This window comes from Solanum lycopersicum, chromosome 9, assembly GCF_036512215.1.
Source record: "Solanum lycopersicum chromosome 9, SLM_r2.1".
Taxonomy (NCBI): Eukaryota; Viridiplantae; Streptophyta; class Magnoliopsida; order Solanales; family Solanaceae; genus Solanum; species Solanum lycopersicum.
The window spans coordinates 63,235,454-63,307,542 of NC_090808.1; the positions used below are offsets into that span (position 1 = coordinate 63,235,454).

At 34.3% G+C, this 72,089-nt stretch overlaps 2 protein-coding genes and 1 long non-coding RNA gene across 3 annotated transcripts; 2 read left to right on the forward strand and 1 right to left on the reverse strand.

Annotated features, from left to right (window-relative positions):
• Positions 1 to 27,119: 27,119 nt before the first annotated feature.
• On the reverse strand, positions 27,120 to 28,681 carry LOC104649351 (uncharacterized). Its single transcript, XR_743306.4, has 2 exons — positions 28,381 to 28,681; positions 27,120 to 27,700 (listed from the first exon to the last, which is right to left on the reverse strand). It is a non-coding gene; the product is annotated as an uncharacterized lncRNA (long non-coding RNA).
• A 12,963-nt stretch (positions 28,682 to 41,644) lies between these two features.
• On the forward strand, positions 41,645 to 44,285 carry LOC101262750 (putative E3 ubiquitin-protein ligase RF298). Its single transcript, XM_019215615.3, has 2 exons — positions 41,645 to 43,576; positions 43,806 to 44,285. Exons 1-2 carry the CDS (start codon positions 41,645 to 41,647, stop codon positions 44,283 to 44,285), a joined length of 2,412 nt encoding a protein of 803 aa, XP_019071160.3.
• A 19,229-nt stretch (positions 44,286 to 63,514) lies between these two features.
• On the forward strand, positions 63,515 to 66,357 carry LOC101262455 (putative E3 ubiquitin-protein ligase RF298). Its single transcript, XM_026032893.2, has 2 exons — positions 63,515 to 65,458; positions 65,690 to 66,357. The coding sequence occupies exons 1-2, from the start codon at positions 63,515 to 63,517 to the stop codon at positions 66,167 to 66,169; spliced, it is 2,424 nt and encodes an 807-aa protein (XP_025888678.1). The 3' UTR covers positions 66,170 to 66,357.
• Positions 66,358 to 72,089: the final 5,732 nt, after the last annotated feature.

Consider the following 72,089-nt stretch of genomic DNA (forward strand, 5'->3'; position numbering starts at 1 on the left):
CAAAAGAAACTGGACAGGGAAAGATCATATTTGTATAATAACAAGTGTATAGGATGAAAATATATGCATTTGTATTTGTATATACAATTTTCTCTCGCTTTATATAAACACAATCGCAATGCATACATTTGTGTTTGTATAAAGTGAGAGAGGCAAGTGAAAGAGCGAGATCTTGCAGAGGGGAATGAATAATATGTATGTATACAATTTTTTCTCTCTTTTTACAAACACAAACACATTTTATACACTTGCATTTTTGTATAAAGTGAGAGAGGTGAGTGAGAGAGCGAGATTCTGGATAGTGGCGAGCGAGATTTTGGAGAGGGGAGAGAGAAGAACGAAAATATATGTATATATACAATTTTGTCTCACTTTATATAAACACAAATACATTCTATACATTTCTGTTTGTATAAAAGCGAGAGAGGTGAGCGAGAGAACGAGCGTGGGAGTGAGATTCATCAGGAGAGAGGCGAAATATCAAACTATGTTTATAACATTTAATTTGAATTAATTGCTATTATATGCAATTTCCCTAAAAAAAAATTGATTCCCAAGTGTTTAAGTGACCTTATAATCAAGTCGACCCTGATCCGTATCCCCTCCACTCAAATCTTAAGTCATCATTATTCTTGAACACCCTTAATAAATTACAAATATCATAGTCTATTTACAATTAATAGACATTGATATTTTATCTAGCAATAAATTGAGGCCTAAAATAATTGCGGGTCCCAAGGGATTGCTTTAGTGAAGAATTGAGGCCTAAAAAATTGAGGGCACAAATGACTGTTTTAGTTATCTTATAATCGAGTTGACCTTGATCCATAGACTTTTCTTCTCTTCACTCGAAGCCTACATTAATAAGTAGGAAAACTAGAAAAAACAACAAATTACATTCTTTCAACTTGCTATTCACTTTTTTGGTTGATTCGGATTGGAGTGAGTGTTCATTATTTCTTCATCAAAATTGTGTTATGATTGATCTATGCTAGTTGATTAATATTAATTGTGTCAATTGTAATCGTATAGTCAATTTTTCTTTCTGCTTGTTAGCTGAAATAAGTAACGTGCACATGATATTATTTTATGTAGGTTTGGTTGAAGATATTAAATAGTCTGGATTATTTATTTCACCATTCTTGACATAAGTTATCCCATATAATTAATGGAATAACTTATTTTGAGATTAATTATTTTGTAATAACTTGTTCTCAACTAAACGATTCAGTTCAATTAATATGATCTTTTCTTTATTGATTTGACTTTCTGGTGCAATGTCTCCTTCTCCTTTGTAGTTGGATTTGTTGAACTTAAGGTTTGATTTTTACATCTCACTTGTTCTGTTGTTGTTTCTTGTGCAATGACTTTTGGAAAGAATTGATTTTTCTGTTATTACATGAATATTCATTGGAAATAATGTTTACTCTACATTTTGTAATCCGTGTTCTCTGTTCTTTCATTTATGTGAGAAGAGATTGAGAATCAATCAAAAACTCATCTTAATTTGCTCTTTTATGCCTGCAATGATGATCCGATCAAGAGAAGGAGCTGGCATGAAGTGCAGATGACCAAATGTGGATTCGCCTACTCAAGGACTCGTAGATGTTGATTATATAGTTCACCTACTCTGGACAATGCTATTATAGAGGTAAAGAGCATAGGATTGGGAGAATATTATTCTATTCCTGTTGGATCAGTATGCTATCGAATTGTAAGTGGAGTTATATGTTTTTCATTTTGTATTCCTAAGATACTTCGAACAAAACTTTGAAGAACTTGATAAGACACACTTTAAGAAAAATTTCACAACTAGAAAATTAAAACTAGCAGAGATACTACAATCAGAAACAAATTAGAAAAATATACTAAACCTTTTTCTTAAAGAAGATTATTGGCAATTCGTATTTAAAGAATCTTAGTAATTCCAACAAACTTTGCAGAAACACGAAGTTACCAAAGTTTAATGAACTAGTGAAGCACAGAAGAACAACAATTAATTCATGAATTTAAAATCTCCTACACATACCAAAATCTGGAAAAACAGATCAAAGATCAAGCCCACTGAATGCATAGTAACCCCTTAATGAAATTACTCCCCTCTAGTATCTGAGGTTTGATTTGGAATATGTCCCAGTATATAATGATCACAAGTGAGCGATTTCGACCACCCGATTTCTGCTGAGAATAGTCATAGTTCCCAGTCCTAGCCTTCTTATTCTCCTTGGCCTGTTCCTTAAGATTATCATCCTCAACCTGCTGAGCAAAAAAAAAAACCTGCTGAGCATGAGTCATAAGCCTAGAGATGTTCATATCCCCCAGTAACATAGCATTTCTGCACTAGTTTTCACCAAATTCGACACTCCATACAAGAACTTATTCATCTGAGCCCTGAAGTCAGCAACCATGTAAGGAGAATACCTGGAGAGTTGGTGAAACTTCAGCCCATACTCTTGGACCGTCATGTTTCCCTGCCTTAAGTTCATGAATACCTTAGCCTTTGCTTCTCTGAACTCTATTGGAAAAAACATGTCCAAAAAGGTCTCACTAAAGCAATCCCAAGTAATAAAGCTGCATATGTACCCCTATTTTCCTTCCACTGAGTGTACCAGATTTGAGCATCATCCTTAAACTGGTATGATGCCAACTCAACCCGATCATTCCAAGTAAATGACTTGCATTACCTCAAATATCTTCTTGATCTCATTCAAGAAATTCTGAGGATCCTCATTAATTTGTGATCCTAAGAAATCTAGCGGATTCATCCTAACAAAGTCCGAACACTTGCTGCTACAGATCCACCATTTTCATTCACATGAGCATTCCTGAACTCAGCATTAGAGACTTCTTGATCTGGGACTGGAGGAGCTGCATTTGCATTCCTGGAATTTGCATTCCTAGCGTTAGATCTACGAGGAAGTATGATCTAAAACATAGAACGCCAATTTAGAATGGAACTAGATCACACCTTACGCACAATAAGAGTAACAAGAAAGCAACCTTTGTGAAACCTTTCGAATAACCTAGGAAACTTACACCTAGTGCTTTGATACCATGTTTTGTGATTCCCCGAGCTACCCCCGAGACGCGGACACGGAACCTAGGACCACAAGTGATCCCAAATTAACTTTGCTGGCATGTTCTTGAGCATACTAAAGATAATAAACTGAATGCAGAAGCTAAATCATAATTTAAACTGAAAAGATGGGAATACTCATATACTATAACTGAGATAAATGAAATACTGATAAGTTTAATACAAAGAAGTTATTAACTCAAACTATGTGGAAACTAACTATGTTTGAAGTAAGCCTTTAAATGACTAGAAATACAGGGACAAGCCCCAACTAAGTCTAGCAAATGCTGAAACTAAATGACTAAAAGACTTAAATGAACTCATGAATATTGTCCTTGGATAATGAGAACTCACCATTGAATCTGCTGAACTAGAGATCGGGAATCGATCTAAGCATGATCTGGATGCTAAGAATCTGAACCTACATCACGAGAAGATGTAGCGCGCGTATGTGAAGGTAATGAGCATGTAAGATAGAGTAAATCTAAAACAGAACATAACTAAGCAACCAACAAAGCAAGTATAATAATTAGAACATGATATACTAAATTCCGAGCTAGGTGGATTCAATGACTAAATTTATAACATGCTGAGACTGAATAATAACTGAACTGTAAATATGGTCAATGCATTAGAGACTTCGAATGAACTGTGAGAGCTACTAATAACAGATGATAAAACCACATGAACTTAATGTGAGTCCGATGTATACACCCATCGAGAGGACCCAATATACCCTGCCAAAGGTATAAAGACATGCTAACGTGATCACTAAATTGATTGCCTACATAGGGGACTTACAACCTACTTGGCTAGTAGTTTTGAGACTAATTGGGTATGCTGAACCCTAGTCCAACTTGGTATTATGCTACTCAATTAATTATGTAATTAACTTATTATGACTTAGTTTCTATAAATACTGGATAACTCAAAAATGAACATGCAAACTGAGAATGCAACAATTAATCTGTCAGTTATGAATTTATAATTGAGACGTGTATATCTGAAGTAACTGAAATATCTGACCTAGCATGTGTAATTACAAAATTAAAGAAATACATAGCTAGAGTTCTGAAATTCATGCAATAATCTGGATAATAATGTGATAATCTGATTTGGAAGATATACCAAATTTGGATAATAATGCAAGAATTATAGAGATACATAGCTAGCTCTTTTCTTGACTTTACCAGAGGGTTCAGATGGCTATGTGTCTATTGTGATGCATCCAGAGTTATCCTAGGTTGTATATTGATGCAGTGAGATAAGGTTATAGTTTATTCCTCTAGACAGCTCAAGGTTCATGAGAAGAACTATCCAACTCATGACCTTGAGCTTGAAGCAGTGGTGTTTGCACTCAAAATCTGGAGACACTACTTTTATGGTGTTCACGTAGATGTGTTCACTGATGATAAAAGCCTTTAGTATGTGTTCACCCAGAGGATATGTCTTGAGTTCCTTAAGGATTATAATATGAGTGTGCATTATCATCCTGGTAATGCGAATGTAGTAGCAGATGCTCTTAGCATATTATCTATGGGTAATGTAGCCCATGTTAAGGAAGAAATGAAGGATCTAGTGAAGGATTCTCACATACTTGCTCGCTTAGGAGTTCGCTTTATGGGCATATGAGACAGTGGTGTAACAGTTCAGAATAAGACATAATCTTTTTTTGTAGTGGAGGTTAAGGAAAAGCAAGACAATCATTCAATCTTGCTTGAACTTAAGGGTGCAGTCCACAACCAGAGAGTGGAGGTTTTCTCCTAAGGGGAAGATGGTGTACTTCGCTACCAGTGTAGATTGTGTGTTCCTGATGTGGGTGAGTTGAGAAAGCATATCCTTGCAGAAGCCCATAACTCCAGATATTTTATTTATCCAGGTGCCACTAAGATGTACTGTGATATGCGGGAAGTTTATTGGTGAAATAACATGAAGAGGGATATAGCAGACTTTGTGAGTAAGTGCCCAAATTGCCAGCAAGTCAAGATAGAACATCAAAAACTAGAAGGTATGACTCAAGAGATCGATAATCCTGCTTGGAAGTCAGATGTGATCAATATAGATTTCATCAAAGAGTTACCTCGTGCTTTTAGACAACATGACTCCATTTGGGTAATAGTTGATAGGATGACCAAGTCTTCTCGCTTTTTAGAGGTCAAGACTACAAAATTCGGCAGAGGACTATGCCAAGATTTACATTAATGAAATTGTGAGGTTGAATGTGGTTCCTTTGTCTATCATTTCAGATAGAGGTCCTCACTTTACCTCTTATTTCTGGAAGTCATTTCAGAAGGGTCTCGATACTCAAGTTAACCTTAGCACTTTATTTCATCCACAACTGGATGGACAGACAGAGCGTACCATTCAGACCCTAGAGGATATGTTGAGAGCTTGTGTGATCAATTTCAAGGGTAGTTGGGATGATCACCTACCTCTGATTGAGTTCTCCTACAACAATAGCTACCATTCCAGCATTCAGATGGCCCTTTATGAGGCACTGTATGGGTGTAGATGTAGATCTCTTGTTGGTTCGTTTGAAGTAGGTGAAGCAACTTTGATAGGGCTAGATTCAGTTCTTTGTGATATGGAGAAAGTGCAACTCATTAGATATAGACTTAAGACATCCCAAAGCCGTTAGAAATCTTATGCAGATGAGAGAAGAAAGTAACTATATTTCCAAGTTGATGATTAGGTTTTCTGAAATGTATCACCTATGAAAGAGGTGATGAGCTTTGTCAAGAAAAGGAAGCTCAGTCCTAGATATGTAGGCCCTTATAAGATCTTGAAAGAGATTGGTAAAGTGGCATATGTGTTAGAGTTGCCAGCAGAATTAGCAGCAGTATAATCAATCTTCCACATCTCACTCTTGAAGAAGTGTGCGGGTGATCCAGCATCTGTAGTGTCATTAGAGAATGTGGTGGTGAAAGATAGTCTTTCTTATGAGAATGTACCAGTTGAGATTCTTGACCATCAGGTTAGAAGGTTGAGATATACAGAAGTCACCTCAGTCATGGTTTTGTGGAGGAGTCAGTCCGTAGAGGGAGCTACTTGGGAAGCAAAAGCAGCCATGAAAGTCAATTATCCTCACCTCTTTCCTTCTGATTACACTCCAGCTTGAGGTAATAGTTCCTTTTCAGTTTTCCAGTCATTCATGCGTGAATTCAGTCTTAGAATCAGGTTCCCTCAATTTGTACTTGCATTTTCAGCGTACTTTCATGCTCTCAAAACTCAATTCAGTCATAAAGTCAGTTCTCAGTGTTTAGTAGTAGGGTTTGTAGCTATCCCCCTCTATTTCAACTAGTTTAATCTTTATTCGAGGATGAATGTTCCCAAGCGAGAGATAATGTAACACCCTGTATCCAAAACAGACCAAAAATTAGTTTTTCAGAAAAATCTGTAGGTGCAGTCGATGGTTTCTATCGATGGACTGTAGCCTTACCTACGGTATGTCTTGTGCATTCGTTGATAGAGATAGAAACCTCCAAAAAAACTCAGGTCAAAAAAATTTGACCAAGTGTCGAACGACAGACAGACCTACGGTTCGTACGGTGACCACGGTTCGTTGTCTGTATCCATCGATTGACACCCTATTTACCCACTCTCTAATATGAACCACAATTGACTAGCACGGATCGTCGTTCGATCTACGGTCCGTAGGTCTGACCGCAGGTTGAAATTAATAGACATTTAGGGGGAAATGCAGTTGGTCAATTTCAATTGAATATACCTCTCAACACAAAATGAATTAGGTGTCTCATGACATACCCACTGGTAGGTAATTGAATTAGCTTTCCATATCCACCAACATTGCAAAAATCGGACCTTTGAGTAAAAAGTTATGCTCATTTTAATAAAGGTTTGTTGAACAGACCCAACCTACGGACCCAAACGACGGACCGTCTGTCAAGATCGTCGTTTGGTCCGACAATAATTAACTCAGGGGTCTTTTGGTCTTTTACACTTTGTTTAAATCCTAAGATACGTTGTTTTGACCCTAAATCATCAGATATTAGTCAGTTTAAGTCTAGAAACATAAGCAAAACTTATCTAAGTCAAATCACTAATAAAAAACTTAGAAAATTAGAAGCAAAAAGGGAGAAAAAGATCAACAACCCTAGTTCAAGAACGCAGTAAGGTTCCAGCGATTCCAACCCTGAAATTTTGAATATGTCTCCGTGAATTTCATCACCATGTATGTGGGATTTCACTAGTGGGTTCCTTTCACCCATTGGTTCCCTAGTTTTAAGTCTGATTCTTGATTGCCATATCATGATTAGACTAGGGTTTCTAGAACTTTAATATAACTTCATAATTTATTAGTTATATGTTCTAAATCAGATTATCATGTTATAATCCAGATTATTGCATGAATTTTAGAATCCTAGCTATGTTTATCTTTAGTTCCGGAATTACACATGCTAGGTCAGATATTTCAGTTGCTTCAGATATACATGTCTCAGTTATAAATGCATAATTACCAGATTATTGTTGCATTCTCAGTTTGCATGTTAAGTTTTGAGTTATCCAGTATTTATACAAACTCAGTCATAATCAGTTAACTACATAATTCATTAGGAGTAACATAATACCGATTTGGACTAGGGTTCAACATACCCAATTAGTCTCAAAACTACTAGTCAAGTAGGTTGTAAGTCACCTCTATGGGAAATCAGTTTAGTGATCACGCCAGCATGCCTTTATACCTATGGCAGGGTATATTGGGTCATGTCGATGGGGCGTATACATCGGACTCACATTTATCTCATATGGTTTTATTATTGGATATTAATAACTCCAACTGTTCAGTTAGAATCTCTAATGCATAGACCAAATTTAAAGTTCAGTTATCATTTAGTCTCAGCATGTTATAAATTTGGTCATTGAATCCAGTTAGCTCGGAATTCAGTAAATCATGTTCAGATTATTATACTTGCTTTTGTGCTTATTCAATTATGTTTTGTTTTAGCTTTACTCTATCCTACATGCTCAGTACCTTCAATTACTAACGCATACGTGCACTACATCTTCTCGTGATGTAGGTTTAGGTTCTCAGCATCCAGATCACGCTTAGATTGATTCCCAATCTCCAGTTCAGCAGATTCAGTGGTGAGTCCTCATTCTCCGAGGACAATAGTCATGACTTCATTTCAGTCTTTTAGTCATTTAGTTTCAGCTTTTGCTAGACTTAGATGGGGCTTGTCCTAGTATTTCTAGTCATTTAGAGGCTTACTTCAAACATAATAAGTTTCAGCGTAGTATTTAGTTAATAACTTCTCTGTATTAAACTCATCAGTATTTCATTTATCTCAGTTAAAGTATATGGGTATCCCTATCTTTTCAGTTTGAATTATGATTTAACTTCCACATTCAATTTATTATCTTTACTGTGCTCATAATCATGCTATCAGGGTTAGCTTGGGATCACTTGTGGTCCTAGGCTCCGTGTCCGCGTCTTGGGGGTAGCTCGGGGTGTGACATTCTCGAAATCCCAAACTTCTTCTTTATTTTTCTTATTTTGAGTAGAAGTTGCTACATTACCTTCAGCTTTTTTATACCAGCAGTCTCTGTCATAATGTCCTCTCTTTCAACAATTATAACACTTCTACCTCTGCCTGTTGTTGAAGTATTTCACCTACTTGTTTTGTCGTTGAGTTCTTTGATTTTGGATCTCTTGGTCTCCCCCTGACGTGAGCTAGTTCTGCTTTTGTTTTTTGATAGGCTTGCCTTTTACTCAAGAGCTTTTTATTTTCGTCTTTTATAGTAAGACTTGATAATGACTTCTCCAAATCTTCTTCATGCCAACATATTTACCAACTCAGATAAAATTGGTTCTGTATCCCTCCCTCGTGTGGCTATGATTATGCCTTTGTATTCCGGCCTAAACCATGAACAATAATTCTCATCATTCTTGTATTTTTGATAGCATTCTCTGGATCTAATTTTGATGATTCATCAGATAAAGATTTTACCTTTGAGAAATATTGACTGACTGTCATATTCTGTTGAGAGGTCGATAAAAGCTCATTTTAGAGCCTTTGTAATCTCGCATTATTCTTCTTTGTAAAAATCGTCGCCAATGTTTCCCAAGCTTTTTTGGGAGTCTTGGTGTTCTTAATTCATTGTATGAAATCATCCTTGATGGTTACAGTGAGATCATATATGGACTTTTCAACTTCGACCTTCCACCTTTTTGCTGCTTCAGCATCTGTTGGTGGTGCGGTGTCTGATCTCAATAATATCCCATAATTTCTGACCGATAAAGTAATATTGCATTATCATGCTCCATGATCCATAATTGCTTGCATTGAGCTTCTCAACGCTGTTGAGAGTCCTTGTGAAGTCTGCCATTCATAAGTGTCTTGCAACTTGTAGCCTTCGACAATAGCTTGTAGGATCTTCTTTAAGTTTTTGCGTCGCTCTTATCCACCAGTCTCTGATACCACTTATTGAATTTTTTTGGGTGTAAAGACTATGGTCACTATCAATTTCTCACAAATTTAATTTTGTTATATCAAAGTAAGAACACGCTTCGGTCTTACAATCTTGATGCATTTGTTGTTTGTTGCAGCAACACTCTTTACTTGAGCACTCGCTCCTGCTTTCTCTCTTACTTTCTTACTTTATTTCTTGCATGGTTTGCTTTCTTTCTTGGTTGGTTACAACTCAAATAGACCACCCTTATTTATAGGTGGTGATGGAAGAGATACATACTACTCTCTTCTAGACCTATCTTTTCTCGAACATTTCTAGACTATTCAATCTAGAATACTCATTCTAGAGATTTTCCTTTAACTCTCCACAATTCTGGAATATTCTAGATTTTTATTGACTTATCTTAAGTAATAATTAAGTTGGAGATGAATTCTTAACACCTTTGAGTGACTTAGCAATGAGTACATGACAATCCATCAACTTCCATTCTTAAGAAAAAGAGGTAGACCCAAATATTCAATAGGAAATTCCCCGTGAATCCAATCCTTATTAACGGTGGTCTCTAATGCCACCATCATCTCCATCTAGATGTTGATATTAAATAAATATATTTAATATTGACGGAATGACCTGGGAGACCACTTTACTTGACTTTATTTGTCACATGGACCCTTCTATTCATGACTTTGTCAATTGAAACCTCGAACCCACTTAAACACAACATTTTAAATTATTTTGCTTTGTGTGCACTTCAAACACACAGTAAAAATAAGAGTCATCATCCACATCAAATTTTAATGAAACGTCATTTATTTTTACTTTATTTTAAAGAAAATAATTTCTTATTGTTTTTAATTATGTTTATCCTTCACTGCCCCTATCCTTGATTAGTCCCCTCCATTTTTACCCCCAAACACCATTACAATGTTGCATTCTTACCTGAACACTACCTTAAATATTTATAAACCACCATTCTCCAAATTTTCATCCTTCATAACTTTTTGTCATATTACTCCTCCCCGGGTCCCCCCATTTCCTCAATAGCTCACAAACATTGAAGCAATTACCTCTGAAAAGGAATTGGATTGGGAAAGAACGGGTGTAGACGGACAAATGAAATTGAGAGAAAAGACAAAAAGTGACTAACTTTATATTCATTTATTGTCACGATCGAAATCTAGACCCAAGACGAGACCGGCGTCGTTGACCTCTCAGAGGTCGCAGACAAGCCTACTTACGTTATTCTTACTTTACATAGGTTAATTTTAGCGTAAAATTTTGAAACTTTTTGTTTCTTAAAATACTTATAAAAACATTCTCATAAATACGTAATTGTTCACCATCAACCATCTAACATTAAGAGATAAGCAACTGAAAGAAATATGAATTCTTATTAAATGTATAATTGCCAAAATGACACCAATACATAGCCTGGATATAAACAGGAAAGAAACGCTAGTGGAACACGCTCCACTAGCTCAACTCTAAAACTAAGCTAGAATATAAAACAGCATCATCCTCCAAGGCATGAGGACCTACCAAAGCCGGATGAATGCTGAACGACCGGATAACTGAAGCGATGATCCTGTAGCTCTATCGTCCACCTGTGCCTGCACCTAAAATAGTAGAGTTTGTATAGGGTTAGTACACACTTGTACTAAGTATGATTATATGCAAGCATACACAAAGAACATGCATGAGAAAGAATAGCTCTTCCCTAACAACATGATTTTTGGAAGTCAAGTCAGTGGACATGCCAAATTGAGATTAGGAAAGTTCCCAATTTTGGATTAGGAAAGCCAGTGATCTTTCCAGATTTGGAATAGGAAAGTTTGCCATGAGAACACAGCACATAACATTTACACATAGCACATATCATATAACATACAACACATTTTGCATGTAGCACATAACTTCTTTAATATCATTCATTCATATGTCATGAGACCTTGGAATCATGGACTTAACATCAAGACATCCCAGAAATGAGGGCTCAACAGATGGGACCTCAACTAGGGAATCTTCATTAGCAAACACAGAGTCTGCTCCATTCATTCATACGTACTCCATTTCATTTCATTCATAGGCCAGCGTAAACACCAGCTATACCTAGGATGTAGTTTAAGACTTTCATTAGGTTTGTTGTGCAATGACCAAGAATGACCTAATGTGATTACTTGAATCTAACTCACCTTTTTATTATCCTATTCTAACACCTTTGGTATCATTCATTTCATTATGTGCATCATTTGAGGCTGGACTCATTCTTTCATTGGGAACTTTAACTTTAACAGACATAGATCATGTGAGCATCATGAAATCCAGTGTCTCTCCCATACCGAAAAGAGATGGAATAACCGGACAAAGTGGCCCAAAACATGTTAGCATACATGGGAATATAACCTCGCCAGATCCCTATATTGGCTGTATAGTTTCGAAGACTAGGAGATGTAAGGAGACCCATACTCGGTAATTCGGACAGTCTCATCTCATGAGAGTTACGTGAATCTTCGACGTTTTCGAAAAAAGGCATCATCGCTCATAGCTAGCCTATCGGTGCTCATTATAAAGTTCCATTTCATTCATCTCATACGTCATAAAAGATGGCTACGAGTATGAGGACATCATAGCTCATTAGATGATTTCTCATCTCATCATTAGTATTAAGGGTGTTAAGCTCAATGCTTTCATTAGAGTGTTCATAGAGACTGGTCTCTTCATTATCTTATACACTCATAGGTGAGTACGTTTTGGTAAAATTTTACATTACCATCATATCATGTTGTCACCACATTTCTTATCATTAGAACCTTTGCTTTTCATAGTTACTCACAGCTTATTACGTAAATGTTCATTTCATCATATGCCAATGCACTTGGCCATTTAGTGTATCTTACACTCATACTTAACCCTTCTAGGGTTCATCATTTCATTACATACATCTTAGGTTCACTTATTTTTGAACGTATGCTAGACTTATAAGTCTATACACACAAGCCATGGGGCTTCATTTATAGTTTGTTAAGTGATCCATTACATTCCTAAGATCATGTAGTACAAGACTTATGTATCTTGTATATATGCCAAGATCTTGATTTCGATCTAAGTAGGTGATCTTGTTCTTGGATATTTTATTCACGTATGACTTCTGCATCAATACGTAAGTTTGGGCAAGAAAACCCAAATTCGAATCACTTGAATAACATTACATTTTTCATTGATTTTATTTTCAATTTCGATAACTTTGGAACTCTAGATCGAACTCCAACATTAACGTTGTACCTTAAATTTTCTACTCGGTTTCCTCTTAAATTGGCCGAAGGTTTGTGGGTTCGAGTCCCCACAACCTCTTCTATTTCTTTAATTTTTTCGCCAGGGCATTGGGAGGTTGTGGGTTCGAACCCCCACAACCTCCTTCTTTTTGTTGTTAATTTCACTAGAGTATTGGGAGGTTGTGGGTTCAAACCCCCATATCCTCCTTATTTAAATTTTTAATTAAAACTCACTAGGCTAGGCGTTTGGCAGTGAGGTTGTTGGATCGAGCCCCCACAGCCTCACCTCATTTTTCTTATTTAAATCGCCTTCTCCTTTCCTGCTTTGAGGTCGTGGGTTCGATTCCCACGCCTCACATTTTCCTTTTTTAATTTTCTCTTCTTTCAATCGCTGTCTGGAGGTCATGGGTTTGATTCCCACGCCTCCCATATATTTATTTTAATTCTTATTCTCTTCTTACTACCCAGCAGATTCAATTTCGATTCCCCCCAGCCCCCTTTTCTTTTTCCTTGCTTGCGAATTCCAGTAGCTAAATGGTGAGGTCACATGTTCGAATCCTGGTGGCCTCACCTCTTTAATATGCATTAAATTTCCAAATTTTAACCTCCTTTTTGAACGAAATTAAAGTACACTAAGATGGAATTCTGTTCATAATTTTTAGCTTCCCTTCATCAACCTTTTTATGTTAGTTGCTTAGGGCATTTCACCAAGCATTTAGTGCATTGTTAGGTGTAGTTTAGTAGTTACATTAGTCAAGCGTTTTCACTCAAAATTAGTAACTTCACACCCCATATGAACATCATATTGTATACAACTTTTACATATAAAATTCAAGGATTATACATGCCTTTACACATCTCCAAACAGTGAGCAACTTTACTGCCATACATTGCGCACACACATCACTTTTCCACATGATTTCGAACAACATAATCATTATTCACAGAATTTCGAACATGCATACTTAAACATAAGCATCATGAAAACACATTTCATCCCTACTTTGTACCAGCAAACATACCCAACCTAAAGTTCAATGGGAGCTAGTGACATGAACATACAAAGGGGGAACAATCCTAGTTTTCAGAGTGAATATCTTGAATCTTAAAGGGTCTCTTGGGAAAGTAACCAAGAGGAAAGAAACTCATACCTTAATTGATGTTCAAGCGATGAATTTGCTGCCCAAAACCCTCTCCAAAATCATTCCAAGCTACCTCAACGTCCACAACACTCAACGAACAATTTCTCATTGCCTTAACGTTTTTGGTTGCTTTGTTTTTCTTAAAATTTCATGTGAGTTCTTCAAGTGTGAAGAAATCTTGATGGAGTGAATGATGAAACGTGAGAGAGATCGTGAGAGAGTAGTAAAATAATAGGAGTTTTAGTTTGGGATTAGTCAAACTAGGACTCCTTATTAATTTAAATAAAACCTGATTTAATTAGCTTAGTGAAAGGACCATTATGCTCTTAAAAAATTAGATTATAAACATTAATTAAATCACCAACTTGATGCTTCCAATGGGGCTCGAACTCAGGTAGAGTGGCCCTTGTGAAATGGACCATTTCGGTCAACCAAATCCGAATTGGTTTTTTTATTAAATTAACTAATTAATTAAGTAGTTTTTATGGAAATTACGATATTACCCTTTTCCTGGAAAAGACAATTTTACCCCTGGACCTCAAAACTTAAGATTTTTTCTTTTTAAGTCTGGTAAAGACTCCTTCGATTAAATCTTCGTTTTCGAAAGTCTTACTTGGTTGGTTCCAACCTTTCCAAGCTCAACTAACTCCCCAAATTAGTTGGATTGGTCGTAGCAAGGGTTCTGAGGTCTGGTTCTACGTGTATCAATCTGTGTGAACCTTGGTCTAATCGCAAGCATTCTTGACACCTTAAGCATTTATCTTATTCATTTTTAGGGTTGTTACATTTATTTATTTGGTATTTTATTGATTTTGTATTTTTCTTATGATTGCTTTTAGTCTAAAATTTTATGTCTACGTTCCTTTAACGCGCGAAAGCACGTGTTTGTTCCAGCTCAACTATTAAGTTGTCACATACACTTGGTCAACGGTCAGAGGGATTTAAAATATTGTGTTTCGGTGAGTTCGAGGGTTCAGTTGGCAAAGTCACTAGTAGAAGGGTCCATTTGACAAACGAAGCCAAGTACAGGGGCCTCGCAAGTCATTCCGCCTTTAATATTTTATATATATTTTTTATTCTCATAAGTTCTAAAAAATATTGTAATTTGTTATAATTTAATAATTAGTTTTTTCTTTTTCAATTGACAACATAACATCTCCTATAATATTTTGTACGAAAATAATAAGCATATACAAATTGTTATACGTTACATAACAACACAAATATTTAAATATTTTCTATTGATTATATTTTTGAAAACTTTTTCAATAGCATCAATTATTATATAAACTATTCAGGATTATTCGAGAAGTGTTTTAAAATAAAATCAAGACCTACCTTCATTATATGTGTCAATAAGAGTATCATTATATATTATTTCATAATACTTTTCAATATAAAAACTAAATTATAATGACTGTTACTTTTAGAAGACATTCAAAGTTAAGACAATATTTCTTAAGATTTAATTATTTGATAATCTAATTAGTTTTGAGGTTGAAATGTTTAATAAAACATCTCAAAAATTGTAACGACCTCTTAGGCGTTTTGAGCAGTAGAGTTTATTCTGGTAATAACTGTCTGGGTCAACGGATCTCACGACGGACCGTCATAGGAACGACAGACCGTCGAGGGTGTCTTGTTCCAAAACACTTAGAATTCTGAAAAATTGGGTACTGAGAACAACTCTCTGAACTTCGCGACGGAAGAGTAGGACGGACCGTCGTAGGCACGACGGACCGTCACAGGGTCTTAAATAAAAATTGAGTCTCTGAACTCTGTGACGACTCAGCAGGACGGACCGTCGCAGGCACGACGGCCCGTCACAGACTGCGTAACCCTGACTGGGTCGGATTTCTGTTGAAAGTTTTAAGGGGCGTTTTGGACTATTCCTGCTTATAATTATAAAGTTAGTGGGTGAATGTTAATAATTTAATTACTTGGGGGTTAAAGGAGATAACCTTGAATTAATTAGTGGGTTACTTTGGTCATCTTTTATACTTAATTATATGGTAATTAGGGTAAGAGAAAAAGAGTTTGAATAAGGAAAAATCAGAAAAAGAGAAGAGGGATAACAAACGAACGAGAGAGGGAGAAACGAAGAAGAAAGCAAAGCATTGGAAAAGTAGATTTCTTGACTGCAAATCTTCGGTGGAGGTAGGTTATGGTTTTTCATGTATTTCATAGTGAAACTCTTAATAGCGAATGATATGTATTGGGTAATTTTGTAAAGTCTTCGATATGCTTAATTGTGTGCCTGCATGATATGATTATGTAATTGTGATGAATTAGCATGATGAGGTTGTTGAATCTTAAAACTTAAAACCTCTCTATTAATGATTATACTTGGTATAAAAGAAGGCTTGATGAACTAAAGGAATCAGGTTAATGGATCGGTTGTCACGAACCGACACATAGTATTAGGGGATCGGGTGTCACGAACCGACACATAGTATTAGGGGATCGGGTGTCACGAATCAACACATAGTATTAGGGGATCGGATGTCACGAACTGACACATAGTATTAGGGGATCAGGTGTCACGAACCGACACATAGTCTTATGGGATCGGGTGTCACGAACCGACACATAGTATTAGGGGATCGGATGTCACGAACCGACACGTAGTATTAGGGGATCAGAGTGTCACGTTCCGACATAAGAGGAATAAAGAGAACGAATCTTGAATTATGATAATATACTCAAATTAATGAACCTATTTCCCAAATAAGTATGGTATGGAGGTTTGAGTCCTCATGGGTGTACTTGGCGTTATTATCAATGATCCTCGTACTTGTTGCTGCTACCTGTTGAGTATTGTAGTTGATTTTATGATATTATCTGATATATATTGCTTTCTATTTTGAGTTGGCCGATGATATCTACTCAATACTTGTGCTTGTACTGACCCCTACTTGTATGTTTTCTCTTTGTTATTTGTGGAGTGCAGCAAACGTACCGTCGTCTTCAACTCAACCGCAACTCTAGCCAGTCCTCATCACGTCAGATTTCAGGTTGAGCTATTGTTTCTAGCTTGGACTGGATCTTCTTCTTCACGTCTTGATGCCTGAAGTTCTGGCATGGACTATCTGTTTAGTTACTTTAGCTTCTTAGATACTCTTAGACTTAGTAATTTGAGGATAGATGTTCCTGTGATGATGACTTCCAGATTTTGGGGATAGTAATTTATAAATTTTAGAAGTTATTTATTGGTTATATTAATGAGTTTTAAGTCTTCCACATTATTATTCTGTTTATTATGTTTGAAATGTTGGGGTTTAAATTGGTTGGTTCGCTCACATAGTAAGATAAGTATGGGTACCACTCGCGACTTATTTTAAGATGTGACAAACTTGGTATCAGAGCATTAGGTTCGTTGGTCTCATCACACAAGAACGAGTCTAGTAGAGTCTTGAGGAACGGTAGGAGGACGCCTTTACTTTTCTTTGAGAGGCTATAAGACTTTAGGAAAATTCCATTCTTTCTTTCCTTCGTGTTATTACTTGGATCCAATTGGTATCTAGGTGATACAAATTGGTATCTGACCATCTTCACTCTATTTCGCAGATTGTTAGAGCTAGAGCAACAACCGCGCCAACACCAACACCGGCAAGACAAGATGTATCTGAGCCAGCCACTGAGACTGTAGCTCGAAGAGGAGCAGTGGCAAGAGGCCGCGGTAGAGGTCGCGGGAGGACGTACTCTAGAGGAAAAGGACAAGTACCTGGCCCCGCTAATACTAGGGCGATGACTCCTCCACCGACTGAGGAAGTAGTAAGAGAGGGGGAGGAAGGGGAGAATGAGGAATTACCACCCCAACCTACCCCAGAGATGATTAATCAGGTTCTTGCTTATCTTAGCGGGTTATCTGATCAGCGCCAGACACCTCCAGTGTTTTCTGCACCAGCACCTCAGGTTCCGGGAGTACAACATGCAGCTGCTGTGGCTCCCCACATGGATGCCTCATTGGAAATAGGCATGTTTCCTCGATTGACTACAGGGCCTATAATGACAAGTGATCAGCACGAACTTTTCAGTAAGTTCTTGAAATTGAAACCTCCAGTCTTCAAGGGTGCTGAATTTGAGGATGCCTATGATTTTCTGGTTGATTGTCATGAGCTACTACACAAGATGGGCATAGTAGAACAATTTGGCGTCGAGTTTGTGACATATCAATTTCAGGGGAACGCCAAAATGTGGTGGCGATCGTATGTTGAGTGTCAACCAGCACAAGCAGCACCTATGACTTGGGCATCATTCTCTAGCTTGTTTATGGAGAAGTATATACCCCGGACTTTGAGGGATAGGAGGAGAGATGAGTTCCTAAGCCTAGAGCAAGGCAGGATGTCGGTTACTGCTTATGAGGCTAAGTTTCATGCATTATCTAGGTATGCCACCCAGCTTTACTTCAGTCCACAAGAGCGGATTCGCCATTTCGTGAAAGGGTTGAGGTCAGATTTACGGATTTCAGCCTTACAGGTAGCTGCTGCAGCAAAATCTTTTCAGGAGGTGGTAGATTTCGTGATAGAAGTGGAGGGAGTGAAGCTTGACGACTTCACCATGGCATCGACATCCAAGAGGTTTCGTAAAGGAGGTGAGTTTAATGGTTCTTACTCTAGAGGGCAGAGTTCAGGAGGTTATCCAGCCCACCCTATTCAGTCTTCACTACAGACTGTAGCTGGGGGTCCACCGCAGACTATGTCGTTCTCACAAAGACCTATGCTTGAATCTAGAAATTGTTATGGATGTGGAGAGACTGGACATATTAGGAGAAATTTTCCAAAACAGAGTTACAGACCCCCAATAATCAGAGGTAGAGGTGGTTATGGAAGAGGCCGTTATTCGGGAGGACGTGGTGGCCGAGGTAATGGTGGTCGTCAAAACGGCCGGGGTGACGGGAAAACTGGAACTACTGCAGCGCAACATGGTAGGGGCAACGGACAGACCGGTGATAGGGCCCATTATTATGCTTTCCCTGGGAGATCTGAAGCGGAGATATTTGATGCCGTTATCACAGGTAATCTTTTGATTTGTGATTACATGGGTTCTGTATTGTTTGATCCTGGATCCACATTTTCATATGTATCTTCCTCATTTGCTACTGGTCTTAATTTACATTGTGAATTGCTTGACATGCCTATTCGTGTTTCTACTCCGGTGGGTGAGTCTGTGATAGTTGAAAAGGTGTATAGGTCTTGTCCTGTGACTTTTATGGAGAGAAATACTCATGTAGACTTGGTTATCTTAGAAATGGTTGACTTCGATGTAATTCTGGGTATGACTTGGCTTTCTCCAAATTTTGCAATCTTAGATTGTAATGCTAAAACTGTAATGTTGGCCAAGCCTGGGACAGATCCGTTAGTGTGGGAGGGTGACTACACTTCCACTTCAGTTCGTATCATCTCCTTCCTTCATGCTAAGAGAATGGTTATAAAGGGTTGTTTAGCTTTCTTGGCACACCTCAGGGATGATACTACCCAAGTACCTTCAATTGAGTCGGTTTCAATAGTCCGTGAGTTTCTGGATGTGTTTCCTGCAGACATTCCTGGTATGCCACCGGATATGGATATTGACTTTTGTATTGATCTGGAGCCGGGTACTCGCCCCATTTCCATACCCCCTTATAGGATGGCTCCCGCTGAGTTAAGAGAGTTAAAGGCCCAACTTACAGAGTTGTTAAGCAAAGGCCTAATAGACCAAGTGCATCTCCTTGGAGTGCTCCTGTTCTGTTTGTGAAGAAGAAGGATGAAAGTTTTCGAATGTGCATTGACTACAGAAAACTGAATAAGGTAACTGTTAAGAACAAGTATCCTCTTCCTCGCATCGATGATTTGTTCGATCAGTTACAAGGTGCTTGTACCTTCTCAAAAATCGATTTGAGATCTGGTTATCATCAATTAAAAATACGGGCAACAGATGTGCCCAAGACTGCTTTTCAGACCAGGTATGGGCATTATGAGTTCTTAGTAATGTCTTTTGGGCTTACGAATGCCCCTGCTGCTTTCATGAGCTTGATGAATGGCATTTTTAAGCCATACCTGGATCTCTTTGTCATTGTATTCATTGATGACATACTGGTATACTCGAAGAACATGAGGAGCACTTGAGAATGGTATTGGAAATGTTGAGGGAGAAAAAGCTCTATGCCAAATTCTCTAAGTGTGAGTTTTGGCTAGATTCAGTGTCCTTCTTGGGGCATGTGGTTTCTAAGGATGGAGTGATGGTGGATCCTTCTAAGATCGAAGCAGTGAAGAATTGGGTAAGACCTACTAATGTTACAGAGGTAAGGAGCTTCGTTGGTTTAGCTAGCTACTACCGTCGATTTGTCAAGGGATTTTCTTCCGTTGCTTCCCAATTGACAAACTTGACTAAGCAGAGTGTTCCATTTGTATGGTCGGACGAGTGTAAAGAAAGCTTTCAGAAGCTCAAGACTTTGTTGACTACTGCACCAATTCTTACCCTGCCAGTGGAAGGTAAGAATTTCATTGTTTACCGTGATGCATCCTATTCTGGTTTGGGTGCAGTACTAATGCAAGAGAAGAATGTAATTGCTTAATCCTCGAGGCAATTAAAAGTGCATGAACGTAATTATCCGACCCACGATTTGGAGTTAGCGGCAGTAGTGTTTGCATTAAAGCAATGGAGGCATTATCTATATGGGGTTAAGTGTGAAGTCTATACGGATCATCGTAGTTTACAGTATGTCTTTACTCAGAAAGATTTGAATTTGAGACAGAGGAGATGGATGGAACTACTGATGGACTATGATATCACTATCTCTTATCATCCGGGAAAGGCTAATGTGGTGGCAGATGCCTTAAGTAGAAAGGCAAGGAGCATGGGAAGCCTAGCCCACTTACAGGTTTCTAGACGCCCATTGGCTAGACAGGTTCAGACTTTGGCTAATGACTTTATGAGGCTAGAAGTAAATGAGAAGGGAGGATTTTTGGCCTGTGTGGAGGCAAGATCTTCCTTTCTTGATAAGATTAAAGGAAAGCAGTTTACCGATGAGAAACTGATCCGGATCCGAGATAAGGTATTGCGAGGAGAGGCTAAAGAAGCAAAAATCAATGAGGAATGTGTCTTGAGAATTAAGGGAAGGGTATGTGTACCCCACGTCGATGATTTGGTTCACACTATTCATGTAGAGGCTCATAGCTCAAGGTATTCTATACATCCTGGTGCAACCAAGATGTATCGTGACCTAAAGCAACATTTTTGGTGGAGTAGGATGAAGCGTGACATTGTTGATTTTGTTGCTCAATGCCCGAATTGTCAGCAAGTAAAGTATGAACACCAGAGGCCTGGAGGGATACTTCAAAAAATGCCCATTCCTGAATGGAAGTGGGAAAGAATTTCAATGTACTTCGTGGTTGGTCTTCCAAAGACGATAGATAAGTATGACTCTATTTGGGTGATTGTTGACAGATTAACTAAGTCTGCTCATTTCATTCCGGTCAAGGTGACTTATAATATAGAGAAGTTAGCCAAAATTTACATCTCAGAAATTGTTCGATTGCATGGAGTTCCACTCTCCATCATATCAGATAGAGGTACGCAGTTTACTTCTAAGTTTTGGAAAATATTGCATGCTGAATTAGGTACTAGATTGGATCTTAGTACTGCATTTCACCCTCAGACCGATGTTTAGTCTGAGCGAACGATTCAGGTTTTGGAGGATATGCTTCGTGCATGTGTGATAGAGTTTGGTGGTCATTGGAATAACTTCTTACCCTTAGAAGAGTTCTCATACAACAATAGTTATCACTCAAGTATTGATATGGCCCCATTTGAGGCACTGTATGGGAGAAGATGTAGGTCGCCCATTGGGTGGTTTGATGCATTTGAGGTTAGACCTTGGGGTACTGATCTTCTGAGGGAATCGTTAGATAAAGTTAAATGCATTCAAGAAAAGCTTTTAGCGGCTCAAAGTAGGCAGAAAGAATATGCAGATCGAAAGGTTAGAGACATGGAGTTTATGGAGGGCGAGCAATTTTTGCTGAAGGTTTCACCCATGAAAGGGGTGATGCGGTTTGGTAAGCGAGGTAAGCTTAGTCCGAGGTATATTGGTCCATTTGAAGTTCTGAAACGCGTGGGGGAGTTAGCTTATGAATTAGCCTTGTCCCCAGGACTGTCAGGAGTGCACCCGGTATTTCATGTGTCTATGTTGAAAAGATACCATAGGGATGGGAACTACATCATTCGTTGGGATTTAGTTCTTCTTGATGAGAATTTGTCTTATGAGGAGGAGCCTATTGTTATCTTAGATAGGGAAGTCCGCAAGTTGAGGTCAAGGGAGATTGCATCTGTCAAAGTTCAATGGAAGAATCGGCCAGTTGAAGAGTCCACTTGGGAGAAGGAGGCTGATATGCAAGAAAAATACTCACACCTGTTTGCAAATTCAGGTACTCCTTTTCGCCCTTGTTTTTCTTCTTGTGATCGTTCGGGGACGAACGATAGGTAATTGGTATCTATTGTAACGACCTGTTAATCGTTTTGAGCAGTAGAGTTTATTCTGGTAATAACTGTCTGGGTCGGCGGATCTCACGTCAGACCGTCATAGGCACGACGGACCGTCGAGGGTGTCTCGTTCCAAAACACTTAGAATTCTGAAAAATTGAGTACTGAGAACAACTTTCTGAACTTCGCGACGGAAGAGCAGGACGGACCGTCGTAGTCACGACGGACCGTCACAGGGTCTTAAATAAAAATTGAGTCTCTGAACTCTGTGACGACTCAGCAGGACGGACTGTTGCAAGCACGACGGCCATCACAAACTGCGTAACCCTGACTGAGTCGGAAATCTGTTAAAAGTTTTAAGGGGCATTTTGGACTATTCCTTCTTATAATTATAAAGTTAGTGGGTGAATGTTAATAATTCAATTACTTGGGGGTTAATAACCTTGAATTAATTAGTGGGTTACTTTGGTCATCTTTTATACTTAATTATATGGTAATTAGGGTAAGAAAAAAAGAGTTTGAATAAGAAAAAATCAGAAAAAGAGAAGAGGGACAACGAACGAACGAGAGAGGGAGAAACGAAGAAGAAACCAAAGCATTGGAAAAGTAGATTTCTTGACTGCAAATCTTCGGTGGAGGTAGGTTATGGTTCTTTATGCTATTTCGTAGTGAAACTCTTAATAGCGAATGATATGTATTGGGTAATTTTGTAAAGTCTTCTATATGCTTAATTGTGTGCTTGCATGATATGATTATGTAATTGTGATGAATTAGCATGATGAGGCTGTTGAATCTTAAACCTTAAAACCTCTCTATTAATGATGATGTCTTGGTATAAAAGAAGGCTTGATGAACTAAAGGAATGAGGTTAATGGATCGGGTGTCACGAATCGACACATAGTATTAGGGGATCGGGTGTCACGAACCGACACATAGTATTAGGAGATCGGGTGTCAAAAACCAACACATAGTATTAGGGGATCGGGTGTCACGAACCGACACATAGTATTAGGGGATCGGGTGTCACGAACCGACACATAGTATTAGGGGATCGGGTGTCACGAACCGACACATAGTATTCGGGAATTGGGTGTCACGAACCGACACGTAGTATTAGGGGATCGGAGTGTCACGTTCCGACACAAGAGGAATAAAGAGAACGAATCTTGAATTATGATAATATACTCAAATTAATGAACCTATTTCCCAAATAAGTATGGTATGGAGGTTTGAGTCCTCATGGGTGTACTTGGCGGTATTATCAATGATCCTCGTACTTGTTGCTGCTACCTGTTGAGTATTGTAGTTGATTTTATGATATTATCTGATATATATTGCTTTCTATTTTGAGTTGGCCGATGATATCTACTCAGTACTTGTGCTTGTACTGACCCCTACTTGTATGTTTTCTCTTTGTTATTTGTGGAGTGCAGCAAACGTACCGTCGTCTTCAACTCAACCGCAACTCTAGCCAGTCCTCATCACGTCAGATTTCAGGGTGAGCTATTGTTTCTAGCTTGGACTGGATCTTCTTCTTCATGTCTTGATGCCTTGAAGTTCTGGCATGGACTATCTGTTTAGTTACTTTAGCTTCTTAGATACTCTTAGACATAGTAATTTGAGGATAGATGTTCTTGTGATGATGACTTTCAGATTTTGGGGATAGTAATTTATAAATTTTAGAAGTTATTTATTGGTTATATTAATGAGTTTAAGTCTTCCGCATTATTATTCTGTTTATTATGTTTGAAATGTTGGGGTTTAGATTGGTTGGTCGCTCACATAGTAAGATAAGTGTGGGTGCCACTCGCGGCTCGTTTTGGGACGTGACAAAAATTGAAGACAATTTTATAAAGCCAATATTAAAACATGATTAATTCAAATTGACGTAAATTAGAGAAATCAAGAAATAAAAGTAACTAAAAATTTAATTGATTATGATTTTAATTATAATTACATCAATAATAAAATTCGAAAACATGTGCATAATAATTAATAAGAGATTAGCAACAAACTATTAAATTTTCTTAAATTTATATTGTCAAGTATTTATAGTATACCTAACAAATAAAAAGGAACAAAGGGAGAAGTAATATAAATTTTTTTATATTCTACTTAGGGTTTAATTTGATCTGGTCGTCTCTCTTTTATGTATGTATATCCTTCATCTACTTTTGGTTCTTCGTTTAATCTTGCCACTTATTAGAATCTGTATCTTTTCTGTGCATCTTAGGTATATCTTTGTAACTGAATTTTTCTTTTTTGGTTCTTTTGGAGGCCCTTATTTTTAGTTTGAGCCCCCCTTTAGCTGAAATAAGTAATGTGCATATGATATTATTTTATCCCCGTTTGGTTGAAGGTATTACATTGTTCGCGATTGTTTATTACACCATTCTTGACATAGTGATGATATAAGTTATATTATATCACTACAAGAAATTGGTGAACTGTATGAGGATTTTTCTGAGGATTAGTATGAAAATTTGTAGGAAAATAAGTTTTCTGTGGATTTTCATACTAATCCTTAGGAAAATTTCCGTGTAATTCACAATTTTCCATGAAATAACTCATATAATTTGTTCCCCACTAAACGACCTAGTTCAATTCGTGTGGTCTTGCCTTTATTGATTTGACTTTCTGGTACAATGTCTCCTTTTTAGTTGGATTTGTTGTACTCGAGTCGTGGTCTTTCTAAAACTGTCTCTTTACTTCTACGAGTTAGTTGTTATGTCTACCTATATTCTACTCTCCTGAACTTAACTTGTGATGCTGTTGCAGGGGCAGCTCAATGTAATTGGGGGCCTAAAGCGAAATTTCAATTCGCGGCCTAATATATAATATACTTTATAGAGTATTTATTCAATTCTTTTTTACACTATTTAGATGGAAATTATTAGTACTTAATATTGTTTTTTCAGTTACTAGTTTTAGGTAAGATTTTATCAAATCAGCATTGAAAATCCTTTAAGTGAGACAATTATTGTATGTATTGTTAATATAGTGCTATAAGTAATAAGTTGATAACTATCAAATAAATATAAGAGTAAGAACCATAGAATTTGACACAAGAAGTTGATGACTTGGTATACCTAATTTTAATATGCTTTTACTCTAGTAATGCTTGAAACTAAAATTTAAAAAGAAATAAAAAAGAATTTATAATTCACCTTTTTCAACACTTTTCACTATTAATTCTTATTTTTAAACAAAGTACAAAAGATGTTAAAGTGGATAAATAATTTATTTTATAAAAGATTATATAAATAATTAATTTTTGTATAAAAAATTTAACACATAATTTAATCTTAACAAAAATTTGAGGCCCCACCTTAAAGGTCAAAGCATAGAGCCGCCCCTGTGCTGTTGTCCTGTTGTTGTTTCTGGTGCAATGACTATTGGAAAGAATTGATATAGTTACTACATGATTATGCATTGGAATTATGTGATAAGATATTAAGAATAAATCGAAAACTCATCTTAATTTGCTCCTTTATAACCATAGTGATGATCCGATCAAGTGATGAAGCAACCTCCATGAAGCAGAGAAGACTAAACATGGATTCGCCTACTCAGGGACTTGTAGATGCTGACTATATAGTTCTCAATGGCTTCAATATTAGTCAATGTACACCAAATGGAGATATATCCCCACAAACGTTTGCAACATGCAAGTTTGCAACTTCATTCACATTTCACATTTTTGGATATTTTGAATTATTTTTTTTAACTTCAGTAAATTAGTTGATGGGTAATTGTAGATATCTGACTTAATCGATAGTTAGTGAGCTAAAGTGATCAATTATTTAAGAACCTATACCACTTGACCTATATATATTAAAATAATTTAATAGAGTTTGTCACTTTAAATTTTATAATTACTATTATTCTTTAAAGAAAAGAACTAACCTAAAAGAAGTGTGGTCGCTGCATCTGAAACGAAGAGGACGTCGATCTCCTGGTAAGTATTTTCTCAAGTGTGTGCTTGCATTCAATTAATTTATTTTATAATTGCATATATGCAATGTACCCAATTTGCATTCAATTAATTTATTTTATAATATCATATATGCAAATGAAACCCAATTTGGTATTAAATGAGAATAGATAAAAAAAAAGGTAAGTTTTGTAAAGTTGACTGATCTGTACTATTTTTGAAGTTTTGAAGGGGAGACAAGGTTTTAATGTACATTATTAACCAATGATGATAAGGAGAGGAGAATTGATTGATGAGTGATGTTTAGTTAGCAAGTTAGTTGATGGTTACATGATAGGTTGATTTCAGCAAATTATTCTCGTAGCCTTCTAGTCAGTTAGCTTTGGTTTTAAGTATTGCTATTTAAATCATAATATATATTTAGAACATTTTACTTTTCTAAAATCAGTTGAATCATAAATTTGGAATCACGAAAAAAATGTTATGTGAATAAATCAACTAGTTAAACAACATTATAAAAATTAATTTTGCTATTATATATTGTATACTATTTAATTTGAACCCAATTGTCTAAAAATCATACTCGTTTTAGGTATACAAGCTTAAAAAAATTCATTTTTTAATATAAATATTGTGAATGTTGAACTCAATTGTTAATTTAGTTTTTAACTCGCATCTTTTACTAACACATATACAACGTTCGAACTAATGTTACTAGGTTCATCTAAACTTAGTTACGTTGATCCAGACTATGTATATGAGGCGAAACCAAGATATGAAGATTTCGAGTGCACTAATATTATGTTAAAAAAGAGGCTCCACCTGAGATTGAACCCTTGTCGTGTGGACAGATCTTTCAGCTTGTACCAGCGGTCCAAAGCACAATTCCATGCTTTCTAAGGGGCATTGTTCATAATATTTAGTTTATGTCAGTTTATCAAGATATATGTATCTATTAGTTTTTACTAATGCTTACTCCATCTCCATAATCAGAATTAATTGTCTCAATCATGAAACCAGAATTAACCAACGCTTACTCCATCTCCATAATCCTCTTTATGGTGTTTTCTTCCAACATTTATATTTCCCGGTGAACATTTTCAGCATCTTCTCTTTTTTGACTCAACATTTTAAGTTCAGCCTAGTCCTTGCAAAGCTTCCAAGCAGTCTGCTCATTTGACAAATTAGAACACCTTTGGGGCTCTTTCTACATTGTCTTCAAACGGAAAATTAACAAAAATATAGGTTCATCTCTCTTATTCTGAAGGACATATTTCTCTAGAGACTCATCCTAATAGTCTGGCACCATAGAAGAAATAGTTGTGTTGCTTGGGACTTTATACTATACTTAAGCTCCATGGACGACGAGGATTGAACAGTGGAACTGTAGAACAAGAGAGAGAGAGAGTGTGTGTTATTAACATAACTTATTTTCAGTTTTGAGTTGACATGTATAAAATTATTATAGATAGCTAAAAAAATTTGTTGTCTGAATTTATTTTAGTAGAGACTAAAGACTTGACTCTCAAAGTCCTTCCAATGTTTACACAGACAATCCCAAACAAATTCAAATAAGTCATTAATGTACTATTAAAACAAAAGTACCACTATTTTCATTATTACAACTTATAATATGAAGTATTCCTAGCTAAATTAAAGGTATAACATTAAAGGTATTCATGAAATCAAAAGAGAAACAACTCCGAGCACAACAGAAAAATTATTACTTAGCATTTAGACAGAGTAACACTGGTATTCATCTCACATGGCATAAAAGATACAGACATCCATCAATACGCAAAAATTTCAGTGTATTTTTGTCCTTCAAAGGTTACTCGATTCCTATATTTCTTCCAAACTCTCTGTAAGTCTCATATTTTCTCACAAAAAAAAATCCTCACACATTGAAGGAGAAAGATAACATTAATAGCTTGAAATTAGGGCAAAAGATTGGGGGGAAAACTGGGAAACGGGTAAGAATTCAGGGGTAAAAACGAAAGTCCCCTTTGATTTCAAAATTCGAAAATCCTCTCTAAGGAACAGGGCAGCAGTTGGGTCTTGTACCAGGAAAATGTCCAAATCCCACAGGATCTGGACTTGGCAGCAGCATGGATGGCTCCGATTCTTCAGGCTTGTCCTCGAGTTGTTGTGTGTCATCATCCCTTAGCCATAAGGACAAACGGACCCAGCTGCAAGGACGATTCTTGCAGGCGAAAAGTTGCATATTGCTGCTGGTCGTCGAGAGTGGATCCATACGCGCTGCTCCATTAACGTTTGAGAACATTGGAACCGTTTTGCATGCGTTAGACCACTGAAATATGTCGTTGTCTCACTCGCGCAACTGTTGACGCTACTGGGTTTAAGGGGTAAGCGGTTGGGTCGGGTTAAGGGAATAAAAGAGTTGGGCTGGGATAAAAAAAAAGGGGGGGAAATTTCATATATGGCAAACATATTTTATGAAATTACATTTAGTGGGTATAGTTTAAATAATTACATTTCATGGGTATAGAAAGACAATACCAGTTCAAAGTCAAATATTTTCTCAATTTCTTTTAGGAATTTGTAAAATGTACAATAATTTTGGTATATATATTACAGTTATAGATGTGCATCTGTGATTTCAAGTTTTTTTTAAAAAAAATATTAATGATTAAATTGATTGTATAATATTCATTTGTTAATTGTATATATAGTAAGCTTGAAATCTGTTTTTACATTTGAGTGTGTAACGTTTATATATACAATATTTTATTAAGGTTCATAATTTTTTGTATATATCGACGAATTTGTATAATGTATTATAATTTTGTATGTGTATTATAGAGTGATTTTAACAAATTTCTTCTATAGAAAATTAAATAATTGTATACAAATAGATATTGCCTCATAAGACTTTGTATACATTACCCTAATATTCAACCCACTATATACTTAACTTTAGTAATTGATATACAACTAATAAAATATACAATTAAGACTTGTTTCATAATACTTTGTATATATTACCTTAATATACAACCCCCTATATACTTTGTAATTTGTCTAAACGACTTTGTATACACTACATTAATATACAAACTTGATATATACTTAACTCCAGTATTTTGTATATAACTACTAAAATATAAATTATAATATACAATTATAAATTAGGCATATTCCTATAACAAAATACAATTGATTTTTGTATATATATACAAAACAAAAAAAAGAGCCTTTAAGATACAATTCACTACTACCCCCTATTAACTTAGTATACTAGTCATTATATACATAAATTAAAGAATCTGTATAAACTAATCGAATATACAGATCCGTACAATAACTAATGGAGTATACATATAACTAAGGGAAGATACATATAACTAAACATGTGTGTATTAAACATGCAATATCCTATATACAATTATGTGAATATACAAACATTACTTAAACAAACAATTTTTGTATATCGACACATAAGTAACAAAATATTCTATCTAAAATTGTGTTTTAAGCCACTACCTCATGATCTTGATGTTCTTCGGATCCGTCAATTTTAGATTCATTCTCCTCTGAATCACTGGTTAGTTTTTTCTTCTTTGTTCTTTCTTCGACAATTTTAATACCTCTAGCTATGACATTGTTAACAACATACATATACAATTGTTGAATAATGAAAGTTGAATAATGAAAAAATAAAAACAATTGATACACACCTAGATTTTAGGGGTTGCCTGCGAAAGTTGAATTGAGAAAGTGATTTTTTTTGTTTGAAATTCAAAATTGGATAGAAGGAGTGATTATAGGAGAAAGGGGTGGAATATAAATAGGAGAGATAATATTGATTTGTATAAAATTATATATAAAATCAAAATAAAGATTTTTTACGGTTGATTTAGGAATAGGTGATGGGTCCCATTAATTATGGCAAAAAAAAAAAGAAACTATAATCATAGAAAGTAAATAAATTAAACTATATCCTTATTATATAATTACTTAAGGATGTTTGCCATCCTATGTAATTTTCCAAAAAAAAATGAAGAAAGGATTTGGGGCCATATTGGTGGGCTGCTAAGAAAATGGGTCTGGGAGTAAAATGGCCCATTTGAATTTGAATGTTGGGCTTAGGGGTGGGCATTCGGTATTTCGGTTCGATTCGGGTTTTTTTTCGATTTTTTCGGTTTTCGGTTTTTGTAAATTGCGTAACGAATATCGAACCGAAATATTTTGGTTCGGTTCGATTTTTGTTAATTCGGTTCGATTTTTATTAATTCGGTTCGTTTTTTATTTCGGTTTTTTAATGGGCCTGTTTAGTGGGCTTTTTAAAATTTTAAACTTTACAATTTTTTCAATTTTTTGTTTGATTTTTCAACTTAATGGGCTAAAAAGTAAAAATGAAAATAAATCAAAGAAGTGCATTACTAATTTACTACCAAATTTCAATATATCAATGATTCAAATCTCCAATACGTCATTAGGCATTAACACCGCAAATTTTAAATTCACAATATCACTAAAACACACAATTTGAAATTCACAATGACACTAAAACAAAAGTTGCATTGTAGATTTGTAGTTAATGTCTTCACAAATACAACATAATAACAATCTAACAAGTACAATAAAGTCTTTCATGAACTCATAATAAACAATAATAAGCAACAAACAATGTATTTTGAACTTTTTGTCTTCTTCCATGAGATTACTTTCAACAATAACAAACAACAATAATGAGTTTCTTGACTTTCTTCCATGAGATCGCTTTCAACTTTCAAGTGTCACGTGCCAACAAAATTATTTCTTCATTGTCTTGACCCTTGGACCTTTTAAGATAAAATCAAATATTAGAAACTTAGAATACTACTTTTAAGATTAAAAAATGATATGATTAAATAAATGATGTATTAAACTCACCGCTTGCAAGTCAATCATAGATCAACAATGGAAGAGTTTCTTCCACTATATGTCATCTCTATAATTAATAAAAAGAAACATGTCATACAAGATACAACACAATAAGTATTTTATTTTTTCCATAAATAAATAAAAAATAAAAAGACTTACCAAGTTCAATTTTTTCAAGAAACTCCAAACTTTCTTCAACACAAATAGGCTTGGTTTCTTGTCTAAGCCAATCTTGGACACAAATAAGACATTGCACACATTTGGGAGTCAATGAACTTCTAAAGGGATCTAGAATTCGACCACCGGTGCTAAATGCACATTCCGATGCCACACTCGACATAGGAATAGCCAATACATCTCGAGCCAACTGTGAAAGTACTGGAAATCTAGGAGAATTAACTTTCCACCAACTCAAAATATCAAAATCTTCAGATTCAGGTTCTTGGTCTTCAAGAAGATATTTATCCAACTCAGATTTAACACCTAAACTTCCGGAATCATTCTTTTGTTTCTTCATGTGCAACTTAGTTCTCAAAGAATTTTTGGACATATTTTGAGAAATACCACTACCAGAAGAATCAGATGAGTCAGATGAAGATGGTTGACTTTTGGAACCTTTTCCATACTTACTTACATATATCGCAAACAAATCCCTCAAGTAAGCCTCTACTTTCGTATTCACTACATTTCCCGTTTCTTCCCCAAGTAATTCTTCAAGAGCAAAACTAACATAGACAAATTTATTGCGAGGATCCAAAACAGAAGCAATAAAAATCATTTTGTTCATTTTTTCAGGAGTCCGCCAATATCTCTTGAATTTTTCTTTCATTCCCGAAGCCATTTTACTCAAATCAAGGTCATCACTTGCTATACATAATTTCAAATAAGCATCAAGTTCACATATATATTCAAAATGAACATTACAAGTAACATACCGTGAACCTGAAACTTTCAAAGTGAGTTCATAAAATTTTTCAAGAAACTTTGTGACATTCCTCACATTAACCCAATCTTCACATTGAATTGACCCTGCGATACTTCCATCTTCACAAACATCAGTAGCAAGAAAAGAATTAAAATTACCATCATAAAGATCAAACCTCTCAAAAGCCTTCTCAAACTTTTCTACTGTGTCTAACATCAAATAGGTGGAATTCCACCTAGTAGGCACATCTAAAGACAACATCTTATCACATTCTATCTTTTGCGTTTCAACACATTTCAAGAAATTTCTTGCCCTTGAAGAAGATGATCTAACATATTTCACCATTTGTCTCACCTTTTTGATAGAAGGACCAATTTCTTTCAAACCATCTTGCACAATTAGATTAAGTATGTGAGCCATACATCTCACATGGAGATGCTTACCTTCCATCAAATTAGTTCCCTACATATCTAATTTTTTGGACAACTCTAAAACTGCCACATCATTTGAAGAGGCATTATCAACCGTAACAGTAAAAACGTTATCCAACTTCCAATCAAGTAAACAATTACTAATAGACTCAGCCAAATGCTCACCTTTATGACTAGTGATAGGACAAAAATTCAATATTCTTTTATGAAGCACCCAATCCTTATCAATAAAGTGAGCAGTCAAACACATATAATTGATTCTTTGCACTGAAGTCCATGTGTCTGTTGTGAGACAAATTCTTGATTGTATTTCTCTTAAAGATTGTTTCAAATTTATTCTCAATTCACCATAAAGTTCATAACAATCCCTTGTTATAGTCCTACGATAAGGAATATGAAACAAAGGCTGGACTTTACTCATAAACTTCTTAAAGCCTTCTTTTTCAACAAAACTAAAAGGTAGTTCATCCAAAATAATCATCTCAACTAAAGCTCTCCTACATACCTCTTGCTCAAATTTCTAAGTCTCTAAATTGTTATTTTGAATATTTAATAATTTTTGAATACCGGGTGCAACAGTCGGAGGTTTATACACTTTACACCGATAATTCAAATGTTGTTTTAGTCCACTTGTTCCATTTCTTGTTGTATTGGCAACATAATATTGTTTACAATGTAAGCACTTTGCTTTAACTAATATACCATTTTCAAAAACCTTTTCAAAGTGTTGCCAAACAAGAGATCTAGGATCCATTTCTTTCCTTTTTTTTGTTATTTCTGTACCAATCGACAAATCATTGCTATTACTAGGTGTATTATCCGTAGAATCAGCCATACTTATTCGACTTTGATTAGCTACACCCAAATTTAATTATGTTTGTTCAGCCATCTATATATATATAAAAAATCACAATAAATTCCCAATAACTAGTAACAAAAACAAAATCAGAAAAAAATGAAAAAAGTCAAAAAATAAATAAATTAGAACAACTGAAATTCAGAAAACAAATTACATACCTGCACCTGGCTGCTGCCTGCTGCTGTCGCGGGCGGCTGGCTGCTGCTGTCGCGGGCAGCTGGCTGCTGCTGTCGCGGGCGGCTGACTGCTGCTGCTGCTGTGCTGGGCGGCTGCTGCTGCTGCTGCCTGCTGTGCTGGGCGGCGGCTGCTGCTGCTTTGCTGGGCGGCTGGCTGCTGCTGGTGGACGGTGGATGCCGGCTGGAGTAGAAGAGGAAGAGGAGAAAAGAATAGGAAGAAGAGTTGTTGAACAACTTGAAGTCTTGAACTGCTGAAGAGGAGAGGAGAAAAGAAGAGGAAGAAGAGTTGTTGAAGTGCTGAAGAGGAGAGGATGAGGGAGTGAGGAAGAGTCAAAAATCAAAATGATAGGGTATTAGGGACTTAGGGTTTCTTATTTTTTAAAAATTTTTTATTTAATATTAATAATTATTAAATATAATATAATTTATAGATTATAATATAATATTTCAGTTTAAACCGAAATACCAAATTTCAAAGTAATATGTACCAAAAATCGAACCGAAATACCGAAAATCCAAAAAATTAAACCGAATATCGAACCGAAAACCGAAATATTGAAAAATTTCGGTTCGGTGTTTTGGTTTTCCGGTGTTTATGCCCACCCCTAGTTGGGTTGCTGCCAAGTGGACCGGACTTTGGTTTCAAGATGGGTTTAAATGGAAGGGTTGGTTGAAAATTTTAATTAAACAAAACAAAATCGGTTAAAACATGTAAGAGATGAATCAACATCAATTAATTAATGAGCCACTTAAAAGTCTACGAAATTTACAATAATGAACTTAATTTTAAATTGGTTAGCTTAAAGATATAAATTATTATATAATTAAACTAACCAGTCACTATTCAATTAAGACAATATATTTTTTTGAGGCGATTTTCGGATAATCATAAAACATATACAAAATTAAGTGAATCAATGCATTTTATCTAAGAAAATGCAAAAACGATAAAATTAATTTAAAATGACTCGCCAACACTTTCAACTTCATAAGATCTAACTATTTCAAATTGTTGAGAATTAAAAAGCTCGTCAATTAATTCCTATCGGGGAGAGTCAAAATTAGGTGTCAACAGTATGAATCTTATGGTAAATCATGTCTGTCATTTTAGGGCAAAGTTAAACCCACTTTTTCTTCAAATCTAAACACATTTCTCTCTTCAAACCTCTTGTGAATCTAAGGAAATGGAAGGCTGAAAGCTTTCTTGCGAAATTTGGAAAAAAAAAACTGGATGTTTTCTTCTTCAACTACTGGAGGTTCTCTTCTTCAACTGAGGTTATAGCATAAGAAACTTCAAGTTTGAGATTTTGAGGTTTTCTTCTTGAATCTCTTCTTTTGTCTTCGATCTGAGTTATTGTCGGTATTTGATATATTTTTCAGTTTGTGGGGTTTTCCCATTAAATTATAGCTACTGGGTTAAAAATTTTGTTGATAGTTATGGTGAAATTGATTACTCTAGACCATATTTCTTTTAACAGTGATGTTCGATTTTTTGTTCCATGAGTTTTTCAATCAGGTTTGAATTGCCTGCCTTGCATTAACGGTGTCTTCCTTTATAGTAGGATGTCAGTTATTTGTCTTTCATTATTTTTGAAGAATTACACTAAAGCAACAGGAAACAAGAGATACAATAGCATGAAAATGAAAAAAAAAACTAAATTTGCTACTGGTTGGTGTTAGAACTTTTGACATAAAAAACTGAAACTTGATATAATTCTAGATCAAATAACCATAACCAATTGAACTCATAATAATACTTTATTAACTCAGCTCAAACAAATAGAAGCATGATATCATTTGATCCAAAAAATAGCTTTAAGGGACATTATGTTAAAATGTGAAATAAATCACAGACCCATGAGTTCCTTAATTTTTATGTTTGTTGTAGCATTAGTTAAAAGAATAAACTTAAAGTTGTTCAAGGAAATATACTTGAGGAAAATTGTTAAAGTAATTGTTTTCAATAATCTGTGAGAAATATTTTCAAAGAAAAAGTTCCACAAAAAATTTTACTTAAAAAATCAACTCATTAAAAAAATAGCAGATCAATGGTCGTAGGCATAGGGAAAATTTAAGTTGGAAAATAGAGAAAAATGTGTGTAATGTATTTATGAACAAGATAATATATTGTTATGATTATGACATAATAAATTATTAATCATATATATCATGTTTAAAATCTTAATTTAATTAATTAAATATTAGCCGTTAATGAGAAATTATATTGAAGTGGGCTCTTTACACTATTCAATAAGATAATGACACATAATTAATATTTTTTTAAAAAAAGAATAAAGATAGAAATTGTTTCAAGGGTATAAGTGAGTCAAAAAGGTGAATGAAAGAGTATTTTTAGACCAAAAGAAGTTTAGGAGTTTTTGGCCCTTTTTTCGTATTTTGAAATATAGGAAGTACTAATATATCATTTAGTTTTATTATTTAACACATTACTGTAAAATTATGTGAAAATCAAAATAAATCAATATGAGTGATGATATATATGTACCGTCAATTTAAAAAACTAATTTGCTACAACAACATTGAAAAAATATGTTTATTTTGTCAATGTCATCTTACTATAATAACTTTGATTTGAAATATCCATGAAAGAGTCATTAGATTCCATGAATTGGATATACATTTTATTTCTCTGGCTTAAATTCAACTTACATACAGAATATTTAAGGATTTTCATAATAACTATTTAATAAACATGATACGCTAAAACTTACTTTTCAAATAAGAAGTAAAACAGTCGTATCAAGTAAAGAACTCAACTAATGAGGTTAGGATCGTTCCCACGAGGAAAATAGTTCAGACTTAACTTCAATCTATTATTACTACTATTTAGTCAATTATTTCCTTGTAAATCAAAGACAATAAAAGGGGGATTTTTATTTCTAAATGAATGAAAATAATTAGCTAAATCAAAGTAGACAACTAATAGATTCAAATGTTGGAGTTTAATCAATTAATTAAAGTAACTAGGGTTTACGTGTTCCCCACAGGTTCCTAACTTGATAATTCTAACTATAACAATTCTTTCCTAGTTTTTTGCATGCAAAGTGATTAAGTTATGTATTTCTAAATCCTTGGTCCGACATCTAGAAAATGTCACTTCGCACCTTGGTCTTGCTACGTGTGCTGCTATACTAACCCTTACCTTTACCTCATATTAAGCATTGTATTCGATATTTGACTAAGTTATTACCTCGTACCAATCAATACTAGCCTGTAGATAGTATACACTAAATCTATGTTGATAATTCTTTTCCTATTATCTACCTCCTTGGTCTGGCAAGTAGCATTAAGGCGAGTTTTAACGATGGCCATCCGTTAAAAAGAATTCTAAGCGAAAGAATAATCAATACATGCAAGACAATATTCTAGAATTGTTATTTTAGTTAGGTTTTACATCATTATTCGCCTATGGTTCCCACAACCCTAGTTATGTAGTTTAGTTACTCATAGTCATAATCACAATATTCATATATATGATATAAGAATTCATGCACTTACTTCAATGAGAAAGAATAAAATCCAGAAATTTACTTAATTAATCGACAAAATCACCAACAATCAACTCCAGAGAAAAGTATAACAATCCAAAGTGTAATAATCAAAATAATCTCCTCACAAAGAATATAACATAAAAGTGTCTAATAACCAAGAGTCTACCCCCAAAAACGAGGTTTTTCAAACTATTTATAAAAAACAAAAACTTAATCAAAGAATGACTCTAGGATAATAAAAATCTCACCTCTATTAATTTTTTTCCATAATCTATTCAAATCAAAAAAAAATATATACCTCTACTCAAGACCCCAATTTTTTTAAAAAAATCTAACAATTTTTGTATTTGCTCTAATATTATTTTTTAAAATTTTGTTTTAAATAATAAATTTTATAAAAATATTAATAGTTCCACAATATTTATCTTCCTTTTTAAAATAAATAAAAAAATTGTTAAATTAATTTTTTCGCTAATTTGTCAGAAATATTTTCAATGAAAAAGTTACACAAAAAATTTTACTTAAAAGATCAACTCATTAAAAAAATAGTTGATCAATGGTCGTAGCTAGGGGTGTGCACTATTTGGATTACATCGAAAAACCAAACCAAATTCTAATTTAGATTGGTTTTGGATTTATAATTTACTTTTTTTTTTGGTTTTTTGGGTTTGGATTCGGATTTAGAAAAATGAAAACCGAAAAAAATGAAAATGTATGTGTGAGCGCGCACAATGAAAAAGTTTCACAAATAATTTTACTTAAAAGATCAACTCATTTAAAAAATAGCAGATCAACGGTCGTAGCTATGGGTGTGCACTATTTGGATTAAACCAAAAAATCAAACCAAATTCTAATTTATTTTGGTTTTGGATTTATAATTTACTTTTTTTGGTTTTTTAGTTTGGTTTCGTATTTAGAAAAATAAAACCCGAAAAACAAAAAAATGAATTGTGTGTGTGTGCGTGTGGCGCGGAGCCCCAAGGCCCTACGGACACAGATTGTCCTGTAGGGCTATGTGAGGTGTGGCGCCCCAACCCCTGTACCCAGGTTTTCGTGAATTTTCTCCTTCATTTTTAATCTCTAAACAAGGAGTGTCAAAACCGAATCATTAAGTCAAATCAAACCGACGAACCAAACCAAACCGAAAAAATGACTTGTGGTTTGGTTTGATTGGTTTGGCGATTGAAAAAAAAACCCGTCCACTCTTGGTTTTGTTTTGGTATTAGAAAAAAAATCAAACCGAGACACACACACACACACACATATATATACATAATTTATTTCATTTATAGATAAAAAAATTATTTACATATAATCTACTTTGGTGATAGATGGATGGATGGATAGATGGATGGATGGATAGATAAGATATGTAGAATAGATAGAATAGATAGATAGATAGATAGATAGATAGACAGATAGACAGATAGACAGATAGAGATAGAGATAGAGATAGAGATTGAGAGAGAGAGAGAGAGAGAATTAGAGAGACAGAGAGACAGACAGAGAGATAGATAGATAGATAGATAGATAGATAGATATATATATATATATATAGAGAGAGAGAGAGAGAATTATATACATATAATCAACTTTGTTGGTATATTTTTAGTTAGTTTATAGTTTTCAATTTTATATATCTTATTTCAAATTTGGGCTTGTAAAATTTTGTAAATATTATATATATATATATATATATATATATATATATATATATATATATATATATATATAATCTACTTTGTTAATATATTTTTAAGTTAGTTTATAGTTTTCAATGTTTATCTATTTTATTTCAAATTTGGACAAGTAAAAATTGTAAATATTTTATTTTGTGTTAAGATCCGAAGTTATAATTATATTTTTATAGTTATTGAACTTCGAAGTTAACAATTTACTTTGTAAATATTTTTTATATTCAGTTTGCATCTAGCCTTTAATCATTTGAGTTTAGCATAATGAACGTTGATATTTCAAAAAAAAATATTTTGCACTCATGTGAATTTGACAGTCTTTTCAAAAAAAATTATTCACTTAACTTTTTTTAAGTTTAGTTTATCACACAGGTAAGTGAAAAATGTTTATCGCTTTACAAGTATGGTATAGTTGTAAAAAATCAAAAAAAAAACAAAAATCAAAAAAACTCGAAAGAATCGACTAAAACTGAAACCGAAAAAACCAACTTTATATGGCTTGATTTGGTTTTTAGATTTGATAAACCGACATAATTGGTTTAGATTTTTTAAAATAAAAAATTAAACTAAACCGACCTATGTACACCCCTACTCTAAACCCTCTAAACTTTCATGGTTCTTTCCTCAAACATTTAGGATCATTAGTACCCTCAATACCCAGTATATTTTACTCAAAAAAAAACAACCTAGAAACACGAATCAAATCAACACTAGTTATTCAACAACTCAACCAACAACAATTCGACAATGTTTTTCAAGAACTTCACATATTAACATGTATACAACTCACCAATCACTTAAATGAAACATGTTTGGTGTGTGGGTGAACAGACCCAACACTACATGATCTAACATACATTTATAGGGATCACCCTCGACGATTCCACTCGAAAAACTAGACGTTCTTTGCAAATTCTTGACTTCGCTCTACCTTCCTCTTCTTTTCTCTCTTCTCCAAGCCCTAAGCGTAATTCTTATTTTTTGTCAAGCTAAACTAAATTTAGTTTTTGCCCCAATAAACCCCTAAAAATAATTAATTTGATTAGGTAAGGAAAAGACAATTTCGCCCCTCCAAAATCCGGATTGGACTTTCCTTAACCCAACATCTCACCTTCTGAAAGACATAACTCACTCATACGATATCGAAATCACGCAAACTAGGTGATGTTTGGAATTTTTAATATAATGGTTTTCCAACCATATATGGAACTTACTAATAATTCATCCTAAATTCGGAGTTATGGTCGTTTGAAGTTGACCTAAGACTTACTTTTTAACTTACTTAAAGTTTCCAAAATTTCTTATTCTTTCCAAAATAAGTACTTTTAGATGTTAAACTCTTTTATAGTCGTGTCTAGTTGTGAGATGTTACAATAATAAAAAAACTACAATATATTTTTATTTAAAAAGAAACTTGGGATCTTTAAGAGGTATATTGTTTTGGTTTGGACAAATAATGAGAAGTAATATTGATGTGAGCTCTTTATACTATCCAATAAGAGAATGATACGTAATAAATATTTTTTTAAATTAAAGAATAAAGATAAAATTGTTAGTTTCAGGGTATAAGTGAGTCAAAAAGGTGAATAAAAGGGTATTTTTAGACCAAAAGATGGATGAAGGATACTTTTAAACCTTTTGTTATAGTTTAGGAGTAGTTTTTACCCTTTTTCCGTATTTTGAAATATAGGAATTACTAATTATATCATTTAGTTTAAATATTTGACATATTTTTGTAAAATTATGTCAAAATCGAAATAAATCAATATGAGTAATGAGATATTTGTATCATCAATTTTAAAAAACTAATGTGCTACAACAACATTGAAAAAATAAGTTCATTTTGTCAATGTCATCTTACTATAACTACTTTAATTTGAAATATTCAAGTAAGAGTCATTAGATTCTATGAATTGGATATACATTATATTTCTTTAACTTAAATCCAACATACATGCCCAATATTTAAGAATTTTCACAATAACTATTTAATAAACCCCTTGAAAATTGAAAAGAGTTTTAAATTCCATTAATTATAAATGAGTTAGAGATTAAATATGATGTACCTAACCGTAATTACCATCAAGTCAGTGTCTCTATATAAGGAATCCAAATATCACTGTTAGCACCACAAACAAAAGACTACTCATAGCTTGTGCTCAATGGAGTTTACCCTCTCTTGATTTTGCCCGTTCAAACCCTTGGTGAGTGACCATTTTGATTTTGGACTGAAGTTTTGTTAAATCTAGTTGCATTCTTGATATATATATATATGTGTGTGTGTGTAAACAATCCATTTTCTTTCACTTTTGGTATGAGCCCTTTTCAGGTTTCTTGATTTTATTTATGCGATGTGTTTATTTGGGTTTCAAAAAGATTGTTTTCTTTATGGGTTTCTTGATAGAATTTGAGGTTTGAGGTTTTCTGTGTTCATCTTTGATTACTACATTGTTTTCTTTTTTTTGGAAATTTTGATGCTTGTCCCCCCTTCCCCACCCCCCACCCCCACCCCCATTCATTTTGAGTGATCTTTTTGCAGAATCAATTTTTTTTATTTATTGATGTAAGCCTGTCTTTGGGAGTTACACATACACGATTTCTCCTTAATCGTGTTCACTGGAGTCAATTTTATTTTCTGTTAATTAGCCTATGAAATAAACATTGCAGTGTGGGTTTTTCCTTTTATTTGGGAACCCTAATTCTCTGTTGTGGTTATGTGTTATCTTAACTTATAATCCCAACACGCCTATATCATCACTTGAATGAATTTTTGTTGCAGGACCAAAAATTTTGGCTTGACAATTGATTGATCAAAGTACAACACTCATAGAAAACACAATAAACATGATTGATGATAACATCAATGATGATGTCAATGAAAAGTCGTTGGTGGTTTTAGACAAGGAAAAAGGAAGCATGAATAAGAGAAAGTCTGCATCTGAGCTTCCTCTAGAAACTCTTACTAATTCACCAGTGTCATGTCTAACGCAATTTCATAAATATAAACTATTAGATGAAGCACCGGAAAGAGACACTATTGTTGAGATTAACCCATTGAAGGGCGGGTGTCCTCAGTCTGATGCAAAACAAAAAGGGGAAATGCCACCAGATACAGATTGGGAGAATATGATAACTACTTTACTTCTGGAGCTTTTAACCCATAATTTGTCCACAATTTTCCAGATTGCAGTCAAGAGGATTGTCAAATATGGATATAGTGAAGAAATTGCTGAATGGGTTATCATGCGGAGTGGTTTTTATCATGGAAGAAAAGACACAGTCTCAAATGTTGTTGATGGGGCCTTGGCTGTATTGAGTAGGGAAAATGTTTTCGATATTAGTAAATCTATTGTATTTGAAGATTTACCGAGTTTGGTTAATTACACATTGCTAAAGATGGTATGTGTGCTAAGGCAGATTAAGACATATTTTCCAGTTGTGGAAGCATTGTGGTGGCTGTTAATATTCGACTTGAATCCGATGCATGCACTTACAATGAAAGGTAATCATCTGGTTGAGTTACGCAGTCAAGAAAGTCTAGGTGATAGCTCTTTTAGTTTGAATCTTCCCCGATCAAAGACAGAGGCTTCCAATAATACTCAATCAAACTCGGATAAACAGCAGTTGTCCCCAAATTCTCAAACCTGGCAATCCAAATTTCCTATTGCTAGTGAAACCCTTCAAGAACATGAATCTAAAAATTCAAATGTTTGTCAAGCAGAGAAAGGAAAAGGAAGTTTCTTACCTTGTTCAGAGGCTAAATCTAAAGGACCAGTTTTAGAAGACAAATCAGGAACTGGTAAAAACTCCTTAAATTCCAAGAAGGATTTGTGTAGGAGAAATACATTTCAGTTTGAGAAGAACTTTAGAAGTCGTACGAGCAAGAATATTAAGGTAAACATGAATGCCTGTGAAAGTTTAGTTTTGGACAAGAATGTGAACTTATCATTTACTAGAGCAACAAAAAAGAATTCACGCTCCAAAGCATCAACTTGCTTTAAAAACAATCACCCTTTAGAAAAAGCAAGTTATGATAGTCCATGCCATTCTTCATCCATTACACCTACAAGTGACACCTCCAAACTACAACCTATGCAAGCTAATGTAAATGATAAGGATCTGGATTCATTAGTCGTGGAGCCCACGTCTAGCAAAAAGGTCCTAGACAACACAACTATTTCTTCTACGCTTCTAGATTATTATGTTGGTATCCCTTATGATGAGTCTCTGGGGAAATATGTCCCTCAAAATGAGAGAGATGAAATTATATTGTTGCGAACTTCCCATTTGAAATCACTACAGAAAGAGCTCCAATGGTGGTCTGATTGGGCAAATGAGAAGGTAATGCAGGCTACCTGGAGGCTTGCTCAGGACCAGGCTGAGCTTAAAATGTTGAGGCAAGAAAAAGAAGATGCTGAAAAAGTTCACCAAGAAAAGCAAATGTTGGAGAAAGGCACCATGGCAAGGATTATGGAGATGGAGCAAGCACAGGTGAATACTAAGTCCATGAGTGAGACACTTAATTCTCTTCTTAAAACTTTGGAGATGGATAATGTTGGACTAAAAAAGGATATAGAGGCTTTAATGCTCTCCACTAGTGAGAATGCGGTGAACCAGAACAATGCGTTAGCAAAGGAGCAGGAGGCAATAAAGAAGTGCCAAGTCGCAGACATGGAGAAACACTCATTTGAGAAGGATTTATCTACTTTCAAGCAGGAAAAAGCTTCTTTACTGCAACAGCAAGAGAAAACCAACAAGGTTGTGGACCAGTTTAAGGTATTTTTTTCTAGTAATTAAATTTTTTTGTTTGGTTGATTAATATATTCTTTTACAAATATAGTTAGTGTTTTAGAGTCTTCTGGTTGTTAATGACTAGTTGTTCTTTTACTTATCGTTCCAGTAATAGTGGTTCAAGCATTCACTTCTATAGTCGTATTGATAGTGCACTTGTTATTTGATATTTCTTCTATTATAGAAATGAATTTTTATATATTTTGATTCTCAGGTCCTATTGAAGCAGGAGGAACGGATGAAACAAAGGCTTCTAAGACAAGCTGACTCCCTAAAAGCTGAAAAAGAACAACTCTGTGTTCACGGAAAAGTGCAGCGAGATAATTTTAGAGAAAGGGTAAAGATAAACATGCAAAAGTATAAACAAGATATCCAAAAGTGTGAGAGTGAAATCTCTCAGTTGAGATTCCAATCTGAAAGATCAAAAATAGAGGCACTTAAACGAGGGATTCCACAAATGACAAATGGTTTAGCAGCTTTTGCAGAAAGTTCTGGCTCTAATGTTCTAAATGTAGAGAGGGAATGTGTTATGTGTATGAATGAGCAGATAACAATTGTTTTTCTCCCTTGTGCACATCAAGTCCTTTGTGAAGATTGTAATGTGTTTCACCAAAAGAAAGGAATGGACAAATGCCCTTCCTGTAGGACATCAATTAAGGAGAGAATTAGTGTCCGCTTTCCAGATTCAGAATAGTTAGCAACTTCAAAATAGTAGCAGGAAAATTAAACTTGTCTTTGTATGTTTTTTTTTCAAATTTAATCTATGTCCTTTTCGTCAGGCCTTTCTTTCCTACCTTCTCTATAATAGTTGATAGAAAAATGCAAAAAAGTATAGAGATATGTAGAAAGTACATGTGAAAAGAGTTAGAAAGAGGGAGATGTGCTAAATGGTCATTGTAAATCCTCAAGTTTGATGGTTTGATACATAATATTGTTCTATGTGCTAAATTCAATCTTCCTCAAGCATTTTGTATACTTCCTCAAGCTCCCAAAGTATGATCTCAATTGTTTTGCACTTACAACAAACTTTTCTTTTTTTAATTTAACCATTCGTTATTTGAAACATATCATCTTGACAAATTTTGTTCAACCACTTGTAAATATTCATTCACATGATTCAAACTCGAGATATCTTATTCCTATTTTCCATTATAGCACTTGCCAAACTAAAAAAAATATCGCTTTGCTGCATTGATCTATTATCTTACATTGGTTTACCTTGTTTTAAAAATTAACTTCATATGCAAAATAGTTGGATCTTGATTGTCTACTTGCAAGAAGTGGAACATCTTTTAATGCTACATGTGGACAAAGATGATATTATATCACTAGAGCCGTTTCATTTTTCTTGATTTGGAAGTAAGTGATTCTTTTTCCACATAATTTAAATTTTTCCAAAAGACCACGTTAAATCTTTGTGTCTTTTGGTATATTTCTCGTTGTCTTCTTACTCGTGAACTTTCAAGGTTTGCTTTGTTAGCTTCCGCATCTACACCTACTTATTTTCGATCCTAACAAGTGGTATCAGAGTTAGATTCAATGATGGAGTCAGGTTTGGTGGTTTGATAACCGATTATTGAACCAGGTTAGAAAGATGTGTTCATCTTGGCGGGTGTAGATCTAGCCGCAACATTTTTGACAATAGTGAAGATTTTTGTTAGAGAAATTGTTTCAGAGAGGTTCTCTGTATTGAGACATAAATTTTGTAAAGGAGATTATGGAGATGTGAAGCAAGTTGTTGAAGATTAAGTGAAGAAGGTAGAAAAATTTATTTTCTCAGAAATTCAGGCCAAGGGGGAGATTTGTTGGGTTTTATTTGCCCTGATTTTTTACCATAAATAGGTTTTCGTTTTAGAAAAAGGTTTTGGATTGACTAATCCTTTTTCTAGTAGGAAAAGGTTTAGGACTCTATAAATATAGACATATTCCTTCTAACTCAATCAGTATTCACAATGTAGTCTTAAAGGCTTTGAGAGTTTTGATTAGGGGGAGAATTTATGGGTCACAAGCTTGATATGTTATCACTTGTGTGAACCTCCTATGTATTCCGAGTGAATTGGTTGAGGTTGTTTTCCTCTGTATTTTGTACTCTCATATTTATAGTGGATTGTTCATCTCCTTTGTGGACGTAGGTCGATTGACCGAACCACGTTAAATCTTTGTGTCTCTTGGTATATTTCTCGTTGTCTTCTTACTCGTGATCTTTCAAGGTTTGCTTTGTTAGCTTCCACATTTACACCTACTTATTTTCGATCCTATTACCATGTAGTCATCATGGGTATTAACGGGTCATATTTTTTAGATGATCGTTTAGCCAGTGGATCCCCTAGGTTGAGGGTGTTGTATGTGACAGTAAGTATAGAATAGTTATGGCAGCGTGGGAGAGACGTTGTATCACCACTTAGGCTCATAGTGGTGGTTATCGGTTAGAGAAACTCCTACAGAAACTATATTACTTTCATATATAAGTAAAGATGAGTTTATTATTGCATTACCTTTAATGAACTAAGTGTTTACACTGTTTTACGAGCTTTATATATATTCCATGTGTCTTTATTGCTTTATATTGAGTTTTTTCTTCATGAGTTGAGCAAAGATAAGGTAAGTTCATTCTTAAATCCTTTCAAGCTTGATAGATGTTGTTTAGCGTTCAACCTCGCTTACTGTACATTCAATGTACTGATACCAATTGGGCTGCATCGTCTTATGATGCAGATACAGGTAACCAGGACCAGCATGTTGATCTAGTTTGAGCATCCAGAGTTAGTGGTAAGCCTTTTTACATGTGGAAGACTTTTTTATCGCTTTCTGTATTTTCTTTATAGAAAATGGGGAGGGGGGGTGTTGTCCCAACATTCATCTTCATTCTAGTAGTAGCTTCATAGACAAATAGATAGACAGACAGTCCAGTTTTTTAGTCTCTTTTTATCTTACATGAACGGTGTGTTAACTTTGAGACTTAAGTGTCACTTTGGACAAGATAATTATTTGTAAGTATTAATTTTAAGAATGTTTTTATTTCTTAATTGAGTTAAGTTAAATCTTGCGCTGAGTTAAGTAAGTCAGGCCAAGGGTTCGCTCAATGCCAGCAACGGTCATTGGGTGTTGGCCAAGTCCAGGGTGTAGGCTCGGGATGTGACATTATGTTCCAAGGCTAACGAATTTGAATCCTTTTTATTTATATTAGTTTGCATGGTTGCACACTAGCGGTGTCAGGTGCAAGGGATGAGGAAGGGCAAACTATGAGAAATTGTTTCGCTAAAGGTGTATTGTTTTAAACCAAAGTATTTACTTTAGAGTGAGAGCTTTCTTTGTTGAACGAGAAGAATGTGATGAGCTCAATGTCTTGTCCAAAATTTAGATGAAATTTTAGACTTCATTTAAAACCACATGAAAGTCAGTAATGGACACATATATGGTTGCATTATATATGTCTTTTACATCAGCAACCAAATAAATATTTAGACTTCATTCAAAACATTTACTGCCTACTGGTGCTGTATGACGTTTTTTGATGGTTCTTACCTCTTGTATTATGTTGCGAGTATCGGTGTTAGTTTAAATTGATGGTTTATTTTTCAAATTTTTTATATCTGACATTATGTAATAATGAGAGATATTATAAATTTAGTCAATCATTATATTCATCAAAGTAATACAATATAATACATTGTGAAAATTGAAATAATACGTAACCATCATCCAAACAAACCAAGAAGGAAATACAAAACCGACTTAAAGAAGAGGAAAGAAAAGAACCCATTAATGATTAAACTAAGGGGAAACAGCAAAAGGGTGCATTAAAAGGTATTTATAAGCATAATGTAGACAAATCAACAATTTAAACACATAAATATTATTTATACTATTAGTATATAGTATACTATTTATTTCGAACTCCATTTGTCAAAAATTTATACTCCTATTATATATACAACATCAAAAAATCTGTTTTTATATATATTGAATTATTTCTTTAGATAGTGATCCATGTTTGAAATTACCTAGTAATATCATTTATGTTTGTTTTAGGATTATAATATCACCCAACTTTACTTATTTTCCTTAAAATATACTTGACACAAAAAAACATTATCTCTCCTATTAGGATGTCATGTCACATTTTTTAATTTATCAATAATATACTTTTTTTAGATTCTATAAGTGTTTGTGTATCTGTTTTTCAATATTATTTATACAATGTTTTTTGTTTATTTGTTTTTTACTTCTCTGATTTGAACAAATTATTTAGTTTGTTCTAATTTAACTTAATTAGTAGATAATTTTTTCTAAAATTATAGAATCTGTTTTGGTTATATCTTTTAGTTTTAAATTCACATTCTTTAGTAATATCTTTATTATTGGATGTCGGTAATATCTTGTAGCTACTTTGAGTATGAAATCAACCATCGATGACGAAAAATACTTTAATTATGAACATCTTAATGGACCTCTTTACATCAAAATTGTGCAAACAAAAAGTAAATAACGACTTAAAATATCTATAATCATATTAAAATTTAATGAACTTTCTAAATTCTATCAATATCACATAAATTAAAATAATAGATATTAGGCTCATGCTAGCATAGACACCTATGTCTAGTTTTAAGCTTACATGTAAGTTTAAATTTTACTTCTTTAAAATAGAGAGTTCTAAATCAATATTTTATACATTTTTAATAATTTTAAAGTCATAAATATAACAATGGAAAAGAGCCTAAAATACCCTCGAAGTATTGGAAATGGCACAAAACTACCCTCCATCCACTTATTGGCTCCAAATTACCCTTTCCACCCACCTATTGGCTGAAAAATACCCTTGTCATCCACCTTTGGGTTCAAAATTGACCATTTATTTAACGGTTTTAAATTTAAACTATTTAAATATTTTTAAAAATATTGGCGCTCAAATATTGAATATAATTTAATTTATTAATATCATTTATAAATCAACCCAGTACCCACCCATTACTAATCAAACTCCACCCAATTAATATACAATTTCTACTATCAAAATCGCCCTAAACATTACTAAAGCATGAAGATTACCGATTCCTGAAAATGACATTCAAAATTATTTGAGTCCGAATTGAAACCCCAATTAAATTAAGTTGAGCCGCTTATTTAAGAGGACACTTCCAATAGGATTATGTTTCAAGCTTGATACGAAATTTATGATTAAAGGTAAAGAAGTAGCACCTCTCGAATAATTCATGCACTTTTTAAAATATAATTTTATAAATATTTATTATTTGTTTTAAATATTAAAACTTTAATATATTTTTTTAAAAAAAATTACTATTAAGTAACATCACATAATTGAGGCAAATGAATAATTAAGATTAACATAGTAGAGTGTTATGTTTATCGGTAATTTTTATTTGGACATTTGAATTATATTATGTGTTGATTGACGACTAAGAATGTATGATAATATACTTTTATAGATATTTTCGCCTTAAATTTTTAGAAACATTCATTGGTAGTAATTTTCCTGTTGTATATTAATAATGGGGCGAATTTATTAATTGGGTATGGTCTAATTAGTAATGGTTGGGTAGTAGAATGGTTAACAAATTATATTAATAAGTTAAATTATATCAAATAGTTAAGCACCGTGTATTAAAAAATATTTAAATAGTTTAAATTTAAAATCGTTAAATAAGTGGTTAATTTTGAGCCCAAAGGTGGATGTGAAGGGTATTTTCGAGTCAATAGGTGGATGAGAAGGGTATTTTGGAGCCAATAAGTGGATGGAGGGTAATTTTGTACTATTTCTGATATTTCAAGGGTATTTTAGGCCCTTTTCCGATATAACAAAATTTTGTGTAACCGAAGGTTAGCTCCACTCTCAATTTCTTGTGAGAATCGACATGATTTTATCTTTACGATTAACAAGGAGATTTTTTGTGCGAAGAAAATCACGCACATAATAAATATCATAGGTGTACTAATTAATTACTTTTATAACTTATTATTTTTCAAGTTAATAATAAAAAAACACTTAATTAAATATTACTATCCACGAATTTCGTATTTCAATTATCTATTATTCACTTTATCTATCTAAATTATTTTTTTTCTTTGTATTAAAATAAACCTCAATTTATAATGGTGGTTAAATGTTTGAAATAAATTAGTATTAGGAGCTTACATACATTTAAAGAATTAAAAAAATATCATTAATAAATTTAAAAAATGTGACATGGCATTTCATTAGGAGAGAGATAATGTTTTATTAGTGTTAAGTATATTTTGAGGAAAATAGGTAAAGTTAGGTGATATTATAGTCGTGAATAAACATAAGTGATATTATTAGGTAATTTCTCAAACATGAGTGACTATCTAAGGAAATTACTCTATATATATTGTAGATGTTGAAATGATATGATAAAGATATTGTCTCTGCTATACTTTTATTAACACATATACTGATTTACATAGTCTGAATCAAAGTTACTAAGTTCAGATGAACCCATAACTCTGTATATATGTTAATAAAAGAGGCGGAGTTCAAAAAGAAATTGTCAATTGAGTTCAAAATTCACACTATATATAAAAAAAATAAAAAATTAACCTTGTATATCTTAAAAGGAGTATGAATTTTTGACAATAAGGGTTGCAAAATTAACTTTTATAATGTTGTTTAACTTGCTAATTTATACGATATATTTTATTTTACTTCTCCTTCTCCTAGTTGGATATGGTCTCCCAGGATTATGTTTGTGGGACTTGTTCTCTGCAACTGCCACTCTTCAAATTCTATTCTTGTCTAACATTTGAGATAATCCAACAGTAGTCAAGTTTTTTTTTCTTATAAATTGGTTTTCGATGTCGGGGTTTCTTGTTTTGTTTGGATGGTTGTTTCAAGATGTATTGTATTGTTTGATGACGGACAGATTGAATTATTTCATGTCGTCATATGATGTCAGATATAAATAATTCGAATGATAAACCAATAAGAGAAATAGAGTATACTATACCATAAACCTATCATAAAAAAATAGTAAAAGAAAAAAATGTTATTATATAATAAATAAAAATAAAATGAGAAAAAAAAAAGAATAAGGTAACAGCAACAGGATCACATCGTATCGACCATTATATAAAATGAGACATTTCATGTTATACAATGATACCTTTAACAATACGATACAATAAAGTTTAAGTACCTAACAAAACAAATTACATATATAGACTAACGTCCACTCTGTCGCAACACAATACAATAGGTAATAGCCAATCAAACAAGGTGACACATTATAAATGTGAAATGTAAATAAAGTTGCAAACTTGATAATGCGGGGAAATAGCAAAGAATACTTCACATTCTGGGTTGAAAAAAAAAATTGGTGTTTTTGTTTTGGTTTCATCAAAGCAAAGTAGAGTGCAGGATTTACTTACCGTCAAAATTCAAAGTTCAACCATTTGGTGTAGTAGAGCAAGAACCACAAGGAATTGAAGCCATTTATCAGCAACTCCGTTTGCAGTCGATAATATACTGATTCAACAGAATTAGAATGATATTCTCCCAACCTCTATAATAGCATTGTCCAGAGAAGGCGAACTATATAGTCAGCATCTACGATTCCCTGAGTAGGCGAATCCATGTTTGGTCATCTGCACTTCATGCCAGTTGCTTCACTTGATTGGATCATCACTGCAGGCATAGAAGACTCATGTAATAACAGAAACATCAATTCTTTCCAATAGTCATTGCAGCAGAAACAACAACAGAACAAGTGAGATTTGGGAAAGGTAAAAACAAAATCGCCTCAAGTGCAACAAATTACATTTTGGGCCTCAATTTTTTCAGGCCTCAATTCATTGCTAATGCAATCCCTTGGGCCCCTAAATTTTTTTAGGCCTCAATTCATTATTGGATAAAATACCAATACCTATTAATTGTAAATCCACTATGATATTGGAAAAATTACTTGGATGGTTATCTATTAATAAATAATTACTGATTTTAGCGATGCTTTTTATTTATTATCATTTATAGCAATACTATGTTGAAACCGCAATATGTATTAAAAGTGAATTATGTATGGAATATATATGCATTATAACTGTTTTATAAAATATATTATGCTTGTTTGGTAAGAAATTGACACATTGTAGTATAGGTGAATAATAATTTGTTCTTTTTAATATGCATTAAATTGTATTATAGATGTATTAAAAGTGATTAATTGAAAAAAATGTTATTGTTATAAATGGTAAATATTTTCTTAATATAGTATATTTATGTAAGTTTCCCATATTTATAATTTATTGAGGGTGTTCAGGTATAAAAAGAAACTATACTTGGAGCCAACTAGTCTACGGACCAAGGCCGACTCGGTTATAAGGTCACTAAAAAGCAATCACTTAGGGCCTCAATTATTTTAGGAAAATATTACTCTCACCGTTTCAAAAAGAATGTCCTTATTTCCTTTTTAGTTTGTTTCAAGAAGAATGACCCATTTCCTTTTTTGGCATCACGTTAACTTTAAATTTCCACGTGGCATGTTTAAGACCATAAGATTAAAGGGCATTTTGGTACATTTGACATAACTTTAATTTAGAACCACAAGATTAGTCTTCTTTCTTTTATTAAACTCCTTCCAAGTATCCGGAGGGAGTAATTTAAATTAAATGTTATAACCATAGATATTTGATTTAATTGTATCACATAGCAAACTGTTGTTGTTTCACCTCTCTCTTGGTAAATCTCGCGCGCTACTCTCAAACTTTCCTTCGCCTCTCTCGCTTTTATACAAATGTAAATGTATAAAATGTGTTTGTGTTTGTATAAAGCGAGATAAAATTATAAATAATCATATATTTTCGTTCCCCTCTCTCACTCGCCTCTCTCACTATATACAAAAATGCAAATGTATAAAACGCGTTTGTGTTTGTATAAGCAGGAGAAAATTGTATATATACATACTTTTCGTTCCCCTCTCGCATATCTCGCTTGCCACTCTCCCAGATCTCGCTCGCTCACTCGCCTCTCTAACTTAAAACAAACACAAATGTATGCATTGTGTTTGTGTTTGTATGAAGTGAGAGAAAATTATGTATACAAATATAAATGTATATACTTTTGTGGTATACACTTACGATTATGCCTATACGATCTTCCCCTGCCTAGTTTTCTTTTGTTTTTCTCTCTTTCTCACTTTATACAAACACGAATTATACAATTGATCTTTTATATATGCATACCAAAGCATATTATACAACTGCTTTCTTTTGTAAATGTATGGATAAAAATATAACTATAGCATACAATATGATTTTTATGTTTGTTATATATGAAAATTGATGTTTTATTTATCCTTGGATAAAAATTATTTTTAAAAAGATAACTTGTGTTTGGATAATTAATTTAAAAGTACTTTATAAATATTAGAGCGACAATTTTTATTTTGCAAAAATTTTAATGAGAAAAATATTTTTTTAAGCTTCTTGGAAAAGTTTTTGTAATTATTCAGATACACTTGTTTTTTCCTAAAGCTTCATATAAAACATCTCAACTTGATAAAGTAAACATTTTTTAAGGAAAGCATTTCTTTCCTTTCGTTTCATTTTGTTTGGATTACTTTTTTAATTAATTTTTAAAAATATTTCTTTTTTTTATACCTCTTTAACTCTAATTTTATTTGACATTTTAAGATCACAAAATTCAAAAATATTCTTTACTTTGTTAAAATTTATGTCAAGAAAAAATGAGATAAATAAATTAAAGTGGAGGAATAACTATTGTTGCTTTCTAGAATTTGGTCAAACCCATAAATCTCCCGGTAAAAAAAAATTATGAAATATTTTTATGTCCAAGTAATTAAGGAGACAGACTTGAAATATGTTGGGTCAGGTTCAAACCCTGTTGTCAACATTTTCTCACTACAATTGTTCTTGTTGTTATTAGTCTGTCATTTTTATTTTTACTACTTGGCTTAAAAATAACTTTGTATATAGAAAAAAATCTAAAAATACCTTTTATCCATCTTTTAGTCTAAAAATATCTTTTTATTCACATTTGTAAGGCATTATTTTTAATTAAAAATACATGGGTCCAATAACTCCTATCATTCTCATTCTATCTTGTTACACCTTTTTATTTTCTATTTTTTGTTTTTCTAATTCTTTGTCTAATTTTTTAAATCAGTTTTTGCAATGGTTAATTTTTATCCAATTTTCTAATATCATTTTATATTTATATAAGGTTCTCCATTTGATAAATAGCACGTTGACTATTTTTTTAATTTTTTTTTTAAAAAATAGCAATACAAGAAAAAAATATGGGATGAAATTGCAAAATATATATATATATATATATATATATATATATATATATATATATATATATGATTGATAGTTTTTTATATAACGGTTTACAATGAGTTATATTAAATAAATAATAATGGTACAAAGTAGTATGATATTTACATTATATTTCATAAAAATAAAATTCATTTCATTGTAAAAAAACCTATTTCAATAATTTGGTACGGTTTATTGATATAAAAATTGATGAAATAATTCAGTTTAATATGTGAAAAATTAATCAATCATGTTTAAATACATGTACCAAAAGGGATATTAACAGTTTAGTTGATTGATTATCTATACTTTTTTTTCGTAAATGAAGGTTTTATTCTTCATGTAATTTTCTTCACCATTTTTATTCTCATATTTTTATGTAATTTTAAAAAATTTAAAATAATATATTAGTTAATTATTAAATATGAAAAAGATAAATAGACGAATAATATAAAAAATGAAGAAATAAAATTCATAACTTAAATTTGATCTGTAAGATTAGAGGATAGTAAATTGTATGAGAAAAAGAATAACAATGTAAAATAAAATGAATGGGACCCGTATAATATTTTATTCATAAATTAAGACAGACATGAGAAAGAAACAACAACATTGAATAGAAAAGGTGGAACCCTTTATACTTTTTAATTCAAAAATAATGCTTCACATATCAAGTATTCGGTCGGTTTGATTCAATTTTTTAAATTTTGATTCGGCTTTTTTATTTTCGGTTTGGCAAAATGTGAAATCAAACCAAATTGTAATGAATTCGGTTTGGTTCGATTATTTACGATTTCGACTCAATTTGTTTCGATTCGATTTCGATTTAATCAAATTTAATAATCAATTATACATTTTCAAATTTCAATCACTATTGACATTGCGCATTAAAATTTACAAATTTCGATCCTCTCTTTGTAAAGGCAGATCAATATTGTGATGATATTTATAAATTTTGGTCGAGGAGTCACTGGTCTTAGGAGTTAAGACTTAGATCTCTAAAGTTCAGGATTCAAATTAGGCCAGAAAAATTTGGCCTTATACAGATACATTTATAACTTAAAAATTTATGTATAAGAATATCTCGCTTTTCAGTTAACCGAATTAAAATAACTAAAAACCGAAAACCAAACCGAAAAAAATAGATTTTTAGGATTTCAAACCGAAATCGATCGAACAAATAGAAAAATCGAAACCGAAGTTAAAAAAAAAATTGATTCGGTCGGTTTTTTCGGTTTGACCGTATTATGCCCGGGCCTAATACCAAGTCGGACTTCTCCCACCATAAATTTTTTCCACCTATACCCCTCCACTCGCATTTTGGCTAACATATACTCTTTCATTCACCTTTTTAACTAACTTATACCTTTACAACTAATAACCAAAGTTTTTATTTACAATTATTTTTGAAAAAATTGTAATTTGTTATTTTCTAAGTTTTTATTTACAATTATTTTTGAAAAAATTGTAATTTGTTATTTTCTTATTAGATAATAAAGGTCTCTTCTCTATTAATGTTTTTCCCACAATCTATTGAAATAAAAAAGTATACCTCTTCAAGATCCCAAATTTTTTAAAGAAAAATCTAGTAATTTTTTTATTTACTCTGAATTTTTTTTATTTACACTAAAAGATCGTAGCCGAAGGGAAAATTTAAGTAGGAAAATGTGTGTAATGTATTTATGGATAAGATAATATATTGTTATGACTATGACATAATAAATTTGTTTATTAATTATTAATCATATATATCATGTTTAGAATTTTTATTTAATTAATTGAATTTTAGCCGTTAAATTTTTCTTATGTCATGAGTCTTCAATCTAAGCAAAAATTTGAGGAAATAGCGGGGAGATGGATCCAAAAATAAATAAATTATTAAAAAACTATAATATTTTTTATATAAAAATATTGTTAAGACCGAAAATAAGCAGGTGTAAACGTGGAAGCTAGCAAAGCAAACCTCAAAAGACCACGAGTAAGAAGACAACGAGAAATATTCCAAAAGACACAAAGGTTTAACGTGGTTCGGTCAATCGACCTACGTCCACAAAGGAGATGAGCAATCCACTATAAATATGAGAGTACAAAATACAGAGGGAAACTACCTCAACCAAATCACTCGGAATACATGGGAGGTTCACACAAGTGATAACGTATCAAGCTTGTGACCCACAATTTCTCCCCCTAACCAAAACTCTCAAAGCCCTTAAGACTACATTGTGAATGCTAATTAAGTTAGAAGGAACATACCTCTATTTATAGAGTCCTAAACCTTTTCCTACAAGAAAAGAATTAGTCAATCCAAAACCTTTTCCTACAAGGAAAACCTATTTATGGTAAGAAATTTAGGGCAAATAAAACCCAACAAATCTCCCCATTGGCCTGAATTTCTGACAAGATAAATTTGTCCACCTTCTTGACTTAATCTTCAACAACTTGCTTCTCCTCTCCATAATCTCCTTTGCAAAATTTATGTCTCAACACAGAAAACCTATCTGAAATAATTTCTCCAACAAAATATTCATTATTGTCAAAAAGGTTACTGCTAGAACTACACCGCCAATATGAACACATCTTTCTAACCTGGTTAATCATCGATTATCAAACCACTGAACTTGACTCCGTCATTGAATCTGGCTCTGATACCACTTTGTTGGGAAAGACAAGACACTAACAAAGAATGCCTGACAGGATAACAGCGGAAGAATACCCAAGTCTATACTTTCCCTTCTCGATTTGAACCAAGAGAAGACAAACAACCACAAGCAATATGATAGTAAGGCAGCAAGTAATTCAACCAAACAAATATAACAAGACAATAATAAACCAATCACACAAGACACCAAGATTTACGTGGAAAACCCTTCGATGTGAAGAGTAAAAAACCACGGGACCAAAAGCTCCACTATAATCACCAAGAGTTACAATATTGTTCTCCAAAATTGGCCACAAAACAAGTGCCAAACAACGAGCAACAACAAAATAAGATTGCACCAAATCTAGAGAATTAAAGAAGCAAAATCACCAATTTCGCAGCTACTGTTCACGATAGCAAAACTGAAGCTGCAGGCCACCAAATCCAACTCTGTCAGTTCCTAATCAAAGATTGAGATGAATATAATATGCTGTCCAAAAATCAGCTCAATCAGACAATAAACGAAGCGGGAATCGCAATTTGAAGTTGGCTATTAGGGCTGAATTTTTTACTGCGAAAAACTGCTCTTTTTTTTCTCTTTTGGCTGCTAAAAAACTCTCTATGTATTTAAAAATAAGACCTAAATAGGCTTATATTTGCCTCATAATAATGGGCTTATGGGAAAAAATGGGTTGGTCCAAATTGGACTTTTATTTATCCACATAGGAAGGGAAAAAAGGTTCATAACCCAATAATTCTCCCCCTCACGACTATGTGGAGGAGACCGCCATCCCGGCGACCATGCAACAATCTTCAAACTTCCCTCTTGGCAAAGCTTTAGTCATCATATCAGAACAGTTGTCATTTGTATGAATCTTTTCAAGCTCAAGCAACTTAGAATCCAACACATCTCGAATCCAATAGTATCTCACATCAATGTGTTTAGACCGACCATGGGACGTAGAATTCTTGCCAAGATGTATAGCACTTTGACTGTCACAATAAAGCACATACCTCTCTTGAGCACAACCAAGTTCCCCCAAGAATCTCTTCATCCAAAGCAACTCTTTACAAGCTTCAACGACAGCAATAAGCTCAGCTTCTGTAGTAGATAGAGCAACATATTTTTGCAACCTAGATTGCCAAGACACAGCTCCCCCTGCAAAAGTAACCAAGTACCCTGAAGTAGACTTGCGAGTATCAACATCACCAGCCATGTCTGAATCAGTATAACCACAAAGAATAGGCTTCCCTGTACCGAAACACAAACTCAGACTAGAAGTGCCACAGAGATATCTCATAACCCACTTCACAGCATTCCAATGTTCTCTTCCCAGATTAGAAAGAAAACGGCTAACAACTCCAACAGCGTGAGCAATATCCGGTCTTGTACAAACCATCGCATACATCAAACTACCAACAGCTGAAGCATAAGGAACTTTCTTCATATCTTCCTTCTCATCATCACTAGAAGGACACTGTTTCTTGCTCAATTTGAAGTGCATAGCTAAAGGTGTACTGACAACCTTAGATTTGTCCATGCTGAATCTGCGAAGTACTTTCTGAATGTACTTCTCTTGTGATAATACCAATTTCTTGGCCTTTCTATCTCGGACAATCTGCATACCAAGAATCTGTCTTGCTGGTCCTAAGTCTTTCATAGCAAAAGACTTCCTCAACTCTTGCTTCAACTTCTGAATCCTGCAAGTATTATGACCAACAACAAGCATGTCATCAACATAAAGCAACACAATAATAAACTCACCATCAGAGAACTTTTGCACAAAAACACAATGGTCTGAAGAAGTCTTCTTGAAGCCATTGAAATGCATCCGCTCAGATAATGGTGGTGAGTATATTGGTCCTTTTGATAGATATTGCAGAGAGCAGGGTATTAGGCATCAGAAAACTCCTCCAAAGACTCCTCAGTTAAATGGTTTAGCAGAGAGGATGAATAGAACTCTAGTTGAGAGGGTTAGATGTATGCTTTCAGATGCTAAGCTGTCAAATTCCTTTTGGGCAGAAGCACTTAATACTGCTGCTTATGTTATCAATTTATCTCCTGCTGTTGCTTTAGATGGTGATGTCCCTGACAGAGTTTGGACTGGTAAGAATGTTTCTTATGATCATCTTAGAGTCTTTGGGTGTAAAGCCTTTGTACATGTTCCTAAGGATGAAAGGTCAAAGTTGGATGTTAAAACTAGGCAGTGTATCTTCATTGGTTATGGTCAAGATGAATTTGGCTATCGTTTCTATGATCCTGTTGAGAAGAAACTTGTTAGAAGCCGTGATGTTGTGTTCTTTGAAGACCAAACAATTGAAGATTTTGACAAAGCTGACAAGGCTGATTTTCAGACTAGTGAGAGCTTAGTTGATGTTGATCCAGTTCCTTTGACTATTGCACCGGAAGAAAATCTTCATAATGATGAAAATCAAGTTGATAATGAAGATGGTGATCATGTTCAGAATGACCGGCATGATGTTGTTGATGCTCCAGTGCAAGATGATGTGGTTGTCCAACAACCAATTATAGATGCTCCAGAGAGTTCTCTCAAACGATCTAGTAGAGAGAGAATTCCTTCATCTCGTTATTCTCCCAATGAGTATGTACTCTTGACTGACAGGGAAGAACCTGAGAGTCTTGATGAGGCCATGGAAAGTCAAGAAAAAGAAAGGTGGTTTGATGCTATGGAAGATGAGATTAAATCATTGCATGATAATCATACCTTTGATTTGGTTAAGTTACCTAAAGACAGAAAAGCTTTGAAAAACAGGTGAGTTTTTCGGGTGAAACATGAAGATGGTAATCCAGTTCCACGGTACAAAGCTAGATTAGTTGTCAAGGGATTTAATCAGAAAAAGGGAGTTGATTTTGATGAGATATTCTCTCCAGTTGTGAAGATGTCATTCATTCGTGTGGTTCTAGGCTTGGCTGCAAGTCTAGATTTAGAGGTTGAGCAAATGGATGTTAAAACTGCTTTCCTCCATGGTGACTTAGATGAAGAAATTTATATGAAGCAACCGGAAGGTTTTGAAGTCAAGGGTAAAGAGAATTACGTTTGCAAATTGAAGAAGAGCTTATATGGTTTGAAACAAGCTCCCAGGCAGTGGTACATGAAGTTTGGTTCTTTTATGAGTCAGCAGGGCTTCAAAAAGACTTCTTCAGACCATTGTGTTTTTGTGCAAAAGTTCTCTGATGGTGAGTTTATTATTGTGTTGCTTTATGTTGATGACATGCTTGTTGTTGGTCATAATACTTGCAGGATTCAGAAGTTGAAGCAAGAGTTGAGTAAGTCTTTTGCTATGAAAGACTTAGGACCAGCAAGGCAGATTCTTGGCATGCAGATTGTCCGTGATAGAAAGGCCAAGAAATTGGTATTATCACAAGAGAAGTACATTCAGAAAGTACTTCGCAGATTCAGCATGGACAAAGCTAAGGTTGTCAGTACACCTTTAGCTAGGCACTTCAAATTGAGAACGAAACAGTGTCCTTCTAGTGATGATGAGAAGGAAGATATGAAGAAAGTTCCTTATGCTTCAGCTGTTGGTAGTTTGATGTATGTGATGGTTTGTACAAGACCGGATATTGCTCACGCTGTTGGAGTTGTTAGCTGTTTTCTTTCTAATCCGGGAAGAGAACATTGGAATGCTGTGAAGTGGGTTATGAGATATCTCTGTGGTACTTCTAGTCTGAGTTTGTGTTTTGGTACAGGGAAGCCTATTCTTTGTGGTTATACTAATTCAGACATGGCTAGTGTTGTTGATACTCGCAAGTCTACTTCAGGGTACTTGGTTACTTTTGCAGGGGGAGCTGTGTCTTGGCAATCTAGGTTGCAAAAATGTGTTGCTCTATCTACTACAGAAGCTGAGCTTATTGCTGTCGTTGAAGCTTGTAAAGAGTTGCTTTGGATTAAGAGATTCTTGGGGGAACTTGGTTGTGCTCAAGAGAGGTATGTGCTTTATTGTGACAGTCAAAGTGCTATACATCTTGGCAAGAATTCTACGTCCCATGGTCGGTCTAAACACATTGATGTGAGATACCATTGGATTCGAGATGTGTTGGATTCTAAGTTGCTTGAGCTTGAAAAGATTCATACAAATCACAATGGTTCCGATATGATGACTAAAGCTTTGCCAAGAGGGAAGTTTGAAGATTGTTGCATGGTCGCCGAGATGGCGGTCTCCTCCACATAGTTGTGAGGGGGAGAATTGTTGGGTTATGGGTTTTTTTCCTTTCCTATGTGGATAAATAAAAGCCCAATTTGGACCAATCCATTTTTGCCCATAGGCCCATTCTTATGAGGCAAATATAAGCCTATTTAGGTCTTATTTTCAAATACACAGAGAGTTTTTTAGCAGCCAAAAGAGAGAAAAAGAGCAGTTTTTTCGCAGTCAAAATTCAGCCCTAATAGCCAACTTCAAATTGCGATTTCCGCTTCGTTTCTTGTCCGATTGAGCTGATTTTTGGACAACATATTATCTTCATCTCAATCTTTAATTAGGAACTGACATAGTTGGATTTGGTGGCCTGAAGCTTCAGTTTTGCTGTCGTGAATAGTAGCTGCGAAATTAGTGATTTTGCTCCTTTAATTCTCTAGATTTGGTGCAATCTTATTTCGTTGTTGCTTGTTGTTTGACACTTGTTTTGTGTCCAATTTTGGAGAACAATATTTTAACTCTTGGTGATTATAGTGGAGCTTTTGGTCCCGTGATTTTTTACTCTTCACATCGAAGGGTTTTCCACGTAAATCTTGGTGTCTTGTGTGATTGGTTTATTATTGTATTGTTATATTTGTTTGGTTGAATAACCTTTGTGTATTTTGGAATATTTCTCGTTGTCTTCTTACTCGTGGTCTTTTGAGGTTTGCTTTGCTAGCTTCCGCGTTTACACCTGCTTATTTTCGGTCCTAACAAGTGGTATCAGAGCTTGTGACCCACAATTTCTCCCCCTAACCAAAACTCTCAAAGCCCTTAAGACTACATTGTGAATGCTAATTAAGTTAGAAGGAACATGCCTCTATTTATAGATTCCTAAACCTTTTCCTACAAGAAAAGGATTAGTCAATTCAAAACCTTTTCTTACAAGGAAAACCTATTTATGGTAAGAAATTTAGGGCAAATAAAACCCAACAAATATTGGGGTCTTGAAGGGGAATATTGTTTTGGTTTGGATAAATAATGAGAAACAATATTAAGGTGGTAGGTGGACTTTTTATACTATCCAATAGGAGAATGACACATAATAAATATTTTTTAAAAAAAATAAAGAATAAAGAGAGAAATGTTAGTTTTAAGAATATAAGTGAGCCAAAAAGGTGAATGAACGGGTATTTTTAGACTAAAAGATTGATGAAGGGTATTTTTAAACCTCTTATTATAGTTTATGAGTATTATTGGCCCTTTTCCATATTTTGAAATATTGAAAGTACTAATTATAGCATTTAGTTTAATTATTTAACATATTTCCGTAAAATTATGTGAAAATTGAAATAAATCAATACAAGTAATGAGATATTTGTACCATCAATCAAAAAACTAATGTGCTACAACATCATTAAAAAATTGTGTTTATTTTGTCAAAGTCATCTTACTATAATTACTTTGATTTGAAATATCCTAGAAAGAGTCATTAGATTCTATAAATAATTGGATATACAATTTATTTCTTTGACTTAAATACAACTTATTTGTCAAATATTTAAGGATTTTCACAATAACTATTTAATAAACCCCGAGAAAATGGAAAAGAGTTTTAAATTCAATTTAATGTATATATGAGTTAGAGATTAAATACAATGTACCTAACCGTAATTATCATCAGGTTTGTGACTCTATATAAGGAATCTGAATTTTAGTGTTTGACACCATAAACAAAAGACTACTCATAGCTTTTGCTCACTGGAGTTTACCCTTTCTTGATTTTGCCTTTTCAAACCCTTTGGTGAGTGACCATTTTCATTTTGGATTGAAGTTTTGTTAAATCTAGTTTCATTCTTGATATATGTGTGTGTGTGTGTGTCTCTGAAGATCCATTTTTTCCCCTTTTGATACGATCCCTTTTTTAGGTTTCTTGATTTTATTTTATGGGATGGGTTTATTTGGGTTTTAAAAGATTGTTTTCTTTATTGGTTTATTGATAGAATTTGAGCTTTGAGGTTTTTTGTGTTCTTCTGAAATTGATACATTGTTTTCTTTTTTGGCAATTTTGATGCTTGTCCCGACCTCCCCCCACCCCTCACCCGCCGGCTCATTTGAGTGATTTTTTTTCCAGAATTAATTTATTTGAGTTACTTTTTTGCAGAAAAAAACTTTTTTATTTATTCAAGTGAGTTGTTGAGAGCTCGTTTATTGTGACTCAAAGGTAATCTTTTTTTTCTCTTTAATATCCATTTCATTTGGTAATTTGGGAGCTCATTCACATTTCTGTTTGAATAATATATATATATATGTTTTCCCTTTTGTTTTGGCAATTTTTAATTCCATGTTGCTATGTTTTATTTAATTTTAATCCATGAATTACCTTTGAAGGATAGAGATTTGATTAACTGAAATATGGTAGAATTTGTAATCCTCATAGAAAATTAAGTACTTCTTTGGAAGCTTCACCTGAATATGTTGATGGTTTCTTGAGTTAATTGGAGTTGTTCTTATTGATGTCATCAAGTTCTTTGGGAGTTCCACATACACGATTTTTTCTTAATCGTGCTCACGAGAGTTGTTCTTGTTGCTATCAGCTTGTCAAATTTTTTTAATTTAGCCTATCAAATAAACATTGCAATGTGTATTTTTCCTTTTGTTTGGAGACTCTGATTCTCTGTTGTTGTTGTTGTTATGTGTTTATCTTTACTTATAATCCCTACACTTCCTTATTATCACATACATGAATTTTTATTACAGGACTGAAAATTGTGTCTAGGCACTTGATTGATCAAAGTACAACAATAATAACACTCATAGAAAACATAATAAACATGGTTGATGATAACATAAGTGATGATGCCAATGAAAAGTCGTTGGTGGTTTCAGACAAGGAAAAAGAAAGCATGAACAAAACAAAGTTTGTATCTGAGCTTCCTCTAGGAATTGTAACAGATTCACCGGTTTCATGTCTAACGGAACTTCCAAAATATGAATTATTAGATGAAGCACCGAAAGGAGACATTATTTTTGATATCGACCCATTGAAGACTGAGTGTCCTCAGCTTGATGCGGAACAAGACGTGGAAATTCTAGCAGATACAGATTGGGAGGATATGATAACTACTGAACTTCTGAAGCTTTTAACTCAAAATTTGTCCATAATTTTCCAGAGTGCAGTCAAGAGAATTGTCAAGTGTGGATATAGTGAGGAAATTGCTGAATTGGTTATTATGAGGAGCGGTATTTATCATGGAAGCAAAGATGTTGTCTCAAATATTGTCGATGGTGCCTTGGGTTTATTGAGTGGGGAAAAGGTTTTTGATATTGGCACACCAGTTATATTTGAAGATTTACAGAGTTTGGTTGATTACACATTGCTAGAGATGGTATGTGTGCTGAGGGAGGTTAAGCCAGCTTTACCAGTTGTACAAGCATTGTGGTCATTGCTAATATTTGACTTGAATCCGATACATGTATGTAAAATGGAAGGTTATCAACTGGTTGAGTTATGCAATCAAGAAAGCCTAGGCAATAACTCGTCTGATTTAAATCTTCCCCAATCAAACACTGAGGCTTTCGATAATACTCAATCAAATTCGGATAAACAACAGTTGTCAAGAACTATAACCCCAGTTGCTCAGACCTTGCAATCCAAAGTTCCTATTAGTAATACAGCCCCTCAAGAACCGGAGTTTGAAAATTCAAATGTTTGTCAAGCGGCAAAAGGAAAAGGAAGTTCCACATTTTCTCCGGAGGCTAAATTGAAAGGACCAATTTTAGAGGGAAAATCAGAGGCTGGTAAAAGTTCTCTAAATTCTAAGAAGGATTTGCGTAAGCGAAAAACATTTCAGTTTGAGAAGAACTGCAGAAGTCGTACGAGTAAGAATATTAAGGTAAACATGACTGCCTGGGAAAGATTGGTTTCGGACAAGAATGTGAACTTATCTTTTACTGGTGTACCAAAGAAGAATTCACGCTCCAAATCAACAACTTGCATTAAACACAATTTACCTTTACAAAAAGCAAGTTCAGATAGTCCATGTCATTCCTCATCCATTGCATCTGCAAGTGACACCTCCAAAGTGCCACATATGCAAGCTAATGTAAATGATAAGGATCCAGATTCTTTATCCATGGATCTCAAGTCCAGCAAAAAGGCCTTAGACAACACAACTATTTCTTCTGCAGTGCCAGATTATTATGTTGATATTCCATATGATGAGTCTCTAGGAAAATATGTCCCTCAAAATGAGAGAGATGAAACTATATTGTTGCGAATTTTCCGCTTAAAATCACTGCAGAAAGAGCTCCAAGGGTGGTCTGATTGGGCAAATGAGAAGGTAATGCAGGCTACCCATAGGCTTGCCAAGGACCAAGCTGAGCTTAAAATGTTGAGGCAAGAAAAAAACGATGCTGAAAAAGTTCACCGGGAAAAGGAAATGTTGGAGAAAGACACCACAGAGAGGATTATGGAGATGGAGTTAGCACAAGTAAATACTAATTCCATGAGTGAGATAACTAATTCGCTTCTTAAAACTTTGGAGATTGATAATGTTAAACTAAAAAAGGATATAGAGGCTTTAATGCTCTCCACCAGTGAGAATCCTATGAATGTGAATAATGTTTTAGCAAAGGAGCAGGAGGCAATAAAGAAGTGTCAAGTAGCAGAAATGGAGAAACACTCATTTGAGAAGGATTTGTCTACTTTCAAGCAGGAAAAAACTTCTTTACAACAGAAGCAAGAGAAAGCCAACAAGGTTCTGGACCAATTTAAGGTATTTTTATTCTAATAATTAATTTTTTGGTCTGGCAGATTAAAATGTTCTTTTACAAATGTAGTTAGTGTTTTAGAGTCTTTAGGTTGTTAATGTCTAATTATCTTTTTACTTATCGCCTCCGGTAATAGTGGTTTAAGCATTCACTTATGCAGTCGTACTGATAATGCACTTGCTATTTGATATTTCTTCTAGTATTGAAATAAACTTGTAAATATTTATGAATCGTAGGTCCTACTGAAGCAAGAGGAACAGGAGAAACAAAGGTTTCTACAACAAGCTGATTCTCTAAAAGCTGAAAGAGAACAACTCCATGTTCACGGAAAAGTGCAGCGAGATAATTTCAGAGAAAAGGTAAAGACAAACATGCAAAAGTATAAACAAGATATCCAAAATTGTGAGAGTGAAATCTCTCAGTTGAGATTCCAATTTGAAAGATCAAAAATAGAGGCACTTAAACGAGGCATTCCACAAATGACAAAGGGTTTAGCAGCCTCTGCAGAAACTTCTGGCTCTAATGTTTTAAATGTGGAGAGGGAATGTGTTATGTGTATGAATGAGCAGATATCAGTGGTTTTTCTTCCTTGTGCACATCAAGTTCTTTGTGAAGATTGCAATGTGCATCACCAAAACAGAGGAATGGACAAATGCCCTTCCTGTAGGACACCAATTAAGGAGCGAATTAGTGCCCACTTTCCTGATTCAGAATAGTTAGCAACTTCAAAATAGCAGCAGGAAAATTAAACTTGTGATTGTATGTTTTTTTCCAGATTAAATCTATGTCCTTTTCGTCAGGCCTTTCTTACCTACCGTAACTATAATAGTTGATAGGAAATACAAAAATGAATAGAGATATGTCGAAAGTACATGTGAAAAGAGTTCGAAGGAGGGAGACGTGCTTAATGGTCGTTGTAAATCCTCAAGTTTGAAAGTTCAATACATAATGTTGCTTGGTGTGCTAAAACTTAATCTTTTGCAAGCATTTTGTATACTTTCTCAAGATCCCAAAGTATGATCTCAGTGTTTTTCACTTACAACAAACTTTTCTGTTTTCATTTAACCATTCGTTACTTGAAAAGTAACATTTTGACAAAAAAATTCAACCAAAGGGTAACTGTTCATCTCGATGATTCAAACTCGAGATATCTTATTCCTATTATCCCTTATATTACTTTCCAAAACAAAAAAAACTATTTCTTTATTGCATTCTATTATCTTACGTTGGTTTCTTAACCTTGCTTTCAGAGTTAACTCCATATGCAAAAGAGTAGTTGGATCTAGATTGTCTACTAGCAAGAACTGAAACATCTATTAATGTTATATATAGACAAAGATGATATTAATCACTTAGAGTCATTTCATTTTTGTTGATTTGAAAGTAATTGAATATGTTTCTACACACGTTAATTTTTTAGTGGAAATTCTTCCTTTGTCTAGATGTATCTACTCATTACTAGTTTTCACCTATTCACATTGGCTTTGAAATAGTTGCATGCATGTTATTGCATTATGTGAATGTAGTGTGATTATTTTCACTATATGTTATAAATAAATCATTATGTTTTTAGGAAAAAAAAATATGTTGAATATATTTATGATACTTCTTTCCTTTTTTCATGGCATCTCGAATAATTATGCATACGATATATTGTTGAAAACATGTACGGCTTTACTTTTAAAATCCTATATTTGTACTCAACATATTTTATTCAAAAGAACCTTAACCTAAAAGTTCACATGTTTGTAAAGAAAATTCCACACATCTTCCAAAAGCAGCAGTTTCAAAGTTGATGCAAGTTTAAAGAAGAAGAAATTGTTAGCTAAAGTGAAAACAGGAAGCAGATGTGTCAATAGTTAGTTAGTTGCAACAATGCAAGTCCTGAAGTTAGTTAGCCTAAAGTATGTTAGAAGCCGATAATTCCATTCTATAGTCTAGTACATTCCTTACGATGTATATTCTCTTGAACATTCATTCTTTTATGGTAATAATACGCACTCTCTCTGTTTTTCTTCTTCTACACTTTTACTGCTCAATTATCATCAGCTTTGGAGCCTAAGTCTAGCATAAAGGCTCCAGACAACACAACTATTTCCTCTGTAGTGTCATATTATTATTATGAGTCTCTACGGAAATATGTATCTCAAAATGAGAGTTGTCAAGCTATATTGTTGCTAACTTCCCATTTGAAGACATTGTAGAAAGAGCTCTAAGGTGGTCTGATTAGGTGAACAAGAAGGTAATGCAGGTTATATGGAGGCTTGTCAAGGAATAGGCTGAGTTTAAAATATTGAGGCAAGAAACAAGAAGATGTTGAAAAAGTTCACAGGGAAACACAAATTTCGGAGGAAAACATGCCATGAAGAGCAATTCAGAGACAGAGCAAGCGTTGGTAAATACTTGTTACATAATTGACACAATTATTTCTAGTCTTACCAGGATGGAGGAAGAATATGATGTACTGAAGAAGGGGATGAAGGCCTTAAAGCTCTCTGACAGTGTGTATCCTGCAAACATGGATAAAGTTTAAGCAAAAGAGCAGGAAGAACTGAAGAAGTGTCAAGTAGGGTTCATGGAGAAGAGCTCGTCGTAGGAGGAGTTATCTACTATCAACCAAAAAACAACTCATTTCCAACAGCAACAAGAGAAAGCCAACAGGCGTTTAGACCAGTTGAGGTACTTTTATGGGTAAAATACGTGGTTAAGCAAACTTACACTATTTAATTACTTATCAAAGCTATAGTTTGTTATAATTATCGCTCGCGACTAATATTATACATTAATTACGTGGGCTGACTTCGAATTTGTATAATTAGTCACGTTTGTATAGGTTTAGTTCGCCAAATATACAAAAATATATGTATAATATACAATTATCTAACCGATATACCTGTATAATTCACCTCTCTCCCACTCTTTACCCACTCTTGCTCGCCTCTATCCTCCCTCATCCAATCTCGCCCCCCCTCACCTCTCTCATCCAATCTCGCTTGTCTTTCTCTTCTCTCTCCCAAGCCCTCTTGTCATATATACAAATGCATATGTATAATATACTATTATCTAACTAATATACACAAATAATTCACCTGTCTCCCACTCTCTACCCTCTATCGCTCAACTCTCTCCTCCGTCTTTCAATCGTTCTTGCCTCTTTCCTCACTCCCCCAATATCGCTCGCCTCTCTCCTCACTCTCCCAATCTCGCTTGCCATATATTATCTAACCGATATACATATACAATTCACCTCTCTCCATTTTTTCCTCTCTCGCTCACCTCTCTCCTCTCTCTCCCAATATCGCTCTCCTCTCTCCTCCCTATAACTTGTAGCTACAAATTGTAATTATCAAACTATAGTTATGGAGAGTAATTAGGCTATTTTTGAGTGGTTTTACGTGAAATTTCCTTTATTTGTATTCTTTTAATGAAACTCTTTCGCCTACTTGATCAACATAAATATCTTCTTTTATCAATATAGTTAGTGTTTTAGAGTTTTCAATCCACTCAATATCAATTATAATTTCATATTTTTTTACTTATTCACTCTCATAATAGTGGTACAAGCATTAACTTATGTAGTCCTTCTGATACGACACTTTCTATTTGATATCCTCTTTTAAATATTGGGAAAGGGACAAATATAACCTTGAACTATTATAAATTATATGAAAATACCTTTTGTCATACTTTTGGGACACTGGTGTCCTTGTCATCAAAAAAACTAAAGCGTATATGTCCTTCACTCTAATGAAAGAATAAATAAAGACACGTGGCACAATCTTATCCATCTATCCGATGTCGGGTCAGTGGATAAGATTATGACACATGTATTTTTGTCAGTGGATATATATTATCTAGTTTTTGGATGGCAGGAGCACCAATGTCCCTAAAGTATGACGGAGGGTATCTGCACACCATTTACGATAGTTAGGAGGTATATTTTTGTCCTTTTTCCCTTAAATATTTATGAATGTCATGTCTTACCGAAACAGAAGGCAAGGGGTGAAACAAAGGCTTCTTTAGGAAGTTGATTCCCTGAAAGCTGAAAGAGAACTTTGTGTTCAGGGACTAGTGCAACAAGATAATTTTGGGGGGAAATTTGAGAAAAACATGCAAAAGAATGAACAAGAAACCCAAAAGCATGAGACTGAAATCTCTCAGTTGAGCTTGAAGTTTGAAAGGTCAAATATAGAGGCACTTTAACCTCAAATAACAAAGGGTTTAGCAGCCTATGCAAAATGTCTTGGCTCTAAAGTTATAAATGTGGAGAGAATATGTGTTATGTATATGAATGAGCGTACTCATGTAGTAACTAGATCAATTCTTTCCAATAGTCATTGCACTAGAAACAACAACAAAACAATAACACCAGAAAGTCAAATCAATAAAGGCAAGACCATACTAATTTAACGAGTCATTTAATTACGTTGGGAACAAGTTAATTATCTCAGGATAATTAATCATGAGATAAGTTATTTCATCAGATATATGAAATAACTTATGTAATCACTCTACATCTGGTGAAATACATAATATTCCAATACCTTCCACCAAACGTAGATAAAATAATATTCACATCACTTATTTCAGCTAACAATTAGAAAATAATTTAATCATACAATTACAAAGAACACAATTAATATAAATCAATTAGCATTGACAAGTCATAACATAATTTCATAAAGAAATAATGAAGACTCGATTATAAGGTCACCAAAGGGTAGAAAGTTCCTTACCCTTTTGGAATGGAGAGGCTAAAAGCACCCATGAGTCGGGCTAGCTCGATTATAAGGTCACTAAAATAAATACTTGTGCTCCAATTGTTGTGGGCCTCAATATATTGCTACAATATATATCAATACATATTAATTGTAAATACACAATATAATATAAAATAAGCATATATTTGTACTAAAAATAAATATACACAACCTTAATTAGTAATAACAGATAGTATTAAATAAATAGTATTAAATAATATTAGTATTTACTGTGTACTAATCCTAGTCCTATTAGGATTAGTACTCCTTAATCCTAGTCCTATTAGGATTAGTATTCCTTCCTATATCTCCTATATATATCTCCCATGTATTCCCTTATTAGGTTAACACTTCAATACAATCAATATTCCTTCATGGTATCAAGAGCCGATAAACCTAGATCTTGTTTTCTCTAGGTTTTTTTCTCTCTTTAGGGCACCGATCGTTCCCTCTCTTCTCTTGGGCGGCGACAGCCATGACAACCGAGGTGGATCCTCTCGATTCACTTCCTTCTGGCGTTAAACTCCTTCTCAGGCATCTTCATGCCCTGATTCCCGAAAAATTATCAGACATAAATTACCATACATAGAAAATCACCGTTCTTACAGCCCTTGAGGCCAATTACCTTCTCAAATACGTCGATGGAAGCACAGAACAGCCGCCGGCAGTCATCACCGCCACGGATAAATCAGAAAAACCAATCCGGCCTATGCCGCCTGGAAAGTCGTGGATGGCCAGATCCGATCATGTTTGATTGCGGTCATCTCTCCCACGGTTAAAAAACATGTCCGATCCTACACAACTGCTTTAGCCCTATGGACGGCCCTCGCAACACGCTATGCATCAATTTCCCACTCTCATATTTTTCAATTGTGTGATCTTCTCCACACAATTACCAAAGGCACGAAAACTATGGCGGAGTATTTAGACGAGGTCTCCACCATCATCACAGCCCTCGACACCGTGAACAAAATTATTCCTGAAAAAGATCTCATCATGTGCGTCGTTCGGGGGCTTCCATCAGCTTACTCCTCCATTAAACAGGCAGTTCGCATCAGTCCAACGCCCGTTGAAATGGCTACTCTCTCCTCGTGGCTAAAAGTGAAGAAATCAACGTGGATCTGGAGAGCAAACTTCTTCTCCGAGAAGCCGCTGTTATGGAGCCGGCCACCGCCCTCACCGCAAGCCAAAACTATCGCGGGGGGCGTGGTGGCGGTCGGCAGGGGAGCCGCGACGGCTACAGCAGAAACAGCGGAGGCCGCGGGCGCGCGATCGTCAAGGCAGTCGTCCGCCGTACGACAGTCAGCAGCACGGCAGCAACAACAGCCTGCACTCCTTCGGCAGCGGCGGGCAGTCATCTTTCAGCGGCGGGCAGGGCACTTACGAGCGGGATCGTCCAACTTGTCAAATCTATCAGAAAACAGGACACACCGCTGTTTATTGCTGGTTTTGGTATGAGGAGAGCCGAAATAGTGATAACCGTGCCAATTATGCATCTCAAGTCGGCCCTTCCTCTGAATGGCTGTTGGATACTGGGGCCAACATGCACGTTACTTCTGATCTATCCAAGCTTAACGCTCCAAATCCATATCATGGCTCCAATGGTATTACTGTTGGCAATGGTGAGTCCCTTAATATTTCTCACACTGGCACGGGTACCATTAAAACCCCCACCGCTATCTTTCACCTAGGTAACCTTACCCACGTCCCTTCTATTAAAATCAATCTCCTTTCAGTTCACCAATTCACAAAAGACAATAATTGCTCACTCTTGTTCACCTCTAATGATTTTCAGATCCTAGACAATACTACCAAGAGAGTGATTTTTCAGGGCCCCTGTGAGCATGGTTTGTACGTTCTTCCTGGAACAAGTTCG

Bases quoted from the DNA above. Each gene is read 5' to 3' on its own strand.
- LOC101262750 (XM_019215615.3), top strand. From the start codon at position 41,645: ATGATTGATGATAACATCAATGATGATGTCAATGAAAAGTCGTTGGTG. The intron at 43,577-43,805 runs GTATTTTTTTCT...TTTGATTCTCAG, and splicing joins AGGTTGTGGACCAGTTTAAG to GTCCTATTGAAGCAGGAGGA.
- LOC101262455 (XM_026032893.2), top strand. From the start codon at position 63,515: ATGGTTGATGATAACATAAGTGATGATGCCAATGAAAAGTCGTTGGTG. The intron at 65,459-65,689 runs GTATTTTTATTC...TATGAATCGTAG, and splicing joins AGGTTCTGGACCAATTTAAG to GTCCTACTGAAGCAAGAGGA.